Raw genomic sequence first — 71,122 nt, forward strand, 5'->3', positions numbered from 1 at the left:
TCAACCCGACACACACACACACACACACGAAACCTCCCACCCCCTTCTGTGCTGCTTTTTTTGCCTTCTGGTAACTTCTCTCACAGTGTGATGTAGATCCTTCTACATTTGTCTCCCAGTTTATATCCACCCCTCCCTCCCTCCCCTCTTCTTCTTTTCCTCCTTCTCCTCCTCCTCCTGCTTCTTCATCTTCTCTTTTGCCCTCCGTATCATTTTTCACTCGCACAGTGGAACAATCGATATGTAGAAAAGCGCTACGGTATCATGTATCATTGTGGAATATGTGATATAGATTATGGCCAGTTCATGTTTACAGTATTTTTCTTTTGTACGGCTGCAGATGGCGGATGCTTTGTGAGGAGCCTGCATTCACTCAGCTTTTATTCTGCTCTCAGATTGAAGGGTTTCACCGCTGGATCTTTTAAAACGGAGGATTTTATGAGTAGAAATGTGTTTTTCTTTATGAGGAGAGGTCTTGTCATGAGTCATACTTTAATAAAAAGCTGTAAAATCTTCCACTTGCACGCCTGTAATCGGTTTGTCACCCAAGGTGTCATTTTTATGAATGTGTAGATATGTCATCACTGCATTACTACGATACACTGCATTTAATTATACAATGAACAATTCCTGTGCTTTCTACGGGCCCGTACAGCTCATGGCTGCATATTTTAGTTTGACAGAACTACAGCAATACATTTCTTGACCTCTTTTACGATTTAGTAAATTGTACATTTGAGTAAATTGCTTTGGTCCTGTGATGTGTTTTTACCGTGATTGTAAAGAAACGATATCCCTCATCTTCAAATTTAGGCAATATGTTTTGGGCAATGACTATTTGAATAGCCCTTTGTTTGTCAAATCAATATTTTCATATATAGTCAACGGCCCCTTTGAAATCACATCGGTGTCATAAATATTTTTCAACGAATCTCATTTTAGCGGAAAACTCCACGACGTGAAACCTGAAACACACGATCTCCATAAATCTGATCCAACGGCTGCTTTACAATTTTTATTCTGCCGTGATGCATGTCATAAACATACATAAAGCTGCAACGCCGTTCGCGGACTCTGCATTGATCACAGCCGAGTGGAACAAAGATGGTGGACGGCAGTCTCCTCTCCTCTCCCCGTCTCTTCCATCTTTTCCGCTTCGCTCGTCTCTCCCTGAGACTTGAGGTCCAGTTTCATTGCATTATCTGCATGTCCGGAGCGTCCCAGAGGGGCTGCAGAATGACCAGTGGCCCCGCTGACCCTCAGAGCTGCTGTCACCCTTCATCACCCCACTCTCCATCTTGGATGATGTGGTCACCTAGCAACCGGGGCCAGGGTTCGCCGCTCATGGACCAGAGGCTATTGGGAAATCAATCGATACGCCTCGGCCCAACCTAGCGAGCTGCCTGCCTGGCTGGCTGGCTGACTCCCCCCCCCCTACTCCCCTCGCCTTCTTACACTCCCCCCCCTCCCCTCTCCCTTGTTATGTCCAAATGAAGACGATGCAGTTCTCACTTTTCCACACCTCGCTGTATGTGGATATCCTGTTACAGGATAAGAAATGCCTCTGCTTGCCAGGGGCTCGCAGCTCTCCAGCCTGATGTATCTGTCCTGTCAACTGGCCGCCATTTCCACCAATGTTTGGATTGAGAGGCGGAGAGACAGCAATTAATCAAATTTCAGAAGAGGATTTCTTTTCCTAACGCGGTATCGGCCATGAAGAAGTGCTGACCAACGATTACACTGGTGCACAATTGCAGCCCGACCCACCCCTCTACCACATTTATGAATTTCTTTCAGCACATTGGAGCACTTCGGTGTTTCTCAGAGCAATAACTCCACCACTCCAATCCTCCCATGGCTCATCCTTTGGATCATATCCACATGGGTCTATGTGAATCTAATTAGAAAGCTATCAGACATGAACGCAAAGATCACTTTCATTAGCAGAACAATGATAAATGTTAAAGGGATTACACAATCCCCCTAAAATAAAAACAGAGATTGTTAAGCTCATAGGAACATGTAGAAGGTCAGGTCTGTTTAGCAGGACCTCCATTTATTATGGAGGTTCCCCCACAACCTTTACAATCAGGCCGGGGTCAGCAACCCTTGATCCCCCTCCGACCACGTTGGGAGGATGGTAAAAAAAATTCGATCACCTTAAACAGTTTAAGACAGAAGGCTCGGGGAGAAGGAGAGGATGATGAAAGGATGGGGGAGGATAGTGGGTGGAGGAGGAAGAAAGGAGGGGAGGAGGAAAGGGGTGAGGAGGAGGGGTGAGGTTAGCACTGACAACAAACCAGTGCTAATCTGTTCTCCGATCAGGGCCATCAAACTGAACGGCTCAGCTAAAAGAGAATCTGGTGGTCCATCTGGACTGCTGAGTGACCCCCCGTGCTCTTCTTGAGGAGGAATCCTATTTTTAAAAAACACCTTCATCCCTTGAGGGATTCCACTTCAGTAGTACAGTGAAACAGATATTTAAACTTCAAGGATATAGACACATCGAAGGTAACATCCATTAATCAATCAATCAAACAATTGTCCTCATCAATGAATGAGTAAACACACACACACACACACACACACACACACACACACACACACACACACACACACACACACACACTCTGCTCGGAGCTTCTCAAATGTCAGATTTAGCTGATTTTCCGTGTTTTAAATCACGTTAAATTGAATCTCGTTGGGGGTTGAACTATTGGACAAAATGAGCAATTTGAAGCCGTCGCGTTGACCTCTGGGAACATGACCTATTTTCTGACATTTCATAAACAATAAATCAAAAAACATATCAATTGAAAATAAGCAACAGCAACGGCCCAAACCACACGTACAGTAGTGGAGAGATTGGGTATCTGCAATCAATCAATAACACCAGAGCCCTTGTGAGGTGCGGACTCTGCACTGCATTGCATTAAACAGCAGATGCGCAGCGCACTTGATGCCAAACAACAACAGGCAGCTGCAGTGCCCCCCCCCACCTCACTGCAGATCACACTGACAGATTTCTTGACTTTTGTTGTTGGTCATCCCTGTAACTAAGAAGATGATGCTGTTGTGGGGTTTGGCAGATCCCCAGATGGTCATCCAGCACGTGGCTGGAGGTGGGCCGTGAAATGACCCCCCAGCTGGACACTGTGGCCAGGTCACTGATCTCTGAGCCTCCCCTGACTCCCCTCCTCCTTCTCTTTTTCAGGGCCAGCTGCCATCGCAGCAGTCCTATCCTAATGGTGTCGGATCGCCCCCCCTCCTCTACGACCCCCACATCAGCGGCTAGCCAGGCCACGGGGAGTGTCCAGCTGCCCTCTACCCCTCCTCTCGCTAAATCCACTGGCCTTTCACTGGACACAGGAGAGCCTGGGGGGGTGGGGGCAGAGTGTAAAAGGATGGGCTTGTCTGATCTCACCCCCACCCCTGTAAAAGATAGGAAGAGGGGCAGATGAGAGAAATAGCCACAAGGATGGGCCATGGCCACAGAGGCATGACATTGACACGGACGAAAGAAAAGAACCTTTTAACCATAAAAGTGGAAGAGTCGCCTCTGGAAATCTGAGGCGACAGTAAATGTGTTGTGAGTGCCAGGGTGTCTCACTCATTGTCCCCATTACATGTCCCGTGGAGTGCAGGAGAAATGAGGGGGGACAGGCAGAAACTAGATGGGCAGAGGGAGGGGGTGGTGCTTAAAAGCATTCTCAGTGACATACGCAGATGTGCATTCACACAAAAATACTGTTTGGTTGTGTGCAGCTAATGCGCTGCTGCTTCCAGAGAGCCTGGTACAGTTGGATGACTTGGCATGGGCCCACCCGGCGCAGGGGGAGGTACACCTCTGCTGGGCTGGAGCCTGGCTGCCTACTGAGAGAGGGGGCTTCTGGGTTCGCTTGCCTGGAGTAATGTCGATAAATCAATAGGACACACGTCACTGCAGGCCCAGAGAAGCCACATGAAACTGTCATTGATCGGCATGAGGTGGAGTGTGTATGGAGAGAGGGGGGGTAAGGGGAAGGGGGAGGGATGGATGGATGGAGGTGTTGGGTTGGGAGGGGTGAGGCTGTGGGGGAGGGAGAATCCAAACGCAAGGAGCCCAAGGGGCATCTATTCCCCCTCTACTCCATCTTCCTCCTGCTCCTCCTTCTTCCTCCTTCTCCCCTAACAATGAAGGCCAGTGCATGGCTGGGGTGTCAAAGGTCAGTGCAGTGGCCAGTGGTCCCTGAACAACACTGCAGAGCCACGTGCCCGTCAATAGCTCACTGTCACAGCTCACAAAACACAGAGTGCCTCTGGTGCTCGAGGACGACCGGCGTGCCGTCCACCGTGGTGCAGCTTGCCACTCGCCGACATGCTGCGCTCATGCTCGAGTTTCTGCTGTCATTCAAGCAAATCCATTGCGGTTTGTGATTGTGTCGCTCACAGCGGCTGCATGGACCAGAATACAACCGTACAGAGGGGGAACCCTCAAGGAAATGCACGTGAGCTGGGCGCGGACGCTGGACACTCTCTGAAAGCGAAGTTTCCTCCTCTGCAGCAGTGTCAGCAACCACAGCAGCCTGATACAGCCATTGACCGTAGCGAGAAGCCACAGCCGATTGCCTTCCCTCCCATTCACTCTCTCGCTCCTTCCCGCTCAATCCTGCGTTTTCAGCAGTAGTTTCGATTGCCGATCAATACGGCACATGATCAACACGGGCCCCAGATCATGATATCCATCCCCTTCACTTAGAGCCGACCCAGCTCAGCGCCACTGCTCTGGAGCCAATGAGCCTCCGGTTCAAAGGGGTTTGGGAAGTTCAATGCCCACCACGATCAGACAGACGGTGACTCGGTGAATGTCTGGGTGTCGAGTTCTCCTGACAGTCTGTCTGACTCGGCCTGCTGGATTTTGATCTGAAGAAAGCTTCGGCTAACGTCGACCAACAGCGCCGCTCCCTCCCTCCTGCCCTGCTTCGTTCCTCACTCCTGTCCTGCATGTACCCTGCTATATTTCGCTGCTCTTGTGCCTAAAGTTGCTCATGGTGAGCTAATGGCCAGCACATTGATCATGCTTGCTCGACCTCCAAATTGGGGTCAAACACAAAAGAGGCCCCGTCTCCACTGCCAGGAAACAACTGCCGGTTTCAAACTGTCATCTGTGCATGTTTTTCTGAAAATAACCAAGAACACAGGCACCCGGATTTGCACCCGACTTGCTGCAACCTAGTTTGCCTTCGAGCGTCCTTCAACCCACATCAGGGAGAGGAGGAGGTCACCGAAATCCCCCCCAGAACCCCCCCCCAAGCCCGCCCTCGTTCCCGTTTTTCACCTCTCTTTTTCCAGCAAGCTATTAACCTTTATGTAATTTCTTTAATTGTGGAAGTTGACGGCGGGCTGGTGCCCCACGTCACCTCTGCATTGGTTTCCCTGACACTTTCATTATCACAATAGGTATATGAAATAGACAGGTGCAAAATGCATGGCAGCCCTCTGTCCTTGCTCGGCCGGTTGCCATGGAAACGGCTGATAGAGTAGGTTATCGATCGCTGTGTCCAGTCCCCCTCCGTTCCCCCCCACCCCCTGAACTGACTTTTTTTCTGCAGTGATGGGCGTGGATCAATAGCCTGTATATTGTATGCTTTTCTCGCCTCTCGTCCTCCATAATAGTAAAAAAGAGAGGGGGGGGGGGGGGATTGTAAAAAAAATGTAAGCGTTGGTATTTAACGTGAAAGAAGAAGATTTGAAACAAAAGGAAGGGTTTAGAATTAAGAGGAGTCTGGTGACATGCAGAATACAGTACATGTTCTCCGGGACTCCCTTCTCGGAAAGAAATGAAGGAGGGAAAGAGACATACATAAAAGGAAATGGGGTCGCAGGGGCCCTCAGCATTCCTTCTGTCTTCCTGACACACTCCCTCCCTGGCACACTGTGCACACACACACACACACACACGTACACACACACGTCACGGCACATTTACGCCACATATGTAAGATTTGATATCAATTCATCCAAATCTTTTCTCTCTTTTCCTTTTTTTTAATTCAAATACATTTCAGAGAGAGAGAGAGAGAGAGAGAGAGAGAGAGAGAGAGAGAGAGAGAGAGAGAGAGAGAGAGAGAGAGAGACCAATTCATGTCTTTAAAAACGTGACGGTGAAAAGAGGAGCCGCTGCGGACCTGGGGGAGCTCGTTTAAATCTCGCCTGAGGGATCCCTCCAGCGAGGGGTCATGGTTGAAGTCATGGAGCAGCGGATTTAAAGGTGGGCGCTCCTCAAGGTGTCTCTGTCGCCCCGAGGCACGGTCATCACAATTCCAAGAGAGGTGGAAACAAAAGTGCACTGAGGACACAAAGGCTTTTGGACATTTCGGGAGAAATTAGCCAGCCAGCTGACTGATGGTCAACAACCTTGGCTTAGCTACAAACAGCCCACACACGCCCCCTCCCCCCCCCCCCCCCCCCCGCCCCCCCACCCCGCTGGTCTCCCCTTTTAAAGACTTGATCCCATACATCACAATTCATCTCTCATTTCTCCGCACTGTATTGATATCACACTGACAAATGAATGTGAAACAGACAGTTTAGCTGTAATGGATCCAGGGGAGCATAAAGGGACAGTGCAAACATTTTAACTCAAACACAACACGTGCTTCACACTCACGCTCACACTCACATTATATCGCCATAATTACTTAGAAATTAGAGAGCGGGTCTACGTGGAGAGTCACATTGTCTGTTTTTCTCCTTCAGCGCCAGGCTGATATCATATACAGCTTCTCCCCCTACACACATATGTCAATATGTTTGGTCTTCACTGGGAGGAATGTGCCCTCAGGCTCCCATATAAAATTAGCAGACCATTCCCATGTTGGCTCCCTTTCATGCCCCCACTTGCAAAGCGGCCGACGCCACTGTATCAATAATTCAGCCACAATTTAGTTGTAGTTGGGCCACATGTTACGGGTCAGTTGTAACGGGCGCTATATTGCCACAGGACGCCGGATCTGTCTGATGGGGGTTTGTGGTCAAATGGCCTGATGTCCTCTAGCATTGTGGTTTAACTGGCCTACATGTCAGCCTGTTGAAGGCTGTGCACAGCGTTGTTTACAGCGGGAGGTCTGTATATAAAGTAGAACTACGCGTCAGAGAAATACAAATACAAAGGTCAGTGTGCCCAAATTACAGAATGACCTATTTCTATATTTTCTTACTTACTCTTATAAATGTACTTATATTTGTTTTGAGATGTTAAACACCACTACATGTGAAATACATGTTGTTTGTTTAAAGGGACACAGATTATGAAATCTTTTACTTTTGATTTAAAGCACATTTCTGACGTGTGTTTTGTGATTCCAACACCATTGAAAAGCAGAATTAAGGCATTTCTGTGTTAAACTTTCCTTAAAGTAGTAATATACTGTCCAGCGTATGGGTCTTTAACAGGGGGGGGTCCTTGGAGTTACTGCAGGGCGGGGGCTGCTAAATTATTCTTTGATAACGTTTGAGTAAAATGAATAAAACATTGCAGTAGCATGAATTCAACATAAAGATAAATGGGACTATAAAAGAAACACTTGATACATATATCAGCTGCTTCGTCTTTCCTTCAGCTCCGTGGTCTGCAAAGTGTTGAAGACTTGTGGTGCAGTGTGTAGTTCAGTGTGTAGTTCAGTGTGTAGTGTGTAGTTCAGTGTGTGGTGCAGTGTGTAGTTCAGTGTGTAGTTCAGTGTGTGGTGCAGTGTGTAGTTCAGTGTGTAGTTCAGTGTGTAGTTCAGTGTGTGGTTCAGTGTGTGGTGCAGTGTGTAGTTCAGTGTGTGGTTCAGTGTGTAGTTCAGTGTGTAGTGTGTAGTTCAGTGTGTGGTGCAGTGTGTAGTTCAGTGTGTAGTTCAGTGTGTAGTTCAGTGTGTAGTGTGTAGTTCAGTGTGTGGTGCAGTGTGTAGTTCAGTGTGTAGTGTGTAGTTCAGTGTGTGGTGCAGTGTGTAGTTCAGTGTGTGGTGCAGTGTGTAGTTCAGTGTGTAGTTCAGTGTGTGGTGCAGTGTGTAGTTCAGTGTGTAGTTCAGTGTGTAGTTCAGTGTGTGGTGCAGTGTGTAGTTCAGTGTGTGGTTCAGTGTGTGGTTCAGTGTGTGGTGCAGTGTGTAGTTCAGTGTGTGGTTCAGTGTGTAGTGTGTAGTTCAGTGTGTGGTTCAGTGTGTGGTGCAGTGTGTAGTTCAGTGTGTGGTGCAGTGTGTAGTTCAGTGTGTAGTTCAGTGTGTAGTTCAGTGTGTAGTGTGTAGTTCAGTGTGTGGTGCAGTGTGTAGTTCAGTGTGTAGTTCAGTGTGTAGTGTGTAGTTCAGTGTGTGGTGCAGTGTGTAGTTCAGTGTGTAGTTCAGTGTGTAGTTCAGTGTGTGGTGCAGTGTGTAGTTCAGTGTGTAGTTCAGTGTGTAGTTCAGTGTGTAGTTCAGTGTGTAGTTCAGTGTGTAGTGTGTAGTTCAGTGTGTGGTGCAGTGTGTAGTTCAGTGTGTAGTTCAGTGTGTAGTTCAGTGTGTAGTTCAGTGTGTAGTTCAGTGTGTAGTTCAGTGTGTAGTTCAGTGTGTAGTGTGTAGTTCAGTGTGTGGTGCAGTGTGTAGTTCAGTGTGTAGTTCAGTGTGTGGTGCAGTGTGTAGTTCAGTGTGTAGTTCAGTGTGTAGTTCAGTGTGTGGTGCAGTGTGTAGTTCAGTGTGTGGTTCAGTGTGTGGTTCAGTGTGTGGTGCAGTGTGTAGTTCAGTGTGTGGTTCAGTGTGTAGTGTGTAGTTCAGTGTGTGGTTCAGTGTGTGGTGCAGTGTGTAGTTCAGTGTGTGGTGCAGTGTGTAGTTCAGTGTGTAGTTCAGTGTGTAGTTCAGTGTGTAGTGTGTAGTTCAGTGTGTGGTGCAGTGTGTAGTTCAGTGTGTAGTTCAGTGTGTAGTGTGTAGTTCAGTGTGTGGTGCAGTGTGTAGTTCAGTGTGTAGTTCAGTGTGTAGTTCAGTGTGTGGTGCAGTGTGTAGTTCAGTGTGTAGTTCAGTGTGTAGTTCAGTGTGTAGTTCAGTGTGTAGTTCAGTGTGTAGTGTGTAGTTCAGTGTGTGGTGCAGTGTGTAGTTCAGTGTGTAGTTCAGTGTGTAGTTCAGTGTGTAGTTCAGTGTGTAGTTCAGTGTGTAGTGTGTAGTTCAGTGTGTGGTGCAGTGTGTAGTTCAGTGTGTAGTTCAGTGTGTAGTGTGTAGTTCAGTGTGTGGTGCAGTGTGTAGTTCAGTGTGTGGTGCAGTGTGTAGTTCAGTGTGTAGTTCAGTGTGTAGTTCAGTGTGTAGTTCAGTGTGTAGTTCAGTGTGTGGTGCAGTGTGTAGTTCAGTGTGTAGTTCAGTGTGTGGTGCAGTGTGTAGTTCAGTGTGTAGTTCAGTGTGTAGTTCAGTGTGTAGTTCAGTGTGTAGTTCAGTGTGTAGTTCAGTGTGTGGTGCAGTGTGTAGTTCAGTGTGTAGTTCAGTGTGTAGTTCAGTGTGTAGTTCAGTGTGTAGTTCAGTGTGTAGTTCAGTGTGTAGTGTGTAGTTCAGTGTGTAGTTCAGTGTGTAGTGTGTAGTTCAGTGTGTGGTGCAGTGTGTAGTTCAGTGTGTAGTTCAGTGTGTAGTTCAGTGTGTGGTGCAGTGTGTAGTTCAGTGTGTGGTTCAGTGTGTGGTGCAGTGTGTAGTTCAGTGTGTAGTTCAGTGTGTAGTTCAGTGTGTAGTGTGTAGTTCAGTGTGTAGTTCAGTGTGTAGTGTGTAGTTCAGTGTGTGGTGCAGTGTGTAGTTCAGTGTGTAGTTCAGTGTGTAGTGTGTAGTTCAGTGTGTGGTGCAGTGTGTAGTTCAGTGTGTAGTTCAGTGTGTAGTGTGTAGTTCAGTGTGTAGTTCAGTGTGTAGTGTGTAGTTCAGTGTGTAGTTCAGTGTGTAGTGTGTAGTTCAGTGTGTGGTGCAGTGTGTAGTTCAGTGTGTAGTTCAGTGTGTAGTGTGTAGTTCAGTGTGTAGTTCAGTGTGTAGTGTGTAGTTCAGTGTGTGGTGCAGTGTGTAGTTCAGTGTGTAGTTCAGTGTGTAGTTCAGTGTGTAGTTCAGTGTGTAGTTCAGTGTGTGGTGCAGTGTGTAGTTCAGTGTGTAGTTCAGTGTGTAGTTCAGTGTGTAGTGTGTAGTTCAGTGTGTGGTGCAGTGTGTAGTTCAGTGTGTAGTTCAGTGTGTAGTTCAGTGTGTAGTTCAGTGTGTGGTTCAGTGTGTGGTGCAGTGTGTAGTTCAGTGTGTAGTTCAGTGTGTAGTTCAGTGTGTAGTTCAGTGTGTGGTTCAGTGTGTAGTTCAGTGTGTAGTTCAGTGTGTAGTTCAGTGTGTAGTTCAGTGTGTAGTTCAGTGTGTGGTGCAGTGTGTAGTTCAGTGTGTAGTCCAGTGTGTAGTTCAGTGTGTAGTTCAGTGTGTGGTGCAGTGTGTAGTGCAGTGTGTAGTTCAGTGTGTAGTTCAGTGTGTAGTTCAGTGTGTAGTTCAGTGTGTGGTGCAGTGTGTAGTTCAGTGTGTAGTTCAGTGTGTAGTTCAGTGTGTGGTGCAGTGTGTAGTTCAGTGTGTAGTTCAGTGTGTAGTTCAGTGTGTAGTTCAGTGTGCAGTGTGTAGTTCAGTGTGTAGTTCAGTGTGTAGTTCAGTGTGTAGTTCAGTGTGTGGTGCAGTGTGTAGTTCAGTGTGTAGTTCAGTGTGTAGTGTGTAGTTCAGTGTGTAGTGTGTAGTTCAGTGTGTAGTTCAGTGTGTGGTGCAGTGTGTAGTTCAGTGTGTAGTTCAGTGTGTAGTGTGTAGTTCAGTGTGTAGTGTGTAGTTCAGTGTGTAGTTCAGTGTGTGGTGCAGTGTGTAGTTCAGTGTGTAGTTCAGTGTGTAGTTCAGTGTGTAGTGTGTAGTTCAGTGTGTAGTGTGTAGTTCAGTGTGTAGTTCAGTGTGTAGTGTGTAGTTCAGTGTGTAGTGTGTAGTTCAGTGTGTAGTTCAGTGTGTAGTTCAGTGTGTAGTGTGTAGTTCAGTGTGTAGTGTGTAGTTCAGTGATATGAGTTTAAGAGGTTACACTTCACCACAGTGCCACACACGTTTCACTGATCAACTTACAAACTGCGCAGCTGTATTATTTTATGTAGTGAAGGAAAGTACGTAGTAAGCACGTTTTAAATATGTCCTCTTCCCCGCAGAGCCAGCTGTACGTGAGGCCTTCGAGTCGACAACAAACTGACACTTAACAACGCGGCTCATCCTCAACAACCACACGTGCGTTCTGAGGATTCATCCATAGAATCCACAGCTGCCTCAAACGAGTCTTGGGGGATCTTTCTCCCCCGCATGCATCCCACCAACACAGCTAGATGTCTGCCTTCCTGTCTTAAACCAGCCTTGGGGGTGCTGGAGCTGCTAGTCTGGCGCTATAGCTGGAATGGAAATCTGCATGTGTATGTGCATTGGATGGGAGGAATAGGCTGGGAGAGGAGAGAAGTGGCTGCCCTTGCACCTTGGTGAGATAAAAAGCCCTCGACGCCTGGAGAGGAGGAAAACACTGGCAGGGCAGAAGTCAAGCTCCTGAGGCCATGCGAGGGAGCGAGAGAGGGAAATCTACCAAACTTTTTATTTTGCCCCGCGGCAGATTATGTATGTGGTCAAAGTGAAGACCTGGTGTGAGTTACTGTATATGAAATGTAGATTCAACACCGTTGCAAACTTTTGGGCAACTTGTTGTAGGCAGCAAGACTGCATATTCATGTTGAGCTGGTGATATGCATCAGCCTGAGGTGATGCACCATGTCCCACTTCTGTGTTTCGTTTGGGTCGAGCTGATTATAAAGTGTGTGGGTGAAGCATCTTTGTGCAGAAGTGAGTGAGTGAGTGATTATGATACAGCAACACAGATAAATGCATTAAAGGCTATATGTGCAGACTTTGCTGTTGCTTTCACATTAATGCGTCTGCACCTTCGTCTTTTGTCACGTTTTTACGCACTTACGTCTAAAACAACCTGCTAAAGGTTGAATCCAGAAGGTTGTGCAGAACAAGAAGCGACGCTCTCGCCTTAGTATCACCGCAGAACGTTTAGTGACACCCATGCAGAGTATCGATACCATATCACAGGAGAGCACATAATGACATATCGCATTATTGATTATTTGTCACACTCCTGTAGTAATTAAGGTTAAAGACACGAAAGCCCTTCTTAGTGCTCATTCCTTCTCCAGCATCCTGGAACTCTAGTTTGCAAACATGTGACACGTGTTGGGAGTACCGTGCGCTCGTATATATAAGTTCGCAGCCACCTCAAGAATAGTTCTGGCTAATGAACTGCTCTTCTCAGTTCCTTAGACGCAGTGGAAATGCAAACAGTAACAAGTTTGTGAGTTCAGATGCTGCGAAGGTGAGAAGATAACTTCATCCCTGGAGCCCTCAGCGTACATGTCAGCTCTTATCCCGCACCCCGCGCACAGATGACTTCATGAATACCTAACAACTCCTTCACTTCGCTGTCGAGGCCCTAACATTTGAGAAGCATGCCTGCAGCTCCGGCAGTGTTGACCATCATATTTTCTTTGTCCATTCTCTGTGTTTTTCAGTAAATCCACCCGTTTACAACGATCAATACAGAGAAAGGGAAAAAAGAATCCCGTGCAGACGCCTGAACAGCTGATGCTGGAGGTTAAGTGTTCCTGAGTACACATGGAGGTATGTGCGTTTAAAAAAAGAGAAGAGTGTAATGCACCAACGTGATCTATGTCCTTAAGCACCTCGGTGTGCTTCGCTGGCACTCCTGATGAGTTGCCGCTATGATTGGGTGGAAAAACAAGTTTAAGTGATGTGGCCCTCCAGTCACCTGACCATCAGCACGCCGTGTCTGCGGCTGTCGGCCCCTAGCTGGACCCAGTCTGCATGGCACGGCGACGTATTGCGCAGGTATACGACAGTCGGTAGTTATTCATCATCCATAATGTTAACGATTACAGCATGTCGATAACAAACCCAGGAGTTAAATGAGTTTGTGCACTCAGCTACGCCTGCGCCTTGCTGGTTCAAGGTCACTCCCTTCCTTCTCTGACAGGAGGGATGATTCCCGGGCCCGGCTGCAGGCGCACACACATCTCCACTCAAGGTCAAGTGTGCCACTATTTAGAACAAATAGATACATAAAACACTCAATCTTGTGTGTTGGTTAAGTACGGGCCAGGACCTTGGGCTGGGCTAAAGTTGGCCCGCAGCTCGTATATTTTGTTCTGTTCTTGTATTTCAGCTTGACACTTTGTCACCCCGCCCCCCCCCGCTCTCTCCCCTCTACCCGTTTTAACATTTTCAAGTTCCTGTTATGTGACTGAACGCAAAAAGTGAGCATCGATTTTTGTCATGTAAGCGCTCAGCGGAGTGCAATGTGGCCGGATCTCAAGCGTCTCAGGGAGACAAACGGTGTTTATCATTCAGCTGAGTTTAGACTCTGCAGCCTCCTTTTAAGCCGCTCTGTCAAACATACCATGACCAAAGCTGCTATTCACCTATGGACGGTCCCAAAACTAAAAACACAGAGAGCCTTTGTGTTTGAGCAAGAGCAGGACAAGGCCAGGGCGCGTGGCGAGAGGATACACTTGATTTGGAGTCAGTTAGCAGCTCATGCCTATCGTAATGGACAATGGGGCGAGGGCAAGTGTCTCCCTCCCCTCAGCTTTCCTCTCTCCCTCTCCCTGTCTCTTGGCGTGCTTCCCCCAGGAGACACGAGCCGGGGGCTGGGCGCTCTGATGGCCAAGCGTGACATTTAAACCCCTGCCCTCCGGTAGCTTTAGGGGGGCTTTGTAGAGGAGATGAGGGGGGGCGCAGAGAGGTCCATCTGAGCACAGAGAAAGAAATAGGGGGTACGGACAGAGGCTCACCCTATAAACCCCCTGTCCCTCCACGCACTCCCCCCCCCCCCATCAGAAACCCTCAGTGTGTCAGTGCGGTGGGGGCCCCTTTGTGCACGGGCCTGCCGCTGAAGAAAAGAGCCCTTTGGTGGTAAACAATTCAGCTGTCCACTCTGATCACAATGGGGGCACATCCCATTGCTTTGAGCATCTGTTTCGAGTAGGTGTCGGTCCCCTCGCCGCTCGGCAGCGCTGACCATACACACACGGTGAGCCACTAAATCCCTGAATCTGCTGGCCCACGACCACCTGCTCTCAGCCCCCCCTCCTTTTATCATTTCTTCTTGGGATCAATAGTGTTGACTCCACTGCAGTGTCTCTCAAAAGACAAGTTGAACAGCCTCGTGTTGGCTGCTCAGGAGGATCGCATGCTTTTATAATGTACAGTGTGGGGGCCAACTGTACGAGCTGATTAAGGCATGCATGAGACGGAAGAAGCTTTTCTGTGAAGCCACATGGCAGCAGGAGTTACTACTGAGGCCGCGCTCCTGCAGCTCCTTCCGTGGCTACTCATCGCCCCCGTGTGGTTGTAAATGCACCCACAGCTGTTACAGTAAGGTGCACTCGGTGTAAACATGGACATTCTCAGGTCAAAATACTCCAGCGTGAAAATACTCCACTACAAGTGAAGTGGTGATTGTAAATGTACATAAGTATATCAGTATTATGAGGTCTGCTCCACTGTCTGTTATCCCTTTAAATGTATTTTATTTTTATTATCCTGTTTGTATTTATGTCCTTTTATTTCACCTGCTGTCTCTTTTATATTTGGTTTTAATGCACATCAATATCTAATATAATAATATGTAGAGTTATCTTGATATATATTATATTATTGGACATGCATTATGCAAATGCATCATATTTTATGAGCTGATGATACAAATGTACGATAACGATATTACTAAGATATCTGTAGCAAACTAGAACATTCAGTCAAAGTCATCTTTAAATGAGTTTATTCTGCTTATTGTTATTAATGATGCGTAACACACGCGTGCAGGGAGGGTCTGCAACCATACCTGTACAAAGGTATATCATCTGCTGGAGTATTTACACAATATCATATGTGTATGATCTCAATGATTATTTTTTAAAGTAACCGCTCTTGCTAAATAAATGTAGGAGAACAAAATGTACAACATTTCTTCCTGCAGTGAAGAAGAAGAGACACCGAAGGGAAGTGAAAGTGCATCAGAGTAACTGAGTCCCTCTTCACCTCTAACGTACACGCTGCTGCTGCTGCTGCTGTTTTATACACGTGTGTGAGAATCTTTATTCCTAAAGAAAAATCTGAATTTGTTTTAACTGCATTTCTTTCTAGAAAATCTTTGAGTGACATATTTCCGGGGTTGTCTTCATCCGACGCCCCCTCCTGATATTAAAGGGTTAACGGTGAGCGGTGAGCTCTGCTGGGGAAGCGCTAATCAGCTCACAAACATTTGCTGCCCTTCTGGCAAGGTCAAAGGGGTCACGGTCCCTGGGCTGGATGTCCACTCCATCTCTCGCTCCTCCCCCTCCTCCTGTAAAGCCCCCCCCCCCACTCCTCTCTCCCCCCCCCCCCCCCCCCCCCCCTTGGGGCCTACAGGCCCTGCAGGCACAATCACCGCACCACGACTATAGGCTCACAGAAGCTGGCTTTAATCTATGGAGCCCTGGGATGGACTGCGGCTGTCTGTCCATCAGTCTGTCAGGGTGTCTTGCCTTGACCGTACCCGGACGGCCCTGGACCTAAGCTATCGACTCAGACAGGCCGAACCCAGATTTGTGATTGGTCATCCGGCGGGCCCCCCCCCTTGCTGTTTGGCCAGCTGATTGATCTGTTAACACTGGCTGCTGGACGTGTGTCCCTGAATTTAATTTCAGAATTCATTTCTGGGAGATGTGTGTGTACAGAAATGATGTAGAGTCCCAAGATCGGAGTGAAGGATTGAGGGTGGAGGCGAATAAAAATTGCAATTTAGACTCCTTCCCCCCCCCCCCCCCTCCATCGTTAGATATGTGGAGCGTGTTCTTATGTTGTTAATTTTCAACTAAGATGTGATTGAAAGTGTCCCCTATAAAAGTCTGTGTCTTGTGTCATCTCCGCGGGTCTCCCTGCTTTGGAGCCAGACACGACCGTTTCTCAATATCTTCTTTATTTAATGCCATCGGAGAAACTTTCTGCCTTTTGGGCGCTATTTATGTTTTCATTTCTGTGATGTAGTGTTGTTGTAATGTCTTTAGCTGAGCTACTGCTTATCTACAATACATGGCTAGACCTGCAAAGGTGCCTTTACCCTCATTGCATTTCATCACTTATCAATACCCAGAGAACCCTCTGCTGTCAAAATAATAAAAAGTGTTGAAAGAGTGGAGTCGGGCTGCGAGGTCAGGTAACCCTGATTCATTTCACGGCTCATAAAGCGCGTCAGTGCGCTGCTGTGTGCATATTGTCCACCATGGATTTCCAGGTCCATCCTGCGTTACGCTCCTCTGTTATAAGAAACACCCATAAAAACACAGAGACAATGAAATAAATGTGGTGGCGGAGACAATACCAGCGTTCGGAAGTGAGGGCTGATTTGATGGAGTCTCTTCCCCCTCTGGCCTGCTGCACACACAGATAGGTGGGGGCTGCTTGGATATGCATCACAAAGGCTTCCTGCAGTATTGATCCGCAGTGGGTTAAGGCAGTCTATCAGCAAATGTCCCTCTCTCTGGGAAAAACAATAGGAGATTAAAAACACAGTTTGCCGGGCGGGAGGCTGCTGATGGGCCCTTATCTGGGCCCAAAGGTCACTGTGTACAGATATAATCCACTTTCACTTAACAGCTTCATTTAAGGCACCTCACATGCAAATGGTGGCATTTCTGGGTGTAGTCAAAGATGGAGGTTTGTTTTTCACGAGGCAGGCGGAGTTTAATTTTCTGTCCCAGAGGTTTTTACTGGCAGGAAGCTGAAACTGCTAAATCTGTAAAGTGCAGAAGACGACTGTATTTCCTTTTTATAAACCGAGCGAGCACAGGTGTGTGACAGCTTCCTAATGCTGATGGAAGCGGCTGCTGCGCATTACGACTGTACGGCCTCCAGAGCTGCGCTTCTGCACTAATCAATCAAGTCATTTGATTCCAGTCCACGGGGCCAGATTAAAAAATAAATAAAAAAACATACTGTAGGCTGCACAGCACACATAAATCAATAACACAACAAACACATACATATGGCAATAAAATGATTATACCTTTACTTCAAATGCACAACTGGACTTTAGCAGCAGTCGTGTTTGTTGTTCTCTCTTCTCACACATGTATACAAGGTTCCTCATCACCGCCAGCTTACAGCCAATACACATGACTCACATCAAACCCTGAGTCTGCATGCGGCTGTTCCAACCTACACCTTGTGTGTGTGTGTAGCAGCATTAAGACCCAGAGACACACACATTTACTTACAAATGAGTTTCTCTGAGCATCAATTAGTCTTACTTTCATGCAGGGTCAGCGTAGCACAAAGGAACTACAACCGTGCATACATTTAGAATTAGAAATGACATTAATAAATCCAGTTTTACAAGCATTTAACTCATAAATGCAGCTAAAACTTGACTTTATAACCACGTGTGAGAAACTGCGACACCAGACGACACTGGACTCATTTGAGTTTTTTTATTCAAGTATGAAATCCTGCTTTGTAAACTGACAAACAGTCGAACATGTCCACGTGTTAAAGAATACATTTGTACTTATTTAAACTGCATTTAAACAAAGAGTTATATCGCAGCCTGGAAATCAACGCAATAAGGAGAGAGATGTCCTGTAAAAACTGTGTAACATCAGCTGTGTTAGCGGCGAGGTGTGAGGTCAGTAGCGCTCTTTGGGCTCGCTGAATTTGCGCTTCTTCGGCGCGGAGGAGGACGCCGTTTCCTGGCTGTTGGGGATGTCATACTGAGAAACCTGAACACAGAGGACGCACCCAACTGGCATCAAGTCAAACACAGAATCTTAAAACCACTGACGGACAACATCCCACTCGGAGAAAAAGACCAGTGCTGACTCATCTGTGAACAGAGCTCCTACGCACTTTCCATCTCAAAATCCATCCCATCATGTCTTCAGTAGAAACGCTGTTTATGTAAAAGTGCAGCTTTTATGATTCGCTAGCGGCATTTACAGCTTTATATTTATATTAAATTAGGATCAGATCAGAGTTTATAAACACTGTAAGGATGAGTCTCTCACCGTTTTGTTCATAGCAGCCGACTTCTTCTTGTTCACAGTCAGTTTTCTCTGCGCACACACACACACACACACACACACACACACACACACACACACACAGTTGTAGGTTAATAACAAGAATATAAATGTGCTGCAGCTCCTCCAGCTGTAACTCTCGACTTCTGAGTGGCTGACTGACCGTAGTTGATTTGAAGATCCGTCCACTCCTGGTCCTCTTCAGGCCCACCTTCATGTCGGAGGTCTTCTTCACCAGAGTGTCCATCTGAGAGGGGACAGATGGTCCGTAACGCGACCGACCGTTAAGTGCACTCGAAGTGGCTCTTAGCTTCATGTTTACACAGAGCTGATAGTCATTCTGCCAAGAAACCCTTAAAACAGTGGCGGCCTGTCCTTGTGTTGAAAGACTTCACATTATAATGGTGTCTCCGCTCCCACCAGTCGTTGAAGGCAGTTTATTGTTCCACAGGATGAATCCCCAGAATGCCCAGACCCACTTTTACGCCATGAGGCTCATTAAGTTGCTGTTTATTAGGACAAGCTTTGCTTTTGTTTTGATTCCTCACCACCACCATACATAAATATATATACATATACTTATGTATGTATACTTTCTGTGCAACATGCTCGTTATGTGTTGGTCGGTGTGGTTGATGCCAGACGTACCTCTGTGGCTTCCTCACAGCTCTCGATCTTCTCATGACGGCTCATCTGGATCTCTTCATTCAGAATAAAATAAAAGGTGATGTTTATATAGTTTCACAAGTATAATAATCAAAAGTGTGCTTTCATTTGATCCAAAGAGGAACTCTGTTTAACAGTAAACCTGAAGGTTGTTTGAATAGAACAGCCGGAACGTTTCTCAGGAACTCCTCGAGGTAAAAGATGTGGAAAGAAAAAAGACTGAATTTCATTTTATCAGAATTCAATCCCAAGTGAGGCTTTCGGGGTTTAAATCCTTTTACTCAGCTCACTCGAAGATTACTACATCTCCCAGCTTACAGATGTTTAACATGTTTAAGAATGAAACCTTTTTTTTAATGTTTTGATCTCCTAAAGACCGGCAGTTATTTCCTGCCTCGTCGAGGAGTTATCAAACACAAACAAGGTCAAACTGAAGCCTGGAGGAAGTGAAGTGGAATTACCAGAGTTCTCCACATATGTGTTGTCGTTGTCCAGCTTCTCCACGTCTTCAATCACATGAGTCTAAAGATTAAAACATGTAATCTGAACAAACTGACCACAACAACAAAGTGCTTGTGATAACACGACGACTCACACGTCAGACCTGTAGCCTCACATTAATGCGTCAGGAAGCTGTTTCAGCACATTCACCAACTGGTGACACAATTATGATTTACTGTGGTTAAAAAGAAAATACAAATAAAACTAAATGCAGAAAATAATACTGTCTTATTTGGAAGTAAACAAGCATGACTTCCTCAATTCCCAAACCTGCGTGGGTCGTTTATTGGTGTTTTTATAGATGATTATTTGATTACAATGATCGCTGTCCTGTGGAGGGTAAACAAGCTGCATGTCTGAGTTGTTTGAGATGCTGACCTGCGACAGGTCGCCGTCCACCTCCAAATTCACAATCCACTTCTCCGTCATATGAACGCTCTCCTCCACCTGAAGACCAACGTGCACAGCTGTCAATCACAAATCAGCTATCCACTGAAGTAAAAACAAACTCAAAAAAGATGAAGAAGAAGAAGGAGTTAATAACATATCGCTAACATATTTATTAGAGCAGATATAAAAGGTCCCCCTGTCCCTCTGTCTTATGCTTCCTTTCTGTCACCTGCTCCAGTCTCTGTCTCTCTGTGGCCATGTCCAACTTCAAAGTGTGGAAGGGAGTGACCACCTCGCCCATGGTGAGTTTAAGCGGCTCCTTCTCAAACTCCATGGTGTCACCGTCCGCCTCCTTGAAACCGGGCGGCTGGTAGTCCTGAGGCGTGACTGGAAAACAGACAGAGAAACGGTAACAGAAACCGAACCTTGACTACAAAGCAGCAGCAGCAGCACGTCGGTTCATGTATAATTTCTATAATGGCTCACGAATCCCACAAACGAATACTGTAAAAGAAGCACACATGTACAGTATGTCCGTGTGGTCTGGCCGTCTGAAATCTTCCGTGCAAAGACCTCACACGCAGGATCTGCAGCCTAACATTTAAATCCTGTAAATAAGAACTGAGACTGCCGGTCTCCACGGTGCTGCATAAAGTTCTCAAAAATGAAAACATTGAAGTGAAACATTAGTAAAATATGGAAATGTTGGAAAACAATCGCAGAAAGGTTAAACTGAGGCCTCACAATATAACCCTAAATGAAGCTCCACCATGTAATAAAAGAACAACGATTTCCTTTCTGTTAAACCTACAAATGTCTCTTTACAGCAGTTTTTGGCTAGTTGCAAATCACTATTGATTTGCACACTGTGCAAATATTGAATGTCATCGTATGTGTTCTTATTTGTCTCCTTTTAAAAGCACTTTCCCACCTGACAGACTGCTCCTCAGCGAGTCTGAGCGTCAGCTAAATGTCTAACATGTGACTCAGATGCATGAAGGCTTTGAGAGCTTGAAGCTGTTTTATAAAGATCTCATGTAGTCATTGGAATATTAAACGTGTGCAAAGCTTCACAATCTGTTGCTCAATTGCGCTGCACTTATGCTGGCCGTGTGTGTTTGTGTTACCATTGTCGTAGTAAGCCAGCTTCATGTTGAGGCAGACGTTGTCTGGCAGAGGACCCAGGCTTTGCATCAGAGTGTAGAGCTTCCTCACCAGCAGGATGCTGGCCTTCTTACTGTTGCCACAGGACATCGCCGACACCGTGTTGTTGTTGTTGTTGCTGAAGAAGAAACGAGGCAGGATGAGAAAAGAACGCAAACCATCAAGTGCAGCTTAAATGTGACTGCGGTGTCACTTTTCCACGGAACAATTTTGACAGCTGGCAGGTTCAAGTTTTTGGTTTGTTCTGAAGTGAGCCAGCCACTGTGGATGTTGTGCAGTCACACTTTAAGTTACTAAAACTACTCAGACTTTTAACACTCTATCTGTTAAATGCTATTGTGTTGCTGCAACTGCAAGTTCCTGAGTAAAATATTTTACCCGTTCAAGTCAGCCAGGTCCATCATTCAAACAACACAACTTGTGATCATCGTTACGTACATTAAGATGCCATGCTGACATTTGCAATTACATGTTTATTAAAAAATGTGCATGACTCTATCTGTAACAGTGCAGTAATAAAACCAGCAGAATCTATCCACTTCTTTCATACGATCCTATAGTATGAAATACCTTTTTCTAACTTTGAAGCCACGTGTGGATTTAAGGGATTAAAGGCGATAAAGGGTTCATTCATGCACTGATTGGACAGAAAATAAAGTCACTTCCTGGTATGTGAATGTAAAGCCCACTTAGAGGTGATTCATACTCGTATTGTCCTTGTGTTTGTTTCCTGCATTGATATGAAGTGTATTCATCTATAAGTGTCAAGATAAAACAAAACCCCACCTCTCAAAGTCCATCTGCGCTCCTTTTGTTGTGTAATGGATCCTAAACTGGTAATACTCAGTCACTTTCTTAAAGACAAGAAGAGACAGGTGCGATATATGAGACACACAGTAATCATATAAACAGCTTGTTCTCTGTAGAGCAGCATTGCTAAACATCAACAATGGCAACAACACAACCTGCACATTACCTGGGGGTTCTCTGGGTCAGTGTAGAGCTGAAAAAGGGCCAAATGGAAAACCATCAGCACCATGAAACTTTCAGGCCTTATAGAAAAGACTAAACGCTGAAACATCAGCTCAAAAAGTGTGTAAAGTTACATTTCCTAATACTTGCCTGCTCATCCCAATGAGCTTATCACAATTAATCCTTCAAAAACACCACTTAAGAAGTCATTGACAAAATACTCACAGACATAATGACTGTCCGCAGCTGGTGGGAAGAAATAAGACATTTCACTACATTAATTATTATGAGAAACATGAAAGAAATGTGACTTATTCTACTGGCTGTGTTCATTTATGATGTCTTAATGGCTCAATCAGACATCTTCTGATTGATGGAAAGGTTTAAATATGACTTACATATTTCTTCTGGATGGCGTCAAAGCATCCCTGCATCCTGAAATAATTTATTTTCAAAACTCACATCTCATTATCTGTGACACATATCCTCCAACATTTCTCCACATACAGTGGCTACTATGACTGTGGCCGGCAAGTTGCTATTTACCATTGAACAATCTGATTGGCTCCGGGACAGCTGCGCTCCTCTTTCAGGATCATCACTTTCTGATCTGTGGGAAGACAAAAGAGGAGTAAAGAATCTTCTTTGTAAATACTTCAAAATGGTAAGTAGACCTTGTTAGCCACTGTGATGTGCAGACAAATAATCTAACCCTCAACATATCTGCTGCCGTAGGCTTTCTCTGGGAAAAGGCCTCGAAGGTATGTGATGCCAGACACTGCGATGGCCAGAAGCCTCTTCATAACAACCATGGACTGCTGCTCTGAGAGAACCTGATTTGGCAACAGCTGAATCTCCTGCATGGTGAAAGAAATGAATCACATACTGCTAACTCATCACAGTTAACACAAACAGCAGAAATCATCCAACAGCTGCATTTCAAGTTCAAGTTTCAAGATTTATTTGTCATATAGAGGTTAACACAGGGTCAACAGTACAATGAAATGTGTTAGAGAGAGACAGCATGTCAACTCAGCAGTCAAACAATAAAATACTATATACAATGTAGTATTATATATCATTTAAGTTAAAACAATAATAACAATAATCCAGTGAGCCTACAACATATTTCATAACATTTTTATAACTTGTGATATTTTCTCTGAAGTCTCACATAAATAAAACAAGCAAAATATTAATAATAAGAATGTTTCATGATATGGTCCACGTGATGTTCATACTGGTTGTGGGAGATTTTAAAAAGACTTTAATATTATAACATATTAATAAGTAACTTAAAATGAGTAGATGAGCAAATGTACTTTATTTAGTTACAATAACTAATCGGAGAAAAATACGGAGAAAATATTACACAACATAGATAGACAACAACTTTAAGTTTGTACTTGTACCAGCTAGCTAACAGAAACACAACACACTTAATATACATTAACATTAATGTTAGCTAGGCTAGTCAGTCTGGAGTCATTTTACCTGTGAAGTTTTAACTTGTTGTACACAAGCCATTGCAGTGGTGAGGGAAACTAAATAAAAGAACAGAGATAAGTTATGTGAGCCGACAGGATCGCTTTAGCTAGCTAGTTTAGTACCTTAGCATTACTGTAAGCTACAACTAGCAAGTTCACCTATTAGCTAGCTGATTATCCTCATTTAGCTAGAAAAACAGTTCCTGACAAAAATATGGAGCTCTTACTAACATAGCTTGTACTTACATGGCAAAAATGAAAGAATATTTGATCTAAAAAAATCAAATACAATATACAAAAATACAATCAGTACAACTTTAGAAGAAACGTCAACGTAAAATAACCGTTCCCGCTATTTGTTTGATTGACAGGCAGCAACACGATCAACATGTAGCCAATCACAGAGCAGGGAGCTTGTGTACTGCAAACAATAAATAATGACAACATCATGCTAGTTTTGCTATATTCATTTATTAATATAACACATAGTGTATTAAAAAAAGAAAACAGCGTGTTACATTGATAATATATCGTGTGTGTTGTTCAGGTACTTTGTGTTGATGCAGTGCAGCTCCCGCAACGCCCCCAGTCTCCACTTCTCCACAAAATGATTGGACGACGGGCTGTCAATCACAGAGAACGGCAGTGTTAATGGCATCCCATTGGCGGCACTTGACCCATTACTGACTTTCCATTGGTTACTGTATACGTCAATCACAAGTTGGAACCAGCCCTTCATTGGTGATGTCACATCTCGTTACGCCATTTTTTTTTGGGGAGCAGCAGTCGTGTCCAGATAAGGAGGATTAGATTCAGTACAGGTACATCAAACGGTACCTCTTATATTAATTTATTCGAGTTATCTGTCTCACGGGACACTTGCTTGTCCATCACACTCACACAATGTCGTCAGAAAACCTGGACTCGGACACTCAGGTGGACTACGAGGACGAAAAACAGGTGGGTTTTATGACTGCTGTCTTGATGTTGTTGGCTAACCACCGAGCATGCTAGCTAGAAGTGGCTAACATCAGATAGCACAAGTGAAGTGTATATGCTCTGCACTGCATCAAGGCAGGGGGGGGGGGGGGGAGTACTGGAAGACATGAGCTATGGTAAGCTGTTCGGTGTGTTGAACATGGTTTTAGCGTAGCTGTCCAAGAGCATCTTGCCAGTGTGTCACTTTGTTTTGTCCCTTGCCTTGTGTCATTGGCTGGCGAGTCCACAGCAGCTCGGGCCTCATTGGTCTGTCCTGGAGGGGCTCAAAACGCGCCACGGAGGGCCGTCAGTCTCCAAATAAAAACATACATTGGTGGTTTCACTGAGTGCACAGTACTGGGGGAAACGCATGCATCGGAAACACTGTTTTGCACATGGCTTGAGATGTCTCTTGACAGTGACAACATCTGCAGTGTGACAGTGCTTCCGCATTTCCATACAGTGCCACAACAACGTCAGTGGTGTGCGTACTTAAAACACAGCTTAATCAAACATGTTGACAGCAGTATGGGTCAGCATATACATCCAGTGTGATTAGTTAGTTCAGCAGTTTGTCTCTATTGCTTAAGTTTGTTGACGTTTGATATTATATAAATCCCACTATCTATGTCTATCATATTTCTATATATATTCAGAAATAAACTTTTCATGGACTTCAGAAATAAATTAGGGATACATCTGAATTAGCAGTTGTTTTGATAACTCTGATGTCTTTTTGGTAATGTTGTATAAAGATATCAACAACACAATAAATATAATGATAGGTCATCATTGTTGATATAATAACACACCCTTACATGCACCTGATTGGCTGCACAGCAGGTTAGAAGTTTCTGACTTCTGTTGACAAACCTGTTATGCTTAAGCTTGAATGTGTTCACATACCTTGAGACATTAAGTTTCAGTGTAATGCATTGGTTTGACAAACAAATCTGTGTAAAATAAGTGAAATGTTCAGGCCTCCTAAAGCCCACAGACCCAAATTCATAGCACATAAGGATTTGTTTAGAACGTGATGGTTTGGATTTATAAATGTAAACTGGAACAAGCAGTTACTACATATATTGTGGAAGTGGAAAATTCTGCAGGTTCGCTGCTATGGGGCTGAATATAGTCCATCCATCGTAGCACATAAATTTCTCGTCATGGACCCCAGTGAATCTACACAGTCGTTGCCACACGTCCCCGTCCCCTCCACCCCCTCCTCCTGAGGGAATGTGTTCATTGGCTTCTGTGTCCTGAGTCACATTTTATCCCTGCCCCAGCAAGCTATGCAGGCTGAGTGCCCTATCTTGTCTGCATAGTGGAAGTAGGTCTATGCTGTGTGCTGCTGGCTCAAGGTATATATGCAGGGAGTGCATAAATGGCCTTTGGAGTTTGTCTGCTGTAGTCCTACGTGCATATATTGGTTTGGCTTATTTATAGCTAATAGTTGAATTTGTATTCTACTGTTTCTGTATGTTGCACTTCAAACTGGCTTATTTGAAGAAGGGTACAATCGTTTAAGTGAAAACTATTTGAAGCTATTGTACTTACAAGATTCCTGTTGTTCGGAGTTGTATCCCCATGATTGTTTGCACTTTTTTGTACGTCGCTTTGGACAAAAGTGTCAGCTAAATGAACTGTAATGTGATGTAATGTGCACTTTACACCTACTATTTCCTGAGAGAGATTAAGCATAACATGCAGTGAAAACTCTTGATTTAGGCTGTGTGCACCAACAACATTTGCCCTGGTGGCCCAAATTACTGGCCTCAATATCCACCTGTCAGGGACTTGTTTGGCCAGTGTTACTCTGTGAGCTGAACAAATACTTGTTTTGATTGCCACCTCAGGCTTCTGTAACTCCATCCTGGTGTTGTAAGAGCTGGAAATCCTTGTGAAGTTATTGTTTCTTGACCTCAATTCCATATTTTGTATGTCCACGTTAACTGAAAATAAAAGCGTGTAAGTATTGTAAGTAGTTATCTCATGTGGAATACTGTTTTGCTTTACAATAGTAGTTCAACTGAAGTAGATTTGTGGAACAGGACTAGGTTTAGCTTTAACAGATGCATCCATGATGCTCTTGTGCACAACATCCTTGTAAACATGAATCCCAAAGAGGTTCGTTATCAGTGTGTAAGCTTAGATCTGTGTTTGTACCAAGCTTTGTCCTCATCTTGAGTTATTTCTTGTCAGGAATGATGGTCATATAAGAGACTGTAATAGAAGAACATTCTGTTGTGAAGTATATTCAGTTCCCACTAGTCATTGTTCTGGTGTTTAGCCCACTTCACAGCATAGGTTTGTACAGTTTTGAAGTGAAGTTGCCTGTTTGTGACAGTAGACTTCACTGCTGGAATCTAGGTGTTTCTTAATTGTAAGGCGATGACCTTAAATGAGTGACTGTCACATAAACAGCTTTTCCAGCTGTTACATTTTTCTGAAGATTTATCAGCTGATGCTTGAAAGAGGCCCTGTTTTCTGAGAAGGAGGAGTGTTGATGTCCGTTTGTTCTTGTCTCTACAGGACTCCCAGGAGAAGAATGCAAACCCTGTGAAGGCAGAGGAGGCCAAGCTGAAGGCCAAGTACCCCGGCCTGGGCCAGAAGCCCGGCGGCTCAGACTTCCTGATGAAGAGACTACAGAAAGGGGTAAGTGAACTTTGTTTGTTTACCTCATGGTCAGAGATGTGGAGACAGGATTGTGTCTGAGATGTGATCCCCACAGCGGGCATGTTTCTGTTAGAAACTGCATCCCTGATTATACATACCATGCTGCATTTGGTGTGAATGAGTTTAATTGTATAAAATGTAATGAGTGATGAACATTATGTGTCGCTCACCACCAAAGAGGAAGGGGCTTCTCTCTAGAGCGCCGTTCAACAATCCTACACAGCTAAATCCATTGAAGCAGAGAGAAAAATAATTTCTCCATCGACTGAACCTCAGTAGACCAGAATGCAATGCAGCAACAATGGTGGCATGTGAAATACAACCTTAGACGGATTATTTTTATTTGTAATTTGAACAGCAGGGCAAAGCACACAAAGGCATCGTTCTCTCTCTCTCTCACTTCTCCTCCACCTACACGTACTGTATATGTTACAGAGAACTTCCACCTCTGGAGATTGTTGAAAGTCATTCTGGGAAATCACTGACGAGGAGTAGGAGTCGCTGAGGCTGCTGAAGGGAAAGCCAAAAAGTAAATTGCAGCACTTAATCAAAAGATAAGTCCCAGATTGGCCATCATCAGAGACTGATGATATCAAACTCTTACAGATTCTTTAGCTGATTGAATCGGCACAATACATTTACTGTTGGTGCTAAAAGAAAAGGTTAAAACAAGTAAGAAGTCTACCTTAATACATTACTATTGCTGTAATGATCCCTCCTGCTCATACTGGCTTTGAAAATATTATTTATTAATGCGATTTCAATTAAAGAGATGGAAAACAAAATCCAGGGAATTTCATACGACAGACTTGAACTTTGAAACTCATGAGTCAGGAAGTCAGTACATAATAAAGATAGTTTAATTAATTATTATTTACCTTCTTTTTGTTTTTTACGGGAGTAATAATGATAATGGTCGGTAGTTCCCAGTAAATATCAAATCATATTTTTGCTTGAAATGTCCAACCTTAGGGGGAAGGACACTAGAAGAAGAAGGCAGGAGATACCACAAGACCAACAAGCGTGAGAAGCATCATATAAGCTTCAGCTGAACTTTGGAATATAGATTTGCACAGAATGAGGACTGAGTGTTGTCATCCATATCTTATATTGGGATTGCATAAGGAAGTGTCTCCACAGGTCCAGTATGGACAGGAGCAACAGCTGCAGGGGCCGATGATGCCTTCAGTATACAGTATATCCTCCGTGCTTCACTGGAGTCAGTAAGCAGCATGTCCCTAAAGCTGTGAGCTCCTCTTATCTCTTCTCTCACACAGCAAAAGTACTTCGACTCAGGCGACTACAACATGGCCAAGGCCAAGATGAAGAAGCTTCCCGTGACAGGGCCCGACAAGAACCTGGTGACTGGCGACCACATTCCCACGCCGCAGGACCTGCCCCAGAGGAAGTCCTCCTTGGTGACCAGCAAGCTAGCCGGCTAGCCTCCGTCATCCTAGAAGCACCCTAACCCCCCCTGGGGCTCCCGTCAAATGTCCCTCCTCCTCACCCGTGTCCCCAATATGTCCATCCCCTCCCCTCCCTTCCCTTTTTATCCCCAGGCACCTCTGGCTTTAACATGTCGGGCAGAGTTGTATAAGTTAAAACTCCATTTGCTTGTATGTGGGTGGAGCGGGGTGGGAGGGGTGGAGGTTTAGGCGTCCTGTGAGGTCGCAGCCTTCTCTGCCTTCCCACCACGCACAGCTCTGCCCCCTCTGCGCACTCGGCTCTACCGCCTCCCTTATGTCTTGGTTTTCGTTGTTCCAAGAGGCATCACAGTAGGTGTGTCATCGGGCAGGGGTTGGGTTTGGTGAGTTAATGCACTTTGTAGTCTGTATAGTATGCTTGGTCTTTTTTTTTTCATCCTAAATGACACCAAAATAATGCGAGTAAGGGAGTTAGGAACCATGATTGCAGCGCGTTCTCTGATCTTCATGTTCCCATGTATGCTGGTGGCTGCCTTCGGCGGGAGGGATTGAAAGATGTATGTCAATCATTGCTTGCATACCAAGTCTGTGAGGGGCAGCTGCCTAGCTTAAGAGTTATTCAGCATTCACTGACACAATATTGGGAAATAGGAGAATTGAATGGAAGCTTCCTTTCATCTCATCCTTCGGCCACCTTATGGTCGAGGTCGTCAGCTGCAGCTCAGCCAAACGGGGATTTGAAGCGCCACTTTTTTTGTTTCTTTCTCTCTGCTCATGTTGCTTTAATCCTTTCCTCCTGTTCAATCTAAATATGCTGCATGATTGAAACAAATAAATAATAACATGTTGGGAGTGGGACAACTGTTCTGTGATAGGAGTGATCTAAACAAACACATGGAGCCCTGAAACGTCCACAGTCACACTTCCTTCCTTCCCTTTTCGCTGTCCCGACAATCCACGTAGACACGCTCCTGTTGGCGGCCCAGAGCAACAGCCAGCTGATTATGTCCTTGTATTATTTTTAATGGCTGCCGATCTGTTTGGTTGCTGTTGAGTTGCATCAAGACGTGTGTTTACTATGAGCCTAAAACCTTTGTGGGGGTATTGAATCACCCTGCGTAGAGTATATGCTTCTGTAAATAATACTGAAACAAGCACGTGAGACGTGATGAGCTCGGCGCTCCGAGGACCAGAGGGAGGAATGTTAGTGCTGAATCGACTCACTTGGGATTACATCCTGGGATTTCTGGCTTGTAAATTCTATGCTTTTCCAACGGAGCCAAATGTCACACTGCAGCTCTCCGGTTGGTTCCCTTTGTCTTTCCAATGAGACTGTTCCCATCTAATCATCTGCAGCCCCCGCTGCTCTGGCTCACATTGTGGTTGGAGTTCATGGAGGTTTGAGAAGTGATGTCACCACGAGCCAGACATCTTATGTTCTCGCCATCTTTGAAACACAGAGAACCGACTCTGTTATCACTTCAGTGTGACATGCGAACACGTGTTTTAAGTAAAACTGCTTTATCCGATTTATAAAAGTCGCATTGACGAGACACAAATAGTCATAGCCTTCATTGTCTGCGATGTGATGTGAAACTTGTTTTCGGACATTTGGGACAGACCAAAATAATTGTTCTTGCTCAAGCTGCTTGTTAAAGGTAAAGGACTTTGGTTTCACATCTTTTTGTTGGAGGTGGTTTTCAACCCTTGTATACTGTATCTACTCAACGTATACTGTACATCACAGTCAGACGTAGTGGTTCCCTTGACATCTTGCCCTGAAACACTAACTTTAGTAAAAGAAAACTGACTTTGCTTCCCTTAAACCGTAGCTGGAGTTTAGACCTGCTTCTACTACCATCGCCCCATAGAACAAAGTGGGAGGGTAAACAGCAGGCAGCCTGGTAGCGACAGGTGTCAGCTCGGCTCCCAAGATCGTGATGGCGGGCTTAAAGTGGGACACTGCATGCCTGCAGGACGCACTCACGCCAACACTTGGCAAAGCAGAGAGAGCTTTTATAACACATGGTGAGGGGCCAAACGGCACTCTTATCCCACCTGTTAATGTTGTTCAGCCTCTGAAAGAGGTGAAGGATGGGATCAACCAATCTGCAGACTTTGAATGCATGCCGTCCACACATTCAAGAATCAGAACTGGACGCCGGCGCTCATTGAGAATCAGCCTCCTTGTATAATACTGCTTCAGGGAACCTTCACACACGCACTCTCCACCATGTAGGCTAGGTGATAGGGTGCATGCACCATCACATTCTCAACCTCACTTCTTCTTCATCGAGACTTTCAAATGTGCAGTGGGCGAGAGAACTGACCTGTACGTATGTGCTTGTTATGGTGTTGTATGAATGCACTGCTTTTCTCTGTTCTAGCCATTGTACATAGACTTCAACAGGAAGGGATCTTTGTGTTGTTTCCCACCTGCTTTTCACTCTTTCTGATTCAATGGTTCCTCTCTCCTTTCTGTTTAACACTACTTCTGCTCTATCTTAGTGAATTGCAGAAGCTATGTGAATCTGTATCATATGAAAATATGTGTAAATGCTGCTGATTCAGTCAAAGACAAATCTAAGAGATGATACCCTGTAAAGAACACCTGTCCTCTTTGATTCTACCAGTTCTCCCCAAGTACCTCTGTTTGAGAGTCCTACAGCTCCAGTGTTTCTGGTCCTGACAGCCAGAAAAGTCTGCAAACTCTTTGTGTCACTTTGATTGACAAGAACAGACCATTTAGCATCATATTGTGTTAAAAAGATTACCGTTTTGTACTTTCAAGAGTAAAGATTGCTAAAAGAAATGGGTGTACAAGCTACAACATGTTGTATGAAACTAGAGTGGACAGGAGTTCTTGAATGCTCCTTGATGTTTGGCTTCGCACAGAGCCTTTCAACGAGAGGAAAACACAGGGTACGTTTCAAAACCCAACACACTCGTTCAGCTACATAAACACGTGCCAGAATGTATAAAGAAACGACAGGCTGTGTGCTCTGAAGTACTTTTGTGCTGCTTTTACCTTATTTGTTTTCTTGTTGTTTTGCAATTAAATGTTTTCTTTGTTTTTGTTCTTGTGTTCTCTTACTGCATAATTAGTATTTTGCATCCTTGCCCAAGATAACTGCAGGGAAATCAGAGGCACCCTTGCTTCCAAGGAGAAAACAAAAAGGGTTTACATGATAAAGAGGACGACTGGAGAACACAGGAATGATTTTAAGACTTCAGAACGTACAGGAGTACTTGGAATGTTTCAGTTGTGTGGGAGTAGGTGAGAGGATTTTTGTCAGTATTTGAAATAAACTTTTACATTAATACGATTTCCTTGTTTTTCGTTGATGTTAGGTCTCTGCTCTCGTACGAGATATATATGTGCTGGAGCCTACATAGTGGACTGTAATAAGAAAAGATCCCATGTTGAAGCGTAAAAAGGCTGAATCTTGAGGGGAAACACATGATGGAGGAGCAGAAGGAGTAGAAACTCCCTCTGACCACCAGGGGGAAGCACAATCCTTTATTTCTAACGTGTCCTTCAGTTGAAAACTGATGGAAATTTCCGGCATTCCTGACATTACATGGAAAGTTTCAGTTGTTTAGAGAAGAACACTTTGTCAAAATGTGTCACAGACTGCGATGACAAAAAAAACTGCTGTTCTTCAACTGAAATGTGTCAATACACCTTCATGTGATTCTAAAGGTTATGTGTGCTAATGTGCAGGACACGGTGGCTATAACTGTCAGCAATATGGCCCCGTTTTTAAATTTATTGCATTAAATAAATTACATGTCCATGCAGCCTCCAGCCAGGGTTTCTTTTTCTTTATTAAACAAGGATCAGTGTCAGAGCGAGATCAAAGTTGGCTGTCATTCATCAAAATGTCAAAGGACTTATGCCACCATAATTGCTGCATAACACAACTGCACTTTTAAAAAAAACAATGCCATTGTATAACTTGGAAGAAATCGTTTTGTTTGAACTGTACTTAAAAATAAAATGTAAAACAGAGGAAACAACTACAGAAAACGGCTATATTATTATTATTATTATTATTATTATTGTTAATAATGTTTTTCTATCATCTTTATTATCTTAAACCATTATATACTGTTAAAAATCTATATCTTCACAGTATTACCCCGTCCAATAATCTCCTCATAACACTACATATCTTTTAGAATGTATAAATAGTCTATCTGACATTAATAGATAAATTAATCCTTCACTAATGTTTCAGAGAGCAGGGACAGTGTTAATTGAGGAAACACCTCTACTAGCACAATGTCATGTCCTACCTAAGACATAAAATGATTTAAATATAGATATATATGTATAAATATATATAAATATATTTATATATAAATATATTTATATATAAATATATATATATATATATATATATATATTATATGTATAAATATATATAAATAAATACATATATATTATATGTATAAATATATATAAATAAATATATATATATTATATGTATAAATGTATATAAATAATATATATATATTATATGTATAAATATATATATATTATATGTATAAATATATATATATATTATATGTATAAATATATATATATATTATATGTATAATATATATATATATTATATGTATAATATATATATATATATTATATGTATAAATATATATATATAGTATATGTATATATATATATATATATATATGTATGTATATGTATATGTATATGTATTATATATATATATTATATGTATAAAGATATATATATATATTATATGTATAATATATATATATATATTATATGTATAAATATATATATATATATTATATGTATAAATATATAATATATATATATATATTATATGTATAAATATAATATATCATATATTATATGATTAAATATATATATATATTATATGTATAAATATATATATATTATATGTATAAATATATATATATTATATGTATAAAATATATATATTATATGTATAAATATATATATATATATGTATAAATATATATATATTATATAGTATAAATATATATATATTATAGTATAAAATATGATAGTATAAATATATATATATATATTATATGTATAAATATATATATATATATTATATGTATAAATATATATATATGTATATATATGTATAAATATATATATATATGTATAAATATATATATATGTATAAATATATATATATTATATGTATAAATATATATATATATATGTGTGTATTACAAATTAATATTTATTTAAAATAATAATACCCTGTTTCTAAAGTTGTTTAATCTATGTTTTGTATTTTATTTTTGAGTACAGTTTAAACCAATATATTTTTCCCATTTATACCTTGATATTGTATTTTAGAGAGCCGATATATATATATATAGAAAGATATATATATTATATATTCTATATATATATCGATATATATATAAATATATATATATAAATATATTAATATTATATATCTTATATATATGTATAATATATATCTATATCTAGATATAGATATATATATATACATATATATATAATATACTGTAGATCTATATATTTATAATATCTATATATATATATATATATATATATATATATATATATATATATATATATATATATATATATATATATATATATATATATAGATAGATAGATAGATAGATAGATAGATAGATAGATAAATATATATATCTTTCTATATATATATATATATATATATATATATATATATATATATATATATCTTTATATATATATCTATATCTATCTATATATATAGATAGATATATCTATATCTTCTCTCTAAAATACAATGTCAAGGTATAAATGGGAAAAATATATTGGTTTAAACTGTATTCAAAAATAAAATACAAAACATAGATTAAACAACTTTAGAAACAGGGTAGTATTATTTTAAATAAACGGATTACTTTGTATTACGTACATTAATGTACTATTGTTGTGAAAACCTTTGTTACTGTCATTATCTCTGTGTGTGTGTGTGTGTGTGTGTGTGTGTGTGTGTGTGTGTGTGTGTGTGTGTGTGTGTGTGTGTGTGTGTATCTGTGACATTCCTGCTGATGATTAAAGGTTTCCGGTCATCTATTTTATCTTTGTCAATGGAAAAATACCTGAAAAGAACCCAAAACTATCTCACAATATTTAAGCTTTTTCAGCTTTAAAATCATCACGACTCTGATCCTTATTCTTTGTTTTCTTCTTATATATTTTAATTAAATGTTTTAATCACGTTTAGAAACCAGCCTCAACAAAAGAAAAAATTCCGTTGGGTGACGTAAATGTGACGCAACACGTTCTGACGCACCCACAACCCAAGTACATGAGGGCGGTCTGCTTCACTTCCGCTACACTCCGACACGACCATGGATAATGAGTGAACGCTAGAGAATAGGCTAGCTTCTTCTTTTTTTTTAAACAAGCTAGCATACATTTCTCAAATTACCCAATTTATTTTTTAAAGAAATCAAGTAAGCGTACTTTTTAAAGCTCATAATCCAAACGAATATTAATCTGACAACACTGGCAGCGTTTAACATGACGACCATGAGCCATTACAATCTCCCTCAAAATGGAGTCGCGGAGGGAGCGATGCACTACGGCTTGGGAAATTCCTCCCCGAAAGATTCTCACAGCGGGAATGTGGGGTTAAACGATGCCCCAAAACGACCCAAGAGCCTGGGAGTGAAGACAACAAAAGCTAGCAACGACATGGACGACGAGTCGTTGCCGTGTAGTCCGGAGCTGCTGTCCGACAGCGAGGACTCCGGCTGCGGGGCGGTGGATGAGGTGCTGGAGAACGACACGAGGCAACTCATCAGCTGTGTGCTCAGAGACTTAACCGAGCCGTCCAAGTCCTCGTGGATGGAGAGCCCAGAACTAACAACAATGAAAAGAGTTGTGGAAGACCTTTTGTTGAAACACAGATACGCATACAATGGTAGGTAGTGACACGTATGTGTCGGCCAGTAGGAGCCATTTTACTCGAGTTGAATTTAAGTCATTCATAAATAATGTCAAGTGTGGTTTTAAACTGACAAACAAACAAGATTTCTGATCCAGATCTCATTTCTTCTTTTTTATTAAGGTATGTTGAAAAAGTTGCCCCTGGATGACTGTACAGACGATGCCAGTTTTGTTAGCGCAGTAGCCAAGAGCCTATTTGCGGACGGAACCACCAACTGGGGCCGTATCGCGAGCCTGGTGGCCTTTGGGGCAGTGGTGAGTCGGTACCTGAAGGAGAGAGGAAGGGACAACGACGTGGAGCTGGTGGGACAGCAGATAGCCACATACTTGCTGTCTGACCAGCGGGACTGGCTGGTGAAAAACAATGCCTGGGTAAGTTGTGACTAATGGCAGGCTGCATAACTCATTGTGCAACAAAGACATGCATGCATGGTGTTCGCCCTCAGACTGACATCTAATCGCTTTTTTAAATTGTATTTCCAGGATGGCTTTGTTAAGTTCTTTCAAGTAGCAGACCCAGAGTCCACGGTGAGGAACACGCTCATGGCCTTTGCTGGATTTGCTGGTATTGGGGCGACACTGGCCTTGTTGATCAGGTGAATCTTTGGACACTCAGAGACTTATTTTCACTTGGTGGATTCTTCTCTTGAAAACATCTCTCGACATTGAAATTGGACTTTATTGGACGTAAACTGCTGAGAAGTGGTTCCTTTCATCTTTCGCCCCCTATCTGCAAATAAGTTGACACACATGGTTGGACTTTACTGACAGCAGTCAAACTTCAAACGATTTAAGGTTTATTTAAAATACAAAATTTATTTTTCTAATAAATGTAAAAATGTGTTTCTATGCAAATTTAAAAAAAAAGGTAATGAGCAGTCAGCTGAGCTGATTTTTGCCTGATTATGTTTACTAGTATGTTAATAATTATACCACTATTCCCTGGCAGTGATGGTCTCTTGTAAGTAAGCCCCAGACCAAAGCAGGAAGGGACAGCAGCCATTTTCCAAGTCATGCAGTCAGGAGGCCCTTTATCCATAAAGCCCATTTATAACCTCTGGATCCTTCTCGTGAGGGGGGGGATTTGCATGAGTGTAGCTCTGCGATTTTTGTTATGAAAATATTGGTACTGCACTAGGAAACGAGAAGCACCCACATGCAGGACTTTGGGCTGAACAGCAGCCGGGACAGTCTTGAGTCTGTTGGAAGAAAAGGACTGAGTTGGGACGGAGCAGATTGTGCTCGTCGACGGTGCAAACATGTTGATTGTTGGGGAAGGATGTTAACCCCCTGAGAGGAACGTGACAATGATTTATAGTACAGACTGGGTTGTAAGCTAACATCTGTATAGGTTTAAACAATAAACAAAAGAAATTGAAATGACATGGTTTGACCTTTTTGATGCTCTCTTACTGTGAAGGGAACTTTGCAGAAGAGCGAAGTTACATCTGCACTCATACTTAGTTTAACGCCTCTGCACTACTTAACCTTTTGATGTTTTTTTTCTCTTTCACACCACAACCCAGTCATAGCCATGGCTGTCGTTTCCTAGAGATTTGATGAGGCGGTGGCAGCACCTCATAACCCTTAGCGCTCAGCTGCATCCGCATATTTTGCGAGTTGCTGTGTGTTATCTGCACGGAGCTGGTGCACAACAGACTGCACCCGCTCCAGATTGTGAAACTGGGCTGAAAAAAAACAGTTCAAAACATCCTCGACGTTGCTAAACACGGTCTACTTCCTGGGTCTGAAAGTCTGATGACTTAACCAAATGTGTATTTGGTTAAGGTATCATATGATCAAATGGACCATACTTAAACAAATATGAACCTTTGATTGGGTACTTAAGACAATTATCATGTCTCCATGTCTGAGTGTTTTCTTTTTAGTGCTCTGACACACAACACTAAACGTCTCTTCGTCAAGGTCCCCCCCCCCCCCCCCCGCTCTGTTGCACCTTTTTGTACTGATCTAGGAATACACAAATGTTTTTGAACTTTAAATCTCACTGCAGATTAGCTGGATTAGATCCACCTCGTATCGATCTCCAGCAGGGAATCTCCGGTGGTGTGTGGCTGCGCCCTCGTTTGTTCAGATCCTCCCGTTGTCTCGGGTTACAAGACAAACACAACACTCATCGAGGTTTTATGAGGAAATGGAGTAGAGCCTCTCCATGGTGACGATCCGCTGCAGGCCTTCCCGTGTCCTCTCCTGCGGCTAATGATGTTAGCCGCCACCCTGGTTACCCCGGCACGGTTCATTGTGAAGAACAGGCTCCACATTGGGGAATTGAGGCTGAGGCAATTGTACAGAGCAGGTTGCACCATACACCAGTGCATTGGGGGTGCAGAAAACACTGCAGCGTCTTGGGGCTTAAGATTTAAAGTCTTTGAACATCCTTGATGTTGGTAACTAGCTTGTTAGAGCAATGCATTATTAAGGTGTGTGCATACATTAAGTATTAAAGCCTAATGTCACTAAATATAATATCTGTTTGCAGGTCTGCACATAAATCTAAATATGTTGAGTTAAAGCTTTCTTCATAATGTCAAACTGTAAATGAAACTGAGGAGGTCGGTATGTCGACACGGCTCTTAGCAGTCGATGTTAAAGTGTTTTCATCACTTGTGGCCCACGATGGTTCAGTATCTTACAGAGCTCAACACAATGTTTGAACCTTCACATGTTCCAGCTGCAGCTGAGCGAAGTGTCTCTCAGCTCTTAGTAGTTGAACAGATGCAGCTGCACGCTGGTGGAGAGCCTTCAGTAGGTGAACACATTCCGATCCTGGGAGTTTTTAAGGAGTGGTTCTGAAACTATTGTCTGCAGACATAATTAACATTCTCGTACTGTAGGAAGTATTGATTGTGCTCAGACCACAGCTGCCCAACCCAGAGGGAAGTGTTCAGCACGAGACCGACAGCTCGGCTCAGAAGCTCTACTTTCTGCATTCAGCATTTTGAATTTGGACTTTTAAAGAAAAGTGCTTCTCTGCCGATGTTCTCGTGCTTCGGAGGCTCCTGACTTCTTTTCACACTTTGTGAGAAATTCAAACTTCACAATAAGTTTCTAAGATAAGTTTCAGAACTAGATAAACTCCATTTCTTCCCTTTTTTATGGCTCAATGTTTTCTGTGTTTCAAAGTAAAGCAGCCGGATGCCCTTTTATTTACAGTTTGGTAACTTGAGCTTTGAGGAACAGCCTTTCACAGTCAGCGTTGGTTCGAGGCCTCTTCGCTTCCCCGTAGCAACAGCCCGCCCCTTCATTTAAAAAAAAAAAAAAAAGCAACTGTTTCTGGGAAGTCAGCTGACGCACAAGTTTATCTTTAACAGGAGCGCTCGGCTGCAGAGTGACTGCTTAGAAGCTGCAAATACTCCGAATTCTGACCCCGAGATGCAAAGATAGGTTGAAGTGACGCTGTGTGAAAGGGAAGCGTACCGAGCACATACTGAAGCGTCAGGAACGTTCAAAGTGCTGCTTTACAGAAAGGGTTACGGCCTACAGTCTTTGCTCGACTGTTTGAATATACACCACTTGTTTGTAGACGTGTGCAGAGCACATTAAAGATGTGTGGTCGCTCCTCTATCAGTGACTCTCAGCCAGTGTTGTGCTGCTTCCCAGATGTGACCTGTCACTCACTTTGGGCCTACTTTCTGCACATCTCTGGCTGCTAACTCTAACTCCTCAATTCTTCTTTTCTAAATTTGAATTTGCAATAATGAACGTAAAACCACTTCCTGTGTGCAAGAAGCTTTTCCCCTTGAAACACCTGTCGGACGAGGAGCCACGTCCACAAAACTTCATGCAAAAAGTGCACATTTGCATGTGCCATGTCTCTGGTAAAAAGGAAAACCATGCAAACACTTTGTTCCTATATAATCTCTGCTATTTTGAATTGCGCACAAGCCTTCCTCTCATTCCTGCTGCCTCCGCACGTCAGCGTCTCAGACCTGGCGTCGCATTAGGAGGAGAAATGAAGATGGGATGTGCGTTATCTGCACATCAGGCCTCTGATTAAAATGAATTGTCCTGCGTGTTCGCTCTGAAATGGAATCATGCTCGTCGCTTATTGACACGCATGTAAATATCATATGCAAATGTGAGACTGTGTTCAGACCTGTGACGGCGTCAGAAAGCTTAAAGCTCCAAAGTAAGAAATGCACAAGTTTTATTTCAGGGGTTTTATTGAGTTTTTACATCATAGATTATGTGATGATACAAAATAAATGTAGTTTCTAAGTCCTCTGTGCAGCACCACAGGCTCCTCCCTCTTTGTACCTGAAGCATATTAGAGAAAATGTTCATCACCACAGACTGGGGGGGGGGGGGGGGGGATGCTTTCATGAGCGGGTTGTTGGACGGTATTGAGTCCTTTTGATGCAGAAGAGCTTTAAATAGACGTTTGAAAATGCTCAGATCATAGGTCAAAGGGCTCTCCTTCATCAGCGCCGCAGTCTAAACCCTGAACATTAAGCTCTTTGTGGCGTGTGGATACTTATCACATATCAAATTGAGTCCTCCGTGTGATGAGTCATGTTCCTCTCTGGCCTGAGTCACCCCCTCTTTTGAAACTTTATTCTTTGACTGATGCCCATGGTGCAGTATTAATAGACTGCTTATCCATGTTGGCAGTCTGACCTGCAGTAACTAAGATAGTGGGCATGCTGCTGTTGCTCCATGTTTTAGTTTAGGGGGGAAATGACCATCTCAACAGGATTACAGAGGGATGTGAGCCTCATCTTTAGTAGCTCAAGTGTCACCAGAGCCTGTAAGCTACCAGCTATGATAGGCTGACGCACTCCGCAGCCGCCTGTTGGTGGTAATACCGTAAAGCTTCTTGTTGCCATGCCCTGCACATTAAGAAACTTAACACAAACATCAGAAACTCTCTGCAAGCAGCACAAACAGCTGATGGTTTCCACGGGACGCACACGGCGGAGGCACACTTGCTTTGTAGAAGTTATATCGTGGCGTTGACGACTTCGCCACGACGTACTGACAATCTTTTTACTTTATATTTGTTCATTAGGATTTGTATTGTTTCAGACGTTAACAAGGTAACTCTGTGCGGTTCACAAACATTATAAATAAAGGTCATTAGAACTGTATTTATAAAGTAAAGGATCTAAACAAACAAGTGTGTCCAAGCCGTGTGCGTCACTTCTTAGCGTCCCCGTTGTCGTGTGTTTTCATGTGATGTCGAATGGGTGAAGACGAAATGTTTTTGCTTTAATCGTCGGGGGTTGATTTGTGTTTTTCTTCCTCGGCTGTTGTGATGCCAGTTTTCCTGAATATGTTGAAGTATTTTCCTCTCGGCTGAGCGGAGTTGTTGTAACGTCTGCTCTCTCAGTACACGCTGTACTCTGAAGTCGGTTGTTGACCCTGCATTGGGTCACTGGAGACTTTCCATGTTTTGGTTTCCCGGAGGAGAGAACAGTACAAAGCCAGCACTCTGCCTGCAGGGGAGTGATGTTCCCAGAAAAATGCCCAGCTTGTTATAGACGGGAAGGAAGTACCAGGACATTTGGTCCAAGAATAAACGCCGCGCCCCAGGAGTGTAAACTGGCACATGTTTAGTTATCTTTCCCCTGAAGTCTAAACATGCCAATGTTTCTATTTCTTCATTCTTTCTTTGCATACTTCCTTATTCCGGTTTGAAATGTTTGCATAGACTCAAGTGCACAATGAAAACAGTGCATATAACCCTAACCTGTAAAAAGCTTCTGCACTGATCAACTCGTTCATCTTGAAACTGACCCGAAAGCAACTAATCAGAAACCTTTGGGTAATAAAGTAGGGATGCTAACTCCAACCTTTTGTCTTCAATGTGTCCTTTTGTTGATGACGGTTGTTAAGGAACTGTAACACTGGAACTGTTGACTAACATGTGAGATGTAGGTCACTCATTAACCCGTCTGAACCGTAACAGAACGCGTGCTCCGCAGCCTCCTGCGTCATGTGCAGAATATGTTTCTGGTATATATCGGGGTCAAGCTGTGACAGGCCCAGACATGTTTGACCTCGGTGCTCCAAGGTGTGTTATGTCTGGATAAACTATCAGGTGGGCGGCGGGTCAAATGGTCAGTGTCTGTTACAGCTCCGACAGCCCCCACCCGGCCCGTCTTCACCTTTTTTGTTTGGCGACCATGTTTGCTGAGCCTTGATTCCACACAACAGCCTGTGGAGCTCAGTGGTTCAAAAGCCATTTAAACCAACTGCTGATGGTCATCCGTTCATGTGGTCATTTGGAGAAGCTCAGCATGTGGCTGCACACTTATGCAGATGACGGACATTGTTCCATTACAAACTTGGGAGTCATGCATCTTGGGATCACATGTTTTTCACCATGGCGACGGCTGAATGGCTGCGTGTGTTGAAATCCTTATTTTAGCTGGAGGATGACTTGAAGTTCACGAGATGACCTCATCGCCAGCAGGATAATTACACCCCCTTTGCTCCCCTCATCTCAAGCTGGGATCAGCACTCTGTCAGCAAAAAAGAAATGAACACAAACCTTTTTTTTTTGTAAATGAGTCCCACGACTTGTTTTCAAAAGTCACTACTTCAGCATAACCACACGTTTTTTATGTTGTCAGGCGAATGTCAGTGCTGCTGTACGGACAAACATGATGACTCTTAACCTAATAATGTCTAAGATTTGAACCACATGACTAATGAAGCAAAGCTGGGCTAAGTCTGTACTCGTCCGGGCAGAGACTCTGCCATGTGGGGGGGGGGAAAAGCTGCGCTTGCATTCGTTTGAGTGGGACCAGTCCAGCTTGCACCGTGGGTGTGCCAATGCAAAGGTCTCCAGCAAGATAAACGCAGGGTCGTCTGCCAGTTTGGTCTCAGCGCCTGCAAAGACATTTAGGGACTTTAACTGCTTGTTGATTACAAAGCAGAGTCCTGAGCAACCGGATCGCAGTGATGGTTCTAAACAAACACCTTTTAGAACCCATTTATGTTCAGGGCAGTCGTCATTTCAATTAATTAATCAGAGAAAATATAACGTGATTAATCGAGCTCTTAGATGCCCCCCCCCCCCCCCCTCATCATCAGGCCTCACTAAAGATCATTTCCATCGAGTTATCAGAGACGACATGGAGCATGTGATGTGATCACACCTAAGGTTTGTTTTGGATCCAAACCGGGGTTGAGAAGTTCATCTTTTTCCGTTTGTTTCTTATTAGGTTCACACTTACTCACCGCAGCAAAGTCTTAATCTGCTCCAACGGGGGGGGTGTGTTGTTGTTGTTGTTGTTGTTGTTGTTCTTGTCTTCTTCTTGTTCTTCTTCTTCTTGTTCTTCTTGTTCTTCTGTCTTCTTGTTCTGTTCTTCTTCTTCTTCTTCTTCTTCTTCTTCTTTTCTTCTTCTTCTTGTTCTTCTTCTTGTTCTTCTTGTTCTTCTTCTTCTTCTTCTTCTTCTTCTTCTTCTTCTTGTTCTTCTTCTGTTCTTCTTGTTCTTCTTGTTCTTCTTCTTCTTCTTCTTCTTCTTCTTCTTCTTCTTCTTCTTCTTCTTGTCTTCTTCTTCTTCTTGTTCTTGTTCTTCTTCTTCTTCTTCTTCTTCTTCTTCTTCTTCTTCTTCTTCGCGATCACACAATCAACCACAGTCCTCCTCTGCACTGTGCTTATGTTTGTGTCCAGACTAAAGGGTCACATTACAGCTCCTTATCACACATTCTTCCTTCTTGTCATAACTTTGGGCTACATTACCCACAATGCCTTGACCGCCAACAGTTGGGTCATAGTTTTAAGTGTGTTATGCTTCATTGTCTTCCTATACGCAGTAGTAAAGATGATGATGATTCCCCAACGTATCGTCTAGTAAGTACAGTTGGAGGTAATTACGTTTACAAGTTAATCTTTTGATCAGTGAGACGTGTTTATGGCGTCCTGGATGAGATTAAAATGACTTCAAATGAACTGTTTGTTCTGAAACTGCTTTTAGGTATTTTCTCAAAAAGACGTTTTTATATCCGGATGACTTTCTGCACCGTTGTGCGTCACACTCGTACGGCTTCACACTCACCTGGGGGAGCTCCCCAGTTGACTCGGTTCCACTGTGTAGGTGTAATCTGCAGACATGAGAATGAACGGGTGTCAGAAGTGTAGTTGTTGTTGCGTCTGATGGATGTTTTACTAAACGGATGAAATTAGTGTTTTCAGCTTCCCTGTTGCCTGCCGCAGAGCGCACCTACACACCTACGCACCTACACACCTACACACCTACACACCTACACCATACAATAAAAGATAATTAGGGGCTTTTCTGTTAGCTTTTAGTAATTGTTTTGTCTTTCTGTGAATTTGGGTCAAGGCTGAAATCTTTCATCCTCCCCCATGGATGATGATGATGATGGGGGGGGGATTACAGCACAGACAAAATAAGCGGCGGCCTGATAACCAAAGAAACAAAGAGGCCTGCCAGCTCCAGCCTGTCGCCTCCATGTTACCGGAGAGAGATGTGTGAAGTGTTGTTCGGCTCCCCGTTTTACAGAAAACTGTGAAAAGAGAATCCTCTCGAACGCCACCACAGATTTCAGAGTGATCCTGAATGTTTGCGATACACGTGCTGTCGGTCGACGGTTTAATCCCGTGTTTTAGTATCTTAATCCTGCGACACTAGAATTCAATCAAAGTTCCTTTTTAAAGCAGTAAAGAGGTTTAGCAGTTTAGCAAACGTGTGGATAAACAGCCAGCGTTGCTGTTTGAAGCTCCTTTGAGCGAATGTACGAACGCGTATCGCCTGTAAACATCTGATGTTTGTTGTTCCTCTGCGTCATGTTGTGATAACTGCTTTACAATAAAAATAACATTAACAATTTAATGTTTTTATTGGTTAATTATAAGATATTGTAACCAGATAAAGGAGTTAATGATTCATAATGCCGTTTAATATCCGCATACTTATAAAGAAGTGTTGGGACGGATCAATAGCTGCAACTCGAACACTGAGTTAAGAGCAAGTTATCTACGTTTCATGATGAATGATCATGTATCCTGTGTAAACTGAGTTAACTGTGAAAACGCATCGTTGCACATCAGGTGTGAAGTGACTGTGCCCTACCCCGGCGCCAAACGTATTAACAGGAAACCGTTGGCTTAAATCTGATATGGGAATTTCTTTGAGAAATGAGTGCGTGGGTGTGTTTGTGAAGCAATTCTGATGGATCAGTATCAGCGAACTCGTTTAAATCATTAACATGTCTTAGATTAGAGATTGTTCTTGGTTATTATATACTTAGCTTTTCAAAAATATGTTTATTCTGATGAAACTCACTGTTGATGGTTAAAATCAAAGTTACAAAGAAAGTGGTGACTTGTTCAGTTTGCAGTAATAAGATTGGACGGCCTGCCTGTCTACCTACCTGTCTACCTGCCTGCCTGTCTACCTGCCTGCCTGCCTGCCTGTCTACCTGCCTGCCTGTCTACCTACCTGCCTGTCTACCTACCTACCTACCTACCTGTCTACCTGCCTGTCTACCTACCTGCCTGTCTACCTACCTGCCTGTCTACCTGCCTGTCTACCTACCTGCCTGTCTACCTGCCTGCCTGTCTACCTACCTACCTACCTACCTACCTACCTGTCTACCTGCCTGTCTACCTACCTGCCTGTCTACCTACCTGCCTGTCTACCTGCCTGTCTACCTGCCTGTCTACCTACCTGCCTGCCTGCCTGTCTACCTGCCTTCCTGCCTGTCTACCTGTCTGTCTGCCTGCCTGCCTGCCTGCCTGCCTGCCTGTCTGCCTGCCTGCCTGCCTGTCTACCTGTCTGCCTGTCTGCCTGCCTGTCTACCTGCCTGCCTGTCTGCCTGCCTGCCTGTCTGTCTACCTGTCTGCCTGCCTGCCTGTCTGCCTGCCTGCCTGTCTACCTGCCTGCCTGCCTGCCTGTCTACCTGCCTGCCTGTCTACCTACCTGCCTGCCTGTCTACCTGCCTGCCTGTCTACCTGCCTTCCTGCCTGTCTACCTGCCTGTCTACCTGCCTTCCTGCCTGTCTACCTGCCTGTCTACCTGCCTTCCTGTCTGTCTACCTGCCTGTCTGCCTGCCTGCCTGTCTACCTGCCTGCCTGTCTACCTCTGCCTGCCTGTCTACCTGCCTGCCTGTCTACCTGCGCGCCCTCTGCCCGTGCAGTCACTGCGCGGGAGTCTTCCACAGGCTGCTAGCTTGACAGCTGTGTGCACTAACAATAGTCGTGTTCGGTGTTTGCGTTCATATGATCGTAACCTTATTATAATGGAGTGCGTTCATTATGATAAGGTTACGATCATATGGAGAGACGGGCTGCCAGTGTCGCCAACTTCTCGTTAGATTTAGCGACTTTTGAAGCTGCGCAGCTTCCACTGGAGAAGTTTGCGAGCTGGTTTATCGGTTGGATAATTGCAGACTTCACAGTTCACAGCGCTACACGTGTATAAAGCCCTGTTGCACAGCTGGCTGTAATTATTAGGCAAGAAAAACATTGATACAGATTATGCAGTGGACTTCTGTGTGTCTAACAAACGCGCACCTGAACGTCGGCGTTTGCTTCATATGTTTTCTCCATATTCTTTCACGTGTGTACTTAATGAAAATCCCAGCAAACACACTGAGCTGCCAGGTGCTACTGGCGACTGCAGCATGATCTGTGTGCATACAACGTGTTTGCCTTTAGTGTCATCTGATCTGAGTCTGTTTGTGTAAGAGCTGTTTCTACATTTGTGTTTGCTCGCTTCAATATTTAGCAAAGTGCGTTTGCTCTCATTTGGTCGGTATGAATGATCGCTGTCCATGTTTTCAGAGACGCATCACAAGTGTTGCTTAACCTGCTGACCAGAGGATTCTTTACTAACTCGTTCTGTGCGTTGAGTTGATTTAGCACTATGGCTGATGTTCCCAGAGTTCACGTCTGTCTGAGGACGTCAATAACGCACGAGATGACGCAGGTAGAAGTTTCCACATGACGACACTATTTACGCACAGATGACTTCGGTCGCAGGTTGCAGCAGTGAAACGGAGAACGGAGGAAATTGTCCTAAATTCACCGTCGGACTGATCTTTGAACTTTAGTTTAGTTTAACCCGACTACCTGCGCCCGCTCTGTTGTACCTTTGTACTCAAACAAAGCTACGTGTGAAACTCGTTTACAGACGATATTACTGGGATACTTCTCATACCAACGCATCAGAGGAGCCTGTGAGGGAAACGGTGTAAATCTGTGAGAGGTGTCAAGTGACCGCCGAAGTATTCTAGGAACTAAGCTTATCCGCGTTCTTGAGTTAGATAAGATCTCATGTCTGTGTGGTAAATATGAAGATGGAGACGCTTAGCTTAGCTTAGCATAAAGACTGGAAACAGCTAGCTTGACTCGGTCCAAAGTTCCTCTAAAGCTCACCAACATGTTTTGTTTTTAATCTTTACAAAAGTGTAAAAACAATTGCTCTGCTGTACGAATGCCACCTGATGTTGTTCCTGTAGATTAGGGTCGCTGCGTGCCAACGAACGAACATGACGTAACGTTTTCATCTGGGAAGGCTGTAGCTAATGTTCCTACGAGAGTCATACCTGAGGTGTAGCACATAGCTGGAGCCTCTCACTGGAAGAAACGCAGTTTAGGTCGTCTGTGCAAGAAGCTTATTATGACCCATAGTTTTGTTTGACAGTCAGCTGAGGTCGGGGGGAGTGGGTCAAACTAACGCAGGACTTTCACCCCGGACTCTGGAGAGAAGTCAACATGTTGTTTTAAGTCGCGTACGTAGCGGTTACTAACGCACACCTCGAGCTCTGCGTCACGTATGTACCGCAGTTACTACGCTGCGTACTTTTAACCCAAACATGATCTTTTTCCGAAACCTAACAAAGTAGTTTTGTTGCCCAAACGGTTCGACTGCGACTGTTTCACAACGTTAAACAGAAAGTCGCGTGTTTAACAAACTGCTATATGACAGTACGAGGACGTGGTGAAGATAACATCCTGCGGGACGATGGCAGAGTTAAAGTGCAGGTCTTAAATGGCAGCTTCCTGCTCATTACTGAGTCAACAATCCACACACACACACACACACAGTCTGACATATTTACAATCAAGGACACAGAAACAAAATGTCACACTCGGTGAGGATTGATGTCATTCAGCTCGGCTATTTAAAATGTTTATGAGCAGCAACAAGTGTTCAAACCCGACCACCGGAAATATTCAGTAACTTGACCCCCAGCTACGTGCTTCTGGGAAACGATGATATCCTTTATAGAATATCCGAACACACAGACCTGGTTTGAACACTATACTGAGCTGCACATCCTCTGCTGCCACAGTTTGTCCTGTGACCTGAGCTGCAGCTGACTGAAAGCACATTCTTCTGATGAGTCTGCGATAGGTTATCTGACCTCTGCGAGAACAAACTGTTGTTTGATCCTGAATGTGCAGCGTGCTGCACTTTACGCTTCTCTGAACTAACACCACACTTCCCATTTTAAATCCCCCCCCCCACAAAAGGTTGTTGATACAGTTGATACCGCTTCTCTTCCTGCTTTCAGTTTGATTAGCAATTGAGCTGAAACTCGCCGTGTGAGCTGGGAAAGAATCCAGCGAGTGTTGTACCTCGGGTTTTATTCATTCCAAGTTAAACTGAAGGCGCCGACTTTAAATGTAGATAAAGAGTTCTTCACTGTTTACGACTTACAAACAACATGCGGTGGCAGATTTAAACACGTGAACATACTGGTTTGAGATGAGTAAACTATGTAATGTAGTTCCGCACCTTTTTAAAAATAATTCAACGTGTTGATTTTGGGTTTCACACGTGACCTGTGCATCCAATTCTCATTTATCGGGCGCCATCTTGGAACACGTGTCCTTTTCTCTTGATACTTTCATAATAAACTGAAGGACGGTTCTGTCCTCTGTGTCTTTGTTTAAAACTGATCGTCTCAATGTTTCATTCTTTGTTGGACGTCTTAGCAATGCTGCTTGTTTTCCAAGTAACATCTACTAACCACGCTTTAGTTTTTTATTAATTATTTGTTCAACTTCTCCAATATCTTGTTTCAACTTCTCACACATGCACTTATTCATGTTGACTTTCTTTGTGATTTATCTTAACTGATTTGAAAAAACAAACAATGGTAATGGAAAGCAGTTGTAAGGCCCCCCCCCCCCCCCCTGATTTTCTAATGTTATCTTCTGTGTGAAGACAAGCCCGCTGAGCCTCCAAGCAAAACATCCAGGTTGGACAGTATGACTTGAGAAAATAGGTGTCAACTGAAACTGTATCGAGTTCTGCTGATGAAACTCGATCGGCGTGAGACAGACGGGAAGGAGCATTCCTGAGAGAACAGACCCGTGTGACGACACGGCGTAACGAGCACTGATTAATAATGGAGTGTCCGTTCTCAGGCCAATGACGGCACGTGATCGAGGAGAAGCACAGGGTCCGGGAGAAGCACAGGGTCCGGGAGAAGCACAGGGTCAGGGAGAAGCACAGGGTCCGGGAGAAGCACAGGGTCAGGGAGAAGCACAGGGTCAGGGAGAAGCACAGGGTCCGGGAGAAGCACAGGGTCCGGGAGAAGCACAGGGTCCGGGAGAAGCACAGGGTCCGGGAGAAGCACAGGGTCCGGGAGAAGCACAGGGTCCGGGAGAAGCACAGGGTCCAGGCTGATGCTTCTTGATCTCGTTTCCTCGTTAGTTAATTGTACATGGAGCAGTTCATGTAGAGCAGATATTGCATTTGTTGAACTGCAGAGAGATAATATTCAGGAGAACTTTAAAGCTTGAGGCAGGGAAACTCATCCATGTGTGTTTGTGGGACAGTAGAATTGGTTGAAATTGGTCATTTCACACAGAAAACAAACTTTATTTTCCAAATGGATTCACTTTACTACGACATGAAACTGAGACGAGGAGCAGATCTTCACATTCGACATGATGGAAGCAGCTACATGTTTAATGCACGTTTTGTTTTTCCAATCGGAGGAAGGACAACAGAGCAGTTTGCTGGTCCTGCAGGTGTGTGGACAAACCTCAGGTGTCTGCGTCGCATGCATGGAGCCCAGAGTGCACACAAACAGCATCGCATGAGCTCAGTGATCCGAGGTGTTTTCAGGCGTCACTAACATCCAGTAAAGTCCAGAAAAACAAGCGCTAAGCGTGAAGGAATGCAGAGAGCCCTTCACTGGACCCTGAAGGGGCTCCACAGCTTACATAAAGAGCAGGAGAAGTGTTGAGTTTCTCTGGATGGGTTTCAGTAAGCACTCCTCCCCACTCTTAGAAGCGTTCTCTGGTTTCCTACTGCATCTTTATTAAAGGATTATAGTTAGTTACCTGAGGAGAGAGCATCTGCTAGCAGAATTATGGAAAAGCAATCATTTTCTTGCACATAACAGAATGTTCTCAGAACGCAAATTTGCTCTTTATACAAAAGATCATGTCCTGGCTGCATGAATAACACTCGTCAAATATCAGTCTGCATCCAAATCTTGTCTCCAACATTAAGCATGCGCCTCCGGCTGCTAACGTGTAAACACGAGCCGTATCATTTGGTTATGAACATCTTATTTTTCAGGTTTTGTTTTAAGTTTCAGTCATTTGCTCGTCACGGCCTCAGGTCACAGCCAGGAAAGCATGTTTTTTCTGACAGCTTTCCAGTAAGACGGTGCTTTTTCAGCCCCCACAGGAAAGAGTCCCTGCTTTACCTTCACACACCTTCAGTGTGAAATACTGGCCAACTTCTGCCTCCCACACACACATCTGACTTAATTAAAGGTCCCGACATTGGAGTTTGTGGACAGGGGAAATACACGTCTCGGTTTAGAAAATGTGAGGCAGTGTTTGGCCGTCTCCCCACATTCCTCTGCTCGCCCACGCTCTTAAAGAAACAGTGCTCACATTTCATATTGCGGTTACTCCCACACAAGTTTCAGTCTTTGCCTGTTCTGATAAGAGCAGCTGTGTTAAAGAGATATTCCACCCAAAACATGATGCACTCACCCCCTCTTGACCTAAAATTGGCTTTTAAAAAAAGTTTAGTTTCATTTAGAATCGAGGTCATGATTAGAATTGTTTTTATTTCCTGCAGCAACAGTTAAATAACAAGACTTCTGTTTTTCAGAATAAAAGCTTCATCCCCTCAAATGACACTGATTAAAAAAACTAATTTGGCACAAAATGCATGGAAGGCTTTTTAAAAACTCATTTATGCAAGTTGGGGTCGAGTTCTGTATGTTGTCTTTACATCTTTTCTTGTATTATATTATGCAGGAATATATTAATATCGTTCATTCCATAAAAATCCCAGTTTTCCCAAATGCCAATAAAACTCAACAAAAAGGGAAAACATTAAAGTTCAGCCACATGAGCAGCGACCAAAACCTCTAAAATGTGCGAATCAATTGAATAAATAATCACAGTCTGTCATTAATTCCTGTCTTCACCTGTAGAAGCAGCCATCGTACAGGCCCACAGGGACTGAGTGGTGTTTTTGGTAGAGAAAGCACTTTAAAGGTGAGCTCATGTCTCACCTTTGTCCTCATTTTTGGTTCAGAATGAGTCAGCTTGTGTCCATGTGAAATGAAACCTGCTTGCAGTAATTAGAATTCCTCAACCTTGCGTTGCGGTCAAGTTGCATTGGTCTGATCCGGTTCATTGAACTTTGCTCAGACTTCCTCGCGCCAGGCAGCATCCGGCCGAGTCACGCGGTCAGATATGCAGTTCACGGCGGAAATAAGTGACCTCATGACTAAATGTTTCAATCAGCTGTGCGGTCGACAAGTTCTGCTGTTTTTTAGGGCTTCTAAGCAGAATTGGTTTAAGCCACACTCCTCGCTCCCGTTCCCTCTTTTTATTATTTGAGTGAATTTAACTTTCCATTATCAGCTTCCTGTTTTCTGACCTTTAGTCCCCTGTACTCATGGTCTTGTGCTTTCCCAGCCTGCTGCAGCTGAACTTTGGACCATATTCACGCCGGCCACATGCCTCTCATTCCACCTATAAACTGTTAAACCTTGACAATGTTTACAGTGTCTTGACGAGGCGATCCTCTGAAGCGACTGTTTGCTCGCTCGGTTGTTTTTCTTCTCTGCTCATCTATCAGCTGACTGTGTTTGCTTCCTCCTAAAGCAAATTTGCTCTGTGATGCATTTGAAAGCCAACTCACAAGAGCAGGCTTGTCTTAGGCAAAGTCGTATACCTGTAAACGCATGTCAGCCCACAGCTCCCTCTTTCATTGCCCCCGTTTCATCTTCCAACGCGAACAACCAAACATATTTTAGCTTGTTTGCCCATTTCTCAGCCCACATTTCTCTTTTTCTGTTCAGTATTTCATTAAGCAAGCAGCAAAACTTTTGCAGAGAGCGGAGCAGTTTGTGGCTGTGCATGGGAGGAATGCAGATTATGATGCATGCAGGCGTCGGCTCAGACATCCAGGGAATTCCTCTGGACATTGAGTACTAATATAACTCACAAGCACTGACAAGGGTGTGTACGACTGAGTTTGGATTTCCAAGATATAATGGAAAGGAGGATTGTGTTTTTGTTTTGGAGGTTATTCGAGGCCTGTATGGTTCAACAGGAATATCAAGAGCTTTTACTCCAGCTGCGATTCATTAAAGCTTTTCAGCCTTGGCCTTTGTCTCTGCTTTGAATAGCAAGGTAGACTTTGAAGCGCTGCCCTGAAAAAGACAATTGAAAGCCAACCTGGCAGCTGCGGGCAATGCAACTGCCGTTAGCATCTCACAAGTCAAGATCCAACCTGCTCTCTTTGGTTTTTCCAGTTTTCCTTTTGTTTTGGGTAAACAGGAAGGTGTGTGTGTGTGTGTGTGTGTGTGTGTGTGTGAGTAACGTGAGGCAACAGCCGGTGTTTTGCAGAACCCTAGTCAATAATATTCCCACACATTTGTCTGGAAGCAAGCCAGCACCGTGGAGATAAACAAAGTCTGCTGACTGCGAAGACAAGCTGCAGCTCTGAGAGAGCACTGTCCCAACACACGTCAGTTTAGAGGAACTGTTTACCTCCAGGATTAAGTTCACCTTTTAATGTATACAAACGCACACGTGTGTTCATATAATGACCAAGCAGCAGCCTCCAGGGCCGAGCAGTGAAACCTAAGGGCCAAGAAACGACAAATAGTTCTAACTTTGATGCCATCAAAGTACCTTCACCTCCAAGTGAAGGTACCACTCAGGTTTTTGCAGCCTTGGTTATTTAAAAAAATGTTTCACTTTTAACCACAACTGTTTGATGCAACGCTTGCATCAGTGCTGACGGTTCTTCACCTTTTGGGAAATGGTTTTATCTTTAGTAATGACTTCCTGCTGCACTTGTGGGTGAAACTTTACAGTCTAAGCAATAAATGTCATCACAAACGTCTCAACAACCATCTGTCATCTGTCTGTCGGAGAGAAACCAAACGGCCTCTGGCTCCATAGTGTTGGTCTGCACTGAATATCGATCCCTCACGGTCGTCTGCCCCGTCATCCTGTTTCAAAAGGAAATCAATTATATTAAGGAAGCAATCGGCAATCACGCACTGCAGAAGTCACACTTTGTGCTGTGAGTAAAAGCTGATCTTTTGCAAATCCCCAAGATTTTCTTTTAATCCCTTCAATTTGGGGCAGCAGCCATACCACCACCCTGGCCTCAGACCTGGAGGTGCTGACTCCACACCACTTCACACTTGGCTGCAAACCACCTCAATGCATGCTGGAGGTTACATTTCAATGACGCTAACAGGGCTCCATCATCAGCACTGAGCATGCTTTACTCCTCGGCTGCACAGAGTTTCTGTACTCGCAAACAAAATTGGACACCCCTGGCTGAGCACAACACCCAATGAGAAAGTGCTTGACTTCCTGTCTTCAATATGGACACAGCTGCTATTGCACTTATACGAGGACCCAATGGCTCGTATAAGCAGCCCTCGCACCTCATCTTCTTACAATAACCCCCAAAAAACACCCCAGAGGACATGGTGAGGAGCTGGAGAGACTCCACCAGAACAAAGCTGCAGGCCCAGATAGCATCGGCACCCAGGTCCTCAGAGTCCCAGCAGGAGAGGGGTACCGGTGCTGTGGAAGACATCCATCCTCGTTCCGATGCTCGAAGATGGCGTCTCCCCACGACCTCGATGACCATTAACTTGTTGCCCTGACATCGTCTCTTGACCCGCAACAGTTTGCATACAGAGTCCCGTCATCTGCAGAAATTGAATTATGACTCTGCAGGAGTTTGGTGTATCCAAGGTGGACAGGAGTTGGAGTACAGGGACAAGTTGACTGAGTAATGCAGAGGGAACCACCCTAGACTTTAGGAGAACAAGAACTGCTGTTGATCCCACTCACATTCTGGGAGAGGATGTGGAGGTGGTGGATAAGCACAGGTACCTTGGGGTTCACCTTAACTGACTTGACTTGAAATGTAACACCGAAACTGTTTAAGGACAGAGCAGAATCTACTTCCTGAGGAAACTCTGGTCCTTGAATGTGTGCAACGAGATCTTGCAGCTCTTTTATCAGTCTGTTGTGCAAAGACAATATTCTTTGCAATGTGCTGGGCCAGTGGCATCAGAGCCGGCGACCAAAACTAACTGATCAGAAAGGCCAACTGTGTTCGGGGAACCACCTTGCATCCTCTTTTTACGACCAGCTAGTCAAACAGTGGAGTACTTTCAGTAAGGGACTACTACAGAGGGTCCTTCCTGCCATCTGTCATCTCGCTTGTAAGTCCCCTGTGTGTGGGGACTGGGGCGGTCTGCAGGTACAGTCTCACGCTTCCCCCTTTCGACATCTTCAAGTTATCTGATCCATAACTGCACCACAACTTTGGGGTGCAAATGTATATGCAAAGTATACTGCAAACACTTGCATGTGCATGGTTTGTAAAGTAAATAAATAAATGGTCCCGGGGGAAGTGCGCAGTTATAAAAAAATAAAAAACGCATTACAGAAAAGCATGTTGTGGCCTATAAATCTGCAAACATGCATAATTAAAACGCAAAATCTGTCAATTTAGAGGTGAAACAGGTCAGCACAAAACTGTATTTCAGATATAAGCGCCACAGAAAGCATTGGGGTGGAGCGCCTGGCCGATCACTGGCCCATATCAACTTTTTTTCAGTACAGTGGAAAGTACCTAAATGTTGCTGTCGGTTACAATAACCTGTGAACCAAAAACTGAGATCAAGATGAAATTGTTGACCTATTCTGGCCTCGATTCACTGATGCAATTGAGTAAATGCCACTGAGAATTCTGCAGCTGTGGCCTGAAAGACTTTGTTGTGTCAGGGCTTTATTATCAGAGGTGTGTCTCTTCCTGTCAGTCAATACAAAGTGAATAAAAGACAAGGAAGGGAAGGGTAGGATAAAGGAGCTATGATATAATTATGAAAGGCTATAAAAAGCATCTTTGTATTCAGCTCGTCTTGTTTGCATTGTGTCTTCATCTTTTGTTGCTTAGTGCTCATTGCTGTTGTGTCTCCACAGCGGACTTCCCAAAAGATCCCCTGCCAATCAAACGGTGTGTGCCGTATGACGGCCACTTCTTTTAAACGTTTTTCAGCTGGAAAACTCCAAACTTACCACAACTTAGTACTTCCTATGTATCAATAGATTTCCCCATGATGGAGCCACCAGCTCCACTTTGCATCGTGATTATACCACGGTCCAAAATCCTCCAGTACACACCCCCTCATAACTGATTGGCAGTGCTGTGGGAGTTTTTTACCGTTGTTGCACCAAATTGGTGCCAATATTATAAATGAAAACACGTTCCCTCTTATCAGTGGTGCAATGGTTGGTGAATCATTTATTTTTCCTGTTTTTAAAAGCAAACAACATATGAGGCCATGCATGATTGGGTTCTTGGACACCTCTTCAAAGAGATGAAATGATAAGGCCCACCTGTCAATCGGTAACTTGTCAGCAGTGAAACCCGAGTTCAGCAGGTGCTCTGCTTGATGGATGTGCAACATCCTCCAGCACAGTCCATAAGTTACGTTCAATCATTCTGGAGACGCATTAAATGTAAATTAGGAATTGTTTCTTTCCAAAAGTAAACCATACATGCACCAACATACAGCAGAAGACACAGGACGTCAGGTCGCGTGTGAAACCAGAACTCAACGTCGATTTATCTGTAAACGACTCTTCCTTAGTTATTTTCATAATCAAGTTGTGTGTCCTCAATCTAACCAAGTTGTTTCCTGTGAAGACGGAAGTTTATTTTGAAAAGTCTGTTTGCATGTAACGATCTTTTAGTTAGATATCATGAATCGTTGCACACAGCTTTATTTAAAACCTTAAAATACAGTAATTCAGTTTGAATGTTTACGTCTTCATAACGATGTAGTTTAGTAATGTTTAGTGACTAACCACGAGTCCTGTCTGTACTGAATATTGATCCCTCACTGTTTTATGCTTTAATCTAATTTGTTTAACACATTTCAGTCCTTGTAAGGAGCTGTAGACACAAGTCTATCCAAAGAATACTCATGATTACAGCTGTCCTTGCTCACTATGATTAATATCAAGGTTTGTAAGAAGCAGCTCTTTTTTTAACTCTCCTGTTGTGTCATTTGAGCCCAACAGCTGAGAGAGGATCAAGGCTGTGAGAAGCTGGATGACAGCATGCACTCTAAATAAAGGGCGCACATCGTGAGTAATTGGGATTGCACAACAAGTTAAAGACCACTTGTGTGAGTTATTGGCTGTCATCTCATATCCCTTTAACCTATATTTAGATGGCGAAGGCTTTTGCTGAGTTCATCTGCTTTTGTCTGGCTCTTTTTTTAATTTAGCTCACACAGCAGCTATCGTCCACTGTTGGTCATAGAGCAGCTTCAGTGAGGGAGGATGTTGGGTATTAAAGATGGAGACTGTGATCTCATAACCCAATCAAATACCCCGCTCCAGATCGACCATCCCTCTCGCTCCCACTGCCCGTCTCTTTATACATCCAGGGCCTTTCCCCTGCACGGATAGTGTTGTGGGGCTCGTGGCTGCACCAAATAGTTTGAAGCTTCAGAGCTTCATGCATAACATTAACTTTCAAATGATTATTATTAAGAATTTAGGCTGAGTGTCCATATAGCGGGTTTTTCCCCCAGAAAATGAAGCCACCATGGAAGTGCCAAGAACTGCAGTTCCTCTAATGGCCACTTGAGGCTGCCTCCAAAAGCAAGTCAAAATTACAGATGCACCGTGCTATCCAAGCTAGTTAGCTAGCTAGTGTGTGTAATGCTAATATTTGTATAGTCTGATTGGCAAAGGTGGAGTTGGATGGGTGCACGTTGGCGTGACTTTTAACCATGAACTTTACCTAACTTTAACCACATATTTATTGTCCAAACTTAGCAAACAGTACATTCATATGCGTTATGGAAGGCATTGACAAAACAAAGGTGTGCCGGGCTGCGGCAGATAAAGAACATTTCTACAAACAAGCCGGTGCAGCCAGTAGGTTGTTTCAGAGTCATTAGCTTGACATGCAAAACAAAATGTACTTTGGAAAGAACTTTCTCTTGTATTGTAGTAATATCGGACCAGGAGTATCTATACCTTTACTTTAATGTGTACTTTGTCCACCATGGGGTATCATGCTGAGCCCTGTCTCCAGAATTAACCCCATGTTGTCTCATCTGGTGAGCGGTTTGAACATGCATAGCATGATGTCCTCAGGGAGGAACACTCCTGGCGAAGCTTATTGTACAGCAGGTGAATTCATTAGTGTCGCTGCATTCCGTGATTGAAGTCAAATCAAATATGTACTTCCTACTGCAATTAAACTTGTTCATTCAAGCATAGAAATGTCAACCCAAGGTGTGAAATGCAATGATTGTTTGTTTGTCTTTGTTTGTTTGTTTTAATTACATGTAGTACAGGTTTCCTAAGCATACCCCTCAGATTGCAGCAATTTTGTTTTTAATGGATCAATTTTAAACATGACCATGCCAAAGTGCAATTTGGCCAAGAACAATCTATCCACAAAGCTGTAAAGACGAGAGCAGAGTAAACAGTGAAGCAGAGATCGGCATGTTGATTTACAGCCATGTGAGCAACACACCCACTAGTTCCAAGAAGCTGACAAAACAAAAGTAAAATTCAAATGTAAGCAGTGTTGGTGCTTGAAACCCGGATGTTTACAGGCCGGCTCGGCTTCATAACTGATCGGCAGCAGAAATGCATGATTGGTTTGATCCTAAAACGGCTCAACAAAGACATAAACAAGCTAAATCTGTCATTAGGCACATTTCTAACTATTATTTAACTTATAATTATAAAGTAAATGTTGATTGCACAATGTAATGGCTGCAGAATAACGACACTCTCTATGTTTGGATTGGTTCCCTGTAAGCCTTCCTTTCTGTCGGACTCCGGGTCACAATCACCCGGGGAAGTGAAAGTTGGATTTATGGCACAAAGGAAGAGGATGGCGCTCGAGTTGCGCTTATACTTATGCTCCGACAGTGTCGCCAGCAGCGCATTATAGCTGCACTCCTTCCTTCCCTTTCACAATAAAAGCCCTAGCCTGTTGCCACATTAATGTTGTTGTTTTTGCATTGAGTTCTGAAGGTTCTCTGGTTGGTGGATAACGATTGTTGTGTTTAGTGTTTTCTGAGGAATAATGTCACAACCTGTTTTCTGCAGGTCCTCTGATGTAATGTGAGAGCCAGTGATCTCCGACGCTGTACCTGGATGGAACATCATCAGCCCAAAGAAAACTCTACAAACACCAAAGTCCTGTCCTGCAGCACCATTACTTATGACATGTGACTGAACACTGATTCTGTGTATTATCCCTTTAACAGAATGAAGCGCTCCCCTCAACACTCTACAATGGATTGAATAAGCACTTTATCTCCTTTAGTGTCTCCTTCCTCTCTGGGTTTTATTGTCATGCACTTAAATATCACTTTTTAACTTCAATGTTGCCTATTCTCCGCTCCTGTGCACATTTTATTTACATTAAAGGCTTAGTGATATCTAATGTTGAGATCCTACCTTTACTCAGCGACGATTTCTTCCCAGAATCTCTAATTCCGTCATTATCAAGTATTTTTTATTGGAACTACTTTCTACTGAAGAAATAGACCCGGTGGAATTTGACCTCAGTGACTCGGTTATTGTTTTAAGGAAATATTTGTTGCTGTTTAAGTTTTGGATGTGTTAAGCTGCAGAAATGACATTTCACTAACCTTTGTTGTGTTGCATTAAGGCCATGTGGAACAAAAGATTCTTTTATATTCTTATTTATAAATGAGTTTTAGAATAAATTGCTGTTTTGTCTGAAATCATTTATTTTATTCTCAATTTTTTTTTAAATCAGAATTCTGAAAGTAATCACTCAAATATATATTTCTTTCATTTGGCCCTCATGATCCTCGATATGTTGTTCCTTTTCTGTTATAGAAAACAAATCTCACATATTAGACACTTTAAAACTTGTAAACGCTACATGGAAATGCTTTTCTGTTGTATTATCCTGCACTGAATGTGATGCAACAATGTCTTCAGATATGTTTATACTATATTTTTTGATGAATAAAAAAAACATTAAAGTGAAATAATACTTGAATCGTATAAACCCTTGATTTAAAGGCTCAAACTGTACATCTTGTGCCCGTGAAGACTTGAGGAACATTGTTTTTACATGCTGTAGATGCTGAACTGAAATGTTAGTGTTAGTATAGCAGGATATAATCTCATTTTGTTCACAGATTGTGCCTTTAATTTCACATCTGTGGAGGCGGGTGTCTCATTTTGGATTGAAACTTCAGCTCTTTGTTCTCGTGGTTGTATCCATACAAATGCAAATACATATTTATCCGTACTTCCACCGTGTTCACCTCCTACAAACGTTCACGTGCTTTAAATCCCTCCAGTACATCCTCAAGCTATGATTTTGGAATCAGACATGTTTCCCAAAAAGCTTTTTCTATTGATTTTAAATGCTTTCAATAGAAACCAGAAGCGTGTGGGCGGGCATGTTCTTTTTGGGGTGTTTTCACTCTCTACAGTCGGATGTCTCCGGGGAGCCTGGCGGATTATGGAGGGGATTTCTGTGAAATAAAGACTCCTGTTGTATCAACCAATCACAAAGCCTGCAGACATGACGTACCCTTAAGTGGTGTTTATGTGCGTTTTTAACGTTCGACATCTGTAATCTGTGTGTAATGGAGCGTTGCATCATGTCTGTGACGGTATAGGCCTTTAAAGCAGCGCTGACCTACTTTATCTGAATGAACACAACCTATGGGGCTCTATTGTCTGTGAAGGTCTCCTATAGGAGGCAGATGGTGCCGCCAGCTGATGACCATGTGACTCAGAGTTTGAGATGCTTATAAAGCATAGGTCTTCAACAGGGGGTCGCGGAGGTGGTACACATATGGCAGGTAAAGGAAGGCTGCAGAGGAGGTAAATCACTTCTATGGAGAGATTTAACTTCTTTTTTTACCATGATCATATTGTTGGCATGCTAGCAATATTAGCAACATTAGCTGATTAGCATTGAACACAAAGTACAGCTGATGGGAGTGTCATTAGTTCTGCAGTTATCTGAGTAACATCAGTTTTCACAACACGGTTAGCACGGCCACATTTCACAATCAGGGTATTTTGTCTATCTTCAGAGAATTCATCTTTAACTTTGTTTCTTGTGCGTTTTGTCTCTCGGCAGATGAACTACGTGAATGGAGCGTTTGGGAAGAGAGACGAAGCGAGAACGGAAAGAAATGGAAATGATTTATGAGGTGCTGGATTCTTTACATGATAATATCATATGTGTGTCATTAACATAATATCAATATTACATTTTTCAAATATCCAGGGTATCTTCAATGCCGGTATTTCGCAACACCCCTAATGGCCACGAACCGATTTTGACCTGATGATGGTGCTAAATCAAAAATGACTTTTTATCATCGATGCAATTAATCTTAATGGAAAACATGAATGTCATGTCGATCCATCCAGACTGAAAACCACAAAGGTCAATGTCTAAAGGAGAACGTCAGGGATCACCAAATTCATCCTTTGATGACCATGAATATCTGTACACATCCTCGTGTTGTTCCACTCGCATGTTTCAGTCGATGGACACACTTCTACCCCTGGAGGCAAGTTAGAATAACCTTGTACTAGTTTGTCCAGGAAAGACATTCAGGAACAATTGGAAAAATAGAAGATAAGCAGCTGTGTTCCTGACCATAACATTGTCTTTTTAAACGAGCGTGTAGAGCTCCAGCTTGTTTTGTTGCCGTTTGACTTTCCACATAAATGCTGCATCAGTCTCTGGGAACATCTTGTTCTGAACTGCAGCAGCGAGGCAGATTCCTGCGCGGGGTTGAAATATCCGGTGCAGGTCTGGACTTGTTGAGCCTTACATAAGAGGTAGACGTAATCCCATCAGACGTGACTGGGCCTTACAATAACATGGGAGGAGGTCAGACGCTGGCTCGTCTCCAAGCTTCACTGATGACATAACACAGCAAGGAGATGCGGAGAAATGCTGCTGGGCGTTGCCACGTGACACACTGCCTCAGCATCACAGAGATACGTCGTATACACATCTCAGCACTAACCCCAGTTCACATGGGTCCATATTTATATAATGCAAATGGGTCATACTACAGAGAACACTTTATTAGTGCATTTATTGCCTTATTAAGGTTTTGACATTCAAATGACTTCATGTTTTACATGCTGGAATAACGTCAAGACATATTTATACTTCATCTGCATGATGTATGTTGTAAACAAAGTCTTGTTTTGGTTGCTTTTATACTTGGTTTCTCTTCTGTTCTGTGTAAAACAGGTTTTACTTTCATTTCTTTTTGGAACCAATGATTTGTTTCTCGTTGGAACTGCTGAACTTCCTTATCTACGTGTTATTTGGTATATTTGCGATGTCATATAGTCCCATGTAGCAATGATAAGACACAAAAAAAACATGTTTGGAACTTCTTAGAAACTTCTAAATAATTAAAATGACAAATGTTCAACAGATCTCCCGAGCTAATTTTAAAAGTCTAAAAGGAAATTATTCATATAATTGAGAAAATAATCATATTTTATAGCTGGAAAAAGCTTAATTAATCCTCTATTTTTAGTATAAAGTCTAAACTGTTTCCAAGAGAACTGTTTCTCTTCATTAGAAATATAGCAAATATCAGTTTTACAGACTTATAACTCATCTGCTGTCCCTGCTGGTGTCAGGGGAGAGGTCGAGAAACATACAGATGTTTAGTGGCACATTCTTTCATGGTCATTCACCGGACACGTCAAGGCTGGGCGAGGACACACTGCTGGGCGAGGACACACTGCTGGGCGAGGACACACTGCTGGGCTGAGGACACACTGCTGGGTGAGGACACGCTGCGTCATCAGTGTGCAATTTATGAGAACATTGTGTCCCAGACCAGACGATGTGTGTGTTTGAGATGCTTTTCATCATTCTGGTTGTTAGGTGTCACTTAAAGAGACTCTCCCTCAGCTTTAGTCACACACACACACTACCCGTATGTACAGTTTGTGTGTCTCGTCGTATGCTCAGCGAGATCTGTGATGTCTGTTTTGTCGACTGTAATCTATCTACATCCTTTCTCTACATACTTTCTTGATCCTTTCTTGCTTTCATCTTTTTTCATGTCTTTGGAATCCTATTTGTTTACAAGAATCATAACAAGATATGTTTGACTTCTGCTTTGTCGCAGCATGCAGCCTCTCCTAATCTTTTTAAAGATATTTGCATGATTTGAACTTGGATCAAGAACATTTTCTCTGGCAATGCTGGGTTCTGCCAGAGGCTTTTATGTGCCTGCTCTTTGTTCTTCCAACAGTCCCGTACTTTCGTTTTCACCCTCCTCGCTCTCCTTTCGTTTTGAATCACTCTGCTTTATTTACTCAGGCATGTAACATCCTTCATCCAGTGGAAGAATTCCCCTTTTCTTCATTTACGGCATCCGCTCTGCAGACGGATACTCTATCCATCACTTTTAGATTTCAAACCAATCAGTATGTCAACTGTATTTTCAGTTTCTGGTTGCAGGTAGTTTTGAAAAATGTTGATATAATGAAATCCCTTAAGACTAAGCTGCAACACTGCTGGCAACCAGGCTGCGTGTGACGTGTTCCTTTCATACAGAGCCTGTGATATGAAGCCTCTCTGTTTGTTTGCATGGTATAACATTAGGTCTATCGGCAGGTTTTAATAATTGAACCTGATTTGCAACGTAGCCTTATTAAGTTGCTGCATGCTTGAAATGAAACGGTCAGTAGAAGAGACACTTTCCCTTTTAAAGAAAGAGGAAAATCGGCAAAAATAATATTTGCTTTCTTTCCTTGTGACCTATTTGATGAGAAGATCGATGCTATCACCAGGCTACTACCAGACAATTAGCTTAGTTTAGCATAGCCTGTTAGCTAGCCTTGTTATGCTAAAAGTTAAACAAAACAAATATGCTCACCAGCATGTTGTATGGTTTGTTTTATCCAACATGAGAGAGGGGTATGTTATCTCATCTAACTTGGCAAGAAAGTATATTTCTCAAACTATTGCTTTGACTGGCTGCAAATGATCTAGCCTATCGTTAGCATTAGCAATTAGCCTATTCGAGCCCCCAAGTTCAAAGAACCCAGTCATCATTTCACAGCCGTACAAACTTATTTACATGAATAAAGACAGAACAACCGTTGCATGGGATAACATTGGAGTCCTACAGTCTATAGATCCCAAATGTCGTGGCTCCTTCCTCGTAATACACAAGTGGAAGATTATGTTCCCACAAACTGAGCTGGTTTCCGTTCTCCAGTGTGATCACTTCTCCCTGTGTGGCCGTGCACAGGCGAGGGATGGATGCAGAGCTATCCAGATTGCAGTAGGTCCGTATCACAGCCTTCTCCTCTTCTGTCTCACTCGTCCTCAGCTTCACCCAGCTGACCAGTGGGTGCTCGGAGTCGCCCTGGAGTAGACGTAGTAGTCACCAGGCTGCAGGATAGTCAACCAACTGCTGTGGTAGGAGTTGACGCTCTTACGTACTGAGAGGAACCCGATCCAGATGTGTGTGATCGCTGCTCAACTACCATGCGTGCCAAGGCTTTGTAGGAAATATCCTGCTTTTCTGATGACAGAACAGCAGCTTCACCTGAGAGACAGTCCTCAGTATTACCTTGGCATGTTTACCAGAGTAAAGACGGAGACTCTCTACTCTGGACTTGATTAAAATTAGAGTTTTTTAAACTTCGGTTTCAGGTTCTGCGGCATGAGGTTTTATTTTGTAGTGGGTATATGTCTGATTCTCTTTGCCTGTGAACTTATCCCACAGGATAAACCAGGTTATGGCACAAACATTTCAGTTCCTCAAGGTTCAGCTTTAATAACATTATACAATACAGGATTGCACAATAAAACACAGTTATAGCTCCCTCCAGATTATTATATTATATGATTGTATATTGGTTGAACTCTGACAATCATTGAGCATATTCACTGAAGTTAACGTGTCTGGAACACCTCCCTAGGGAGGCGCCCAGGTGGCATCCTTAGATGAACCACCTCAACTGGCTCCTTTCAACGTAAAGGAGCAGTGGCTCTACTCTGAACTTCTCACCCTATCTCTAAGGGAGACGCCACCCGTCTGAGAAAACCCATTTCAGCCGCTTATACGCGCTGATCTCTTTCTTTGGGTCATGACCCAGCCTTCATGACCACAGGTGAGGGGAGGAACGGAGATCGACCGGTAGATCGAGAGTGTTGCCTTCTGGCTGTTTTGTTGCGGTTTAACTGGAAATTATAATTCCATATAATTTTTCTCTCCATGAAACATGATACTACTCAGAATCTCCTGAAGCAATAGTTCCATATTTCGGACTTCCGTATTACCTCAAACTACTCGTAGGTTGCTAAAGAGTCTGTTTTCTCTGTGTGGTCTCGGCCCTCCACTCTCCACTCTCCACCCCCCCCCCTCCGGCTGTGTGTGGCATGCTGTTTGGATTCTGGCACTATTCACTGTTGGAGAACAAGGCCCCCCAGTGTGCTCTGTTTTCCACATTCCTCTGCCCTGACATCAGCCCGGCTGGAGGAAGGACGTGGCCTCAATAGCGTAATGGCTGTGTGCGGGAAGAGGCCCCCTCCTGACCCGGCAGTCTGGCTGGCGGTCCCCGGCAGGGTGGGGGCCGCCGCCATCTCTAACAGCACAAGCCCCCACAACAATGCAATCAAAGGCATGCTTTACATACCACATGTTGTTTTGAGGCATAAATTAGATGGAGATGCCCAGCGATGGCTAAGATGGATTATCCCCACGTAGACGGGCCATATGGAAATTTAGGTCACATGCTGAATGTAAATATTATGCTTTGGAAAATTGCAGTGTGATGGCAACTGATGACTGACAGCTGTTTAGTTTTGGTTTCAGGCCTTTTAGCATATTAATACACAGTGAAGGCTTCGCAGAACATGTGCGTTAGTACCGTTCTCTAAATATCAAGTTTTTAATGAGAATTAAGAATCAAGAGTTATGTGAATTAATTTAGAATTTTATTTACTATCCTGGGTTTGACTTGTATCCGTATGCTATCAATGACGATGCTAGTTAGCATGCTTAGTTAAAGGAACATTGTTTAACTATTTCACATTGAACAGCTTTAAAATCATTTTGATGCTACTCTGACTTAGCGGGTCGTACTATCTCGACCTAACTGGATCATATTTATATAGAAAAGATATCTTGTTGTTTTCCAGCTGCTCTGCCTCGACACTCTGATCTACTGAGTTACTGATGGAAGGAAAGCTTCAGGCCTGCTTGTTGCTAAAGTAATGCTAACCGCTACCTGCTGGAAACCGTAGCTGCCGTCAGCTAGCTAGCTGTTAGCTCAATTAGCCGTGATGCCAGAACTGGGAGCTCGTAGTGTTGGTGTTTACATAGCTAGCACAAGAGCTTTGGACCACTGGCAGGAGGAGGTTTTTTACATCTGGAGGGGGGGGGGGGGGGGGGGGGGAATACTGGCGTAGGGGCTTTAAATCCCAAAAATACCGAATCCTACATTATATTGCTTTAAGGTGTTAGCATGATGGGAATGAAGTAGTGCAACAACCCTGATGTTTAAACCATGCTGAGTGTGTTTGCTGGTTGTGTGAGAGCCGAGGTAGTTGGGAGCATCAACACTACTTAGGCTACAAGTATAACTTCTATAAGTAATGGACATTGATTACATTGTGAAATCAGTAATTCTTCTTGATTTATCGTTTGCTCTGAAGTTCTTTTCCCTTATAAGGCAATCAGTTTGAGGAGGACCTTCAGCTCAGCATGGCCAAATTTGGAGATGGACCCGTAAGGAATTCAAGATTAAAGATTGTTTATTGTCATTCCTCACTCCAGAAAGAACTAAATATTGTTAGCTCCAGTTAGTGCATGCAACATTAAATCAGGGTCTAAATGCAACATTTGCCCTTTTATGGAGACGTTCAACAGATCTCGTTTTATTGTACACAAAATAGAAAATATATAATTTTGTTATGAACATAAAGCTGATGGCGTCTTCATGGTTTTATTCTGAATATTTTCCCCATGCAGTCACTCGACGAGGCATTCAGGATCGTGGTTGTGGATTAATCTCCAGATGCAGCTTGTGTCGGGTTTCCAGTAAGCAGAATACAAGGCCAAGTGTGTGTGTGTGTGTATGTGTGTGACTGCGTGGGAGGGCGAGTGGGTTGGTATGGTGTTGGGGGAGAAGGGGAGGGCTGGAGAGAGGAGGCGTGGGAGGAGGGGACATCAAAGACGAGGAGAAATCGGATCCCCTCGTTCAGACAAAGCAGGCCGTGGGGTTCAGAGACAAAGGAAACCTGATACACCACGTGACCGTGAACACCAGGCATGCCTCCCCTGTCTGGCTCCATTCAGCTTTTCACTCATTCAAACTTTATCAGCCCCCAGTGCCATGACGAGCACTGCGACCAAACTGAAACGCTTAATTCAAAAAGAGTATTTTTGTAATCTTTTGTATGGTGTAGTTTGTAAATCTGTTTTCTTCACTTTTAGATTCAATAGATTTTAGATTGTTTTTCTCAAACATGTTGGAGGTGTTTGTTACTTCTGTTTGTGTGAAATCACGCTTTCTTTGTAACCTACGTGTCTGCGTATTGTTTTACAGTATAATTACAAACAGCCAGAGAGCGGAAAAAGATTATACTGCAGACGTTTCACTTGTTTAGAGTCGTTCACATTGGTAACAAGACAAAATAAAGGGACATTTGACACATGGCAGCACAACTTTATGTTTATTCTTGTAATTGTGAATGAGATCCAGCAGCTGTTCCCATCTGAGCTGCAGGTTAGTATTGTCTGTTGGAGAGCTGGTGTTGCACAGAAAAGAGAGCAGATTGTGTGGATTCAATTCCTCATTAAGAAAGAGACGTATAAAGACACTCTAATAATAACAGTATCATTTTTGTTTTTGTGATTTCTGCCTCCCAATGATTCATAACATTGTTGAACGTTCACTTAAAATTGTATTACATGTTTTAAAGGGATCATTCAGCAATCACACATGTATTTTAGACTCTTTGACACTTTGAAAAGAAAACATTTTAAACATTTTGCTGCATAAAAGAAAGATAAATAAGAAATAGCTGTCATTTGTGCTTAATATTTAACACTGTTGTTTTATTTGTATTAAGAACATGTCTGTTTCTACACTGCTCAGGTCTGGAAGTGTTACATAAAGCAATGTAAGTATTACACGCATGATTAGCACTTGTTTGTAAAACACACAGCTGCTGTCTGCTGTGTACTGAGCAGTTCTCAGTAGACGTCTGTGTTGAAGCTGAAATGACAATTACACCTTTGTTTAACATAAGACATCAAAAAGCAGCCGGGTTGGTAAACATGCGTTATGCTGGTAATCCATTACAGCCAAGTCACATGATTCCTGAGCATTGAAACACTTCCTGCTTGTATCAGGCTGGTTCCACCAATCCGAGTTTTAAGTATTTAAAAACGGTGAAATCGATTCATTTAAACGGAATCACGGTTCTCAGTGGATTTGTCCATGGGGGTCGGGTACATACATGGCGTGAATCTTTTGCGTTTCAACTTTGGTGAACTTTGACACATACATATGCACTGGTGACAATAAAAAAACAAGAGACAACAGTCGACCTTTGAGGGGACGGAGAGCCGAAGAGTTCAAAATAGAGGAAGTTCCACAAAGTTATTTAACCTGTCGCAGTACAAACCAATCTCCTACATCTCCTCATCAGCCGCTTCTTCTTTACGTATTTGGCTTAAAATAACTCGGCCTACGTTTGTTACGGACGTAAATCAAGTCTCACATGGGACACTAGTACAGGTCTCATCCACGTCGATCTCCTCCCTACACAAACTTATATATATTACTTACGTCAAAAACAATCCGTGAGAAAATACATTTCTCCTCGAAACGTCATTAACGATACATTTCCGTTAGGCTGCGCAGTATGAACTGTTCCACTAAAGAGTTATGATTGTAAACAGTTAGTTGCAGAGATTGATGGAACAAACATGTCTCTTGAATAAACTGTGTGAACTTATTGTTCCGTTAGTGACCAAGCTAATAACAGTTAGTAAGCTAGCTAGCTCTGAGAGCTTTTTTCCTTCTCTTCAATTACTCTTACTAGTTATATTATTATGTAAAATCCTGAGAACAAAATACCAGCGTGTGTGTGTGTGTGTGTGTGTGTGTGTGTGTGTGTGTGTGTGTGTGTGTGTGTGTGTGTGTGTGTGTGTGTGTGTGTGTGTGTGTGTGTGTGTGTGTGTGTGTGTGTGTGTGTGTGTGTGTGTGTGTCTAAGTAGTAAATGGGATGGAACAGAGAGAACAGGAAGAATCTCTGCAAGCTATTGTGACTGACTAGCGCTAACATGCCCTGGTTGGCTAGCAAGTTAGCGCTTAGCTCGCTAGCAGGAGTTCACCAACTAGCCATGCGAGCGGTCACTCTGTCACCAAGACTGTTGCACTGCGTATTTTGTGAGGACACGTGGATAAACTTTGCTGTGTTTCCTGATGTGAACTGGCCTTATTCAATAACTTTATTGTCAGTGCTTCCTTTGTACGAACAGAACGGGCTATGCTGTGTTTTTATCCAAAATGAAAAAGAAAAATGGTTGTTGTTGGAGATCTGAGAGAACATTGAGTAACCCCTTTTTTCATTATTGGGATATTACGTTGTCTTTATGGTGGATATATTTTCTTTTATTTAAACTCCACATACAGTAGCCTACACTTTACATGTCTACATTAATGTCTGGTCTACAATAAGTCATAAAACAAAGTGATTGTTGTTTTACCATGGTGACTCACAGGGTGACAAAGTGAATTCATCCAGAACATAATTTGCCTCAACATGTCTGAGCTGTCCTTCTCATCCAGTTTCCCCTGATACTTATCACCTTTACATGTGAGGCTTACACCCTCACTAGAGGGACTACTAATGTGTTTACTGCTGCTTGAGTAATGCAAGAATTTTTTCCCCATCACCAAACGTCTGGAAGCTGCTGTTGTGTCTTCCTGCGGGTTACAGTCATTGTTTTCCACTCTCCATACAAAACAGCTCGCAGACAAAACACTAGGTTGGTGCTCCCGATTCTTTTTTCATATGTTCAACTTGTTTGTTCTTCCCCCATCTTTTATGGCCTTTCATGGCTTTTCCCACTGACATTTTAAAGGGATACTCCAACAAAAATAGATCAAAGGTGGCTTTGAAAACTTGCTCCGCAACATTATTTACGTCTCTACTCCCCACCCGGAAGCTTTCCCATCCTTCTGTTCTGTTGGCTCACAGTGGACCAACACCTTACTACAACACTTTTAATGTGGCTTTTATTAAAGTGATGTGTCGACCATTAAAGGATTATATTATAAACAACATCCTGATTGCATCAACTGAAACCTATTGGTCGAGACTGCCACATGTGTAAGTGACGGATGTGTTGGGTGCAACTGATTGTACATGTGTTACCACACCTTACAGTGGTGCTGATTAAAATGCACTGTGAATACTGTATACAGGTCGCCTACTGCACCAAGGCTGTTTTATGACTTTCTGCAGAGCTGCAGTACATTTACCTGACAGCCATAGTTAGTAGTTACTTTGCAGATTAAAATTGTACAAACAGTTTAACATAAAATGCATATAACTACCCAAAGTACTTTTTTGGGAATAAAAACAATCCATAATGTCTCCAAGCATCAACAAAACAGATGTGACCAGAAGAAAAATGTCAAATTCATCAAAAGAAAAGAAAAATTAAAAAAGAAATTGCAAGAAATACATTGAAAAATGGATTTATAAAACAGCAACATTAATCAACAAGTGTCCTTACATGATATCCTCATACTCATAAAGAAGATTTTAAGGAGATAAGATATGTTTTATTTGCATGTAGCCTGTTCCAGTCAGAGTGAGTCGACTCTTTTCCTTATATAGAAGTTCCGGGGGGTTAAACGATAGTTATCAGCCTTATTTGAGATAACTAATGCTATCATTGCACACTGTGATAGACTAATCCTCAGAGCGCCACAGCAAATAGAGTCTAAAGAGCGTAGACTTTGAGAAGAGTCATCAACTTCACCTTCACCAAATACAATTTTCAAATGCTGCTTACGTGTCCTTGTATATGTTGTAATGCATCAGTATCAAACATCTAATGACATAACACTGTAAAAGGGGTCGTTCTGCAAGTTTAGCTGTTAATACTTCTGTACTTTACTTCAGTGTAACTTTGCATGCAGGACTTTTACATCGTGGTATTGCTACTTTTATTAAACTTGCAGTAATAGATTTCAGTGCATCAGGCTGTAAACAAGCTGCGACCTCCGGGTCTGAAAAGTGAAGCCAATGCAGAAGAGCCTTAAACCTGCATTCTCTCTAATGGCCAGCAGGGGGCGACTCCACTGCAAAAAGAAGTCAGATTGTATAGAAGTCTATGAGAAAATGACCCGACATTTTCCTGATGAGTTCATGGTCTCGATCGCTCGTTTCAAGTCTTCTTAAATACATTTTGTAAATGATGTTCCCATGTAGAGTATAAAAGATGATAAATCATAGTATACTCTGGGGCGTGGCTACCTTGTGATTGACAGGTCGCTACCACTGTGTTGTCCGGTCTGGGTGCTCTCCGTGTTTCACAGTGTGTGTTTTCAGTTCATGAAAGTTAATTGTTACATTTCGGTCGCCTAAAAACGTCTTGATCAGCAAACCAAGATGGCGACGGCCAAAATGCCAAACTCGAGGCTTCAAAACCCTCGTCCACAAACCACTGGGTGATGTCATGCTACATCTATACAGTCAATGTCTGTAAACACAAAGTCAATGTTGCAAACGTGTTAGCAACATTAGCATTCGTTCTGTTTTCCTCTCCACTAACTCCAAAGGGAAATATGGAGCTCATAATGTTTACTATAGCTCGTCTCTAACTTTGGTGTTTTTAGAGCTTTTTCACTGAAAACACAGAAGTTGCAGACTGTAAAACCAAAACAACGAGCTAAAAGATGCTAAACAAAAGGAACTGCAAGGCCTCTTTCACATTACACATAGTGATTTGAGCCATATAAACATATTTATTACAGTATCGCAGCTTTAAGTAGAATATCTTCTAATACTAAAACACAGTGCCACTGAAAGCTCTTTGACCTGTTGCGGCCCCGCCTAACTCTACCTTATCATCAATCTTTGTCATATTTCACTTCCGTCTAATTGTTTTATAACCTGATATGCTAAATGAGTGGACGACTCACCTGCTGCACTCTTCTCTGTACATACTA

The 71,122-nt window shown here is 43.1% G+C and overlaps 3 protein-coding genes across 6 annotated transcripts; 2 read left to right on the top strand and 1 right to left on the bottom strand.

Annotated features, from left to right (window-relative positions):
- Positions 1 to 17,553: 17,553 nt before the first annotated feature.
- hormad1 (HORMA domain containing 1) lies at positions 17,554 to 23,642 on the bottom strand. Of its 2 annotated transcripts, none has more exons than XM_029451138.1 (16): positions 23,545 to 23,642; positions 23,306 to 23,355; positions 22,524 to 22,668; positions 22,358 to 22,421; positions 22,210 to 22,246; positions 22,037 to 22,057; positions 21,816 to 21,842; positions 21,626 to 21,693; positions 20,803 to 20,957; positions 19,905 to 20,062; positions 19,664 to 19,732; positions 19,246 to 19,306; positions 18,767 to 18,819; positions 18,282 to 18,365; positions 18,104 to 18,151; positions 17,554 to 17,818 (listed from the first exon to the last, which is right to left on the bottom strand). In XM_029451138.1, the coding sequence occupies exons 2-16, from the start codon at positions 23,336 to 23,338 to the stop codon at positions 17,726 to 17,728; spliced, it is 1,116 nt and encodes a 371-aa protein (XP_029306998.1). In that variant the 5' UTR covers positions 23,339 to 23,355; positions 23,545 to 23,642; the 3' UTR covers positions 17,554 to 17,725. The 2 variants fall into 2 exon arrangements, with proteins under 2 accessions (XP_029306998.1, XP_029306997.1); XM_029451137.1 differs by having other exon boundaries at positions 20,803 to 20,960; positions 23,545 to 23,641.
- A 398-nt stretch (positions 23,643 to 24,040) lies between these two features.
- ensab (endosulfine alpha b) lies at positions 24,041 to 32,171 on the top strand. Of its 3 annotated transcripts, none has more exons than XM_029451141.1 (4): positions 24,041 to 24,258; positions 26,809 to 26,931; positions 27,311 to 27,481; positions 27,925 to 28,221. In XM_029451141.1, the coding sequence occupies exons 1-3, from the start codon at positions 24,202 to 24,204 to the stop codon at positions 27,455 to 27,457; spliced, it is 327 nt and encodes a 108-aa protein (XP_029307001.1). In that variant the 5' UTR covers positions 24,041 to 24,201; the 3' UTR covers positions 27,458 to 27,481; positions 27,925 to 28,221. The 3 variants fall into 3 exon arrangements, with proteins under 3 accessions (XP_029307001.1, XP_029307000.1, XP_029306999.1); XM_029451140.1 differs by lacking the exon at positions 27,925 to 28,221 and adding an exon at positions 28,230 to 28,366 and having other exon boundaries at positions 24,042 to 24,258; XM_029451139.1 differs by lacking the exons at positions 27,311 to 27,481; positions 27,925 to 28,221 and adding an exon at positions 28,230 to 32,171 and having other exon boundaries at positions 24,049 to 24,258.
- Positions 32,172 to 34,729: 2,558 nt separating this feature from the next.
- mcl1b (MCL1 apoptosis regulator, BCL2 family member b) lies at positions 34,730 to 58,606 on the top strand. The gene is made up of 4 exons (XM_029450779.1): positions 34,730 to 35,335; positions 35,483 to 35,733; positions 35,845 to 35,957; positions 57,974 to 58,606. The coding sequence occupies exons 1-4, from the start codon at positions 34,933 to 34,935 to the stop codon at positions 57,990 to 57,992; spliced, it is 786 nt and encodes a 261-aa protein (XP_029306639.1). The 5' UTR covers positions 34,730 to 34,932; the 3' UTR covers positions 57,993 to 58,606.
- The last annotated feature ends 12,516 nt before the right edge of the window (positions 58,607 to 71,122 follow it).

This window comes from Cottoperca gobio, chromosome 16, assembly GCF_900634415.1.
Source record: "Cottoperca gobio chromosome 16, fCotGob3.1, whole genome shotgun sequence".
In the NCBI taxonomy this organism is placed as follows: domain Eukaryota; kingdom Metazoa; phylum Chordata; class Actinopteri; order Perciformes; family Bovichtidae; genus Cottoperca; species Cottoperca gobio.

What these genes read in the sequence shown, in the direction of transcription:
- hormad1 (XM_029451137.1), bottom strand. Translation starts at nt 23,338, where the DNA reads ATGGCTTGTGTACAACAAGTTAAAACTTCACAG. An exon ending in CTGACCCAGAGAACCCCCAG is followed by an intron (nt 21,694 to 21,815) that starts GTAATGTGCAGG and finishes CTTGTCTTTAAG; the next exon opens with AAAGTGACTGAGTATTACCA. An exon ending in AGAGACAGAGACTGGAGCAG is followed by an intron (nt 19,733 to 19,904) that starts GTGACAGAAAGG and finishes GTTGGTCTTCAG; the next exon opens with GTGGAGGAGAGCGTTCATAT.
- ensab (XM_029451139.1), top strand. Translation starts at nt 24,202, where the DNA reads ATGTCGTCAGAAAACCTGGACTCGGACACTCAGGTGGACTACGAGGAC. An exon ending in ACTACGAGGACGAAAAACAG is followed by an intron (nt 24,259 to 26,808) that starts GTGGGTTTTATG and finishes TTGTCTCTACAG; the next exon opens with GACTCCCAGGAGAAGAATGC. An exon ending in TGAAGAGACTACAGAAAGGG is followed by an intron (nt 26,932 to 28,229) that starts GTAAGTGAACTT and finishes TCTCTCACACAG; the next exon opens with CAAAAGTACTTCGACTCAGG.
- mcl1b (XM_029450779.1), top strand. Translation starts at nt 34,933, where the DNA reads ATGACGACCATGAGCCATTACAATCTCCCTCAAAATGGAGTCGCGGAG. An exon ending in ACACAGATACGCATACAATG is followed by an intron (nt 35,336 to 35,482) that starts GTAGGTAGTGAC and finishes TTTTTTATTAAG; the next exon opens with GTATGTTGAAAAAGTTGCCC. An exon ending in TGGTGAAAAACAATGCCTGG is followed by an intron (nt 35,734 to 35,844) that starts GTAAGTTGTGAC and finishes TTGTATTTCCAG; the next exon opens with GATGGCTTTGTTAAGTTCTT.